Below are 71,915 nucleotides of genomic sequence, written 5' to 3' on the forward strand. Positions count from 1 at the left end.
CACAGACAGTCTGGAAAATAAACCCTACAAACCACAGATCCTTTGGCAATACACTTGATCCTTAGGGTTCCTAAAACTCTAGCCAGGAAGGAAAGAATTAAGGGAGTCAAGAACATAATGGCTCAGCATCTGTGGAGAGCTATACTGGCAAATTGCTGTGAAGGGTAAATCCAGCAACTGCAGTTCTTTTAAGAAACAGTTCCAATAAAGGTTATGTAGTGTCCTAGTACAGTTGCAGAAGATTTAAACTATGTTTTTGGGTGCTGCTTGTTCACAGCCAGGTGGGAGCAACTAGAAAGAAGCTTCTTTTTATCTACTCAGCATGTAAATTCCCTTTCATCCTATTTTTGGTTCCATTTCTCAGCAGCACCTCACCTCAAAGGTACCACAGCTGTTAGCCACATTGTATGCATCTCTGTTACCTCCGCTGCAGATCTGTAATGTAATCTCCTCTCCCTTCTTGCCTTGCTTTCTCCCTATCACTGTAGTAAAGATACTGTCTGTGCTTGAAACAGCAACATGCTCAAAAGTTGAAGGTTTTAATTTTTAAAGCATCTTTTTGATCTGTGATTTTGATTTTTACACTAGAATCAGCCACATGCATCATCTCTTTCCAGTGCCATTTGACATAAGCTTTAAGGCTAAGGTGTAACTTTTACTTAGAGATGAGTCTTCTGTGTAAAGCCCTACCTACTGTGTAAAGCTCTTAGCCCTACCAAAATCATTAGTGCTATCTTTCCATTCTCACATCAAATAAGAAGGGAAATAATTTTGATAAATAGTGATCCTTCATGGCTCCTAAGCTTACCTAGAGAGATAATGGGTTTGTTACTTCTTTGTTTAAACAAAATCCTTCTCCATTCCGTGAGGGTTCTTTCTCGTTTCTTATCCTTCAGGTAACAAAAACTGAGCTACACAAATGAAATTACTATAATAAGGATCTGCCCTCTTCCTCTCCATCTACTTGAAGAGGTGAAAAACCAAAACTTTTCAAACACCCAAATGATCCCAAAACTGACACAGTGAAAAGGAGCTGGTTCATCACCCAGGGCTGACGACTGTTTCCCCAGTTCTCAAAAAATAAAAGGAGCAGATGGCAGGAGGAAGGAGACGGGGAGAAAATAGCTTCCCAGCTTAGAGATAAAGAAACAGAATTGGAGATACACTGAGAACTGAGTTGTAAAATTGTGAGGAAAAGAAACGCTGTGTGATTATAGGGGATTGGGAAAAACATTTGATTTCCCTTAGCACTTGCAGCTGTTCAAAGAGGGGAGCTCCCAACAAAGAGGCTGTCTAATCTCAGGAAAAGGAGAAAAAATGTTAAACAAAGTCTGCTCTAGGAAGTACTCAGCTGATGACAGAGGTTATACAGACAGCTCTGCACAGGGATCGTTCCTCTGAGTGCTCCCCTCGGATAAGCGAGCTGGAGCAGCTGCCCCTCAGTAGGGTGCATACGGTGTTGGAACAGGATGTGCTTGAGATAGTGTGGGGATAAACAGTTGTCATGGAGCATCTTTTAATTCAAAGATTAAACAAGTATCTAACGTCCCACAAAGTGCAAATCCAAAGTGACACCTCTCTTTCATTTAATCTCACCCATACAGCTGCCTTCAGTAATCCAGGAGATGGAGAAGGGATTGTGAATATTCATTCCTCTGCCTTGCTACCACTTTACCCTGTTGGGCTTTCTTGTGTCGAAGAAACTCTGTTAACAGTGTGTTTGCATTGAATCGTTATGGGTTTTTTGGGTTTTTTCTTTCATTTCTCTGAACAATTCAGTTCAGGCTTGCTCAATCCATAAATTTATTCCTAATGTGTTTCGGTTTTTTCTCAGTACTCTGTGTGTGCTGCTCAAGTAGCAGGACAATGTATCCCTGAATTCACCTCCTTTATTTCTTGTGGCATGTTACATAGAGACATTCTCCCAGGGCCCACAGATCTGCAGGTGTCTCAACAGCCATAATATCTCAAAGACATTATGCTAAGACACAGCAGGAATTTATCAGGCAAGCACACAGGAGGCATACAGTGATGAAAGGCTTTTAGCCTCTCCAGAAGACTTCACCGCCTGTACCTCATTCTTTCAGAAGCATCCTCCATTCAGGGCAAATATATCCTTTTCTTTCGTTGTCAAGAGTACACCATTCTTCTCTCCTTTCCTAGGCATCCAGTGAAGGTCCCCATAACCTTGAGCCTATAATGCTCTTATATTTCAGAGAGACTATTAATGTTCACAAGTTTTCTTTATTTGTCTGGAAATTTCTTTGGACCAAAGGATGCTAGGCTTTTACTTTATAGAAAGGCTCCAAGAAACTTGTGCATGTTTCCTGGGACTTCTTCAGCCCATCTTATGGAAATAGTAGCAGACGATCCATAGCAATCAAGCAAATCTATCACTATACTGGGAAAATGTCTTTTCTGCTGCCAAACTCTCTGCAGAGGAGACCAGACTTGTCTCACGAAGAACCCTATCTGCACCAAATCATCAACATCTTCCTGGACATTATTAAATTTTGTAATATGACACAGCAGCACCCTCCTCTTAACATCACAAATCTCTATGACAGCAGGCCTAATAACTACTGATCTACCTACAACACGTAGATTAGCTACTGACTGGTTGCAATCAAAAGCAGGCAAGCTTCCAGGTGTTGGTGGCAATGTTCTGATGATGATTGCAGCTCTGGAACAAGGACTGCATAAGCTTTTAAGAAAATGGCTTTTGTCATCTTGATGTTCTGCTACAGTTATCCCAGTTGTTCAGAACTATCCTCTCCTACGATTGTGCTACTTATCAAAACCCAGAAATACTCTTCCACTGAGTAAAGGTCTTTCTTTACTAGGAGTAATCATTTGATTTCTTTCTCTTCCTCCATTAATCATATCATCCCAGTACCAGTAGCTCTGTGGAAACCAGAGTCCTGCCTGTCTGCATAAATCCCAACAGGATTTAGGCCATCCTGGCAGTTGTATGACGGGTACCAACAGACATCCAGCTTGGACTCTGCCACTGAACACTAGTGCAGAAATACAGCTGGCAAATTTAATGGGTGCCTGAAGAGAAACTGTGAATTGCTGTTTAACACGGTTGAAGAGTTCCTGAAATTTCTGGTAGAAATCCCTGAATACAAACAATATAAAATCAAGGTTGCTATGCGATAAATCTCTAGAATGCTAAATAAATTAAACTAATGTTCTGTTTTGTGGACAAAGGGACTAATTAAGAAGAATGCATTTCAGTCCGTAGTCGAACGTTGCAGTTAAAGCTAATGAAATAGTTTGCTGGTAACATCATCATATGGAGAAGGCCAAAGGGATTGACCAGGAAGCTCTGTTCTGCTATTTACCCTCAAACCCCAGCAGCTGAGAGTTTAAAGTGTGCACAGGGCATATTCAGAATAGCTATTCATTGCAAATTGAGAGTTTCTTAACCAGCTTTTCCTTCAGTAACTCTTATTTATTTTTTTATTTGTCATGCTGTCTGAATGCAGGAAAATCAAGAAAGGAAGGAGCAAGCTGCAAAGTCTGAGAAAAGGAAGAAACAGCTTAAAGGAGAAGATGCAAAGAGGCTAAAGGGAGAGCATGGAAAGAGCAGTACATTTAACAAAAATTGATTCTGGTTGTATTAGCTAGTCTTTTGTTAATTAGGAGGAAATTATCTGTTTAGCTGTGGCTGATCTGATACAATGAGAGTGATTTAGCTATGGATGATGTAGTTGTCAAGCTGACAGTATAGTGAGACATCAATTTTCAAGTGCATATGAATGCTTGGAAGAACTCATGATAGGGATATTAGAAAAAATATCACCCCCAATGAGCAAGTTACTACCATTTTGCTTAGAGGTGGGTGATACCTGCTATTGCTCTGAATAGTTGTTGGAAGACTTTTAGGGGTATAGAAAGTTGCACATACTTGAACTTCAAGCTGTGCTGTGTCACTGTGGTAGGCAAGTTGTGTCACCTGTTACTGTTACCACAACATTTGCTTTTTTCTGATTAGAGATCTGATTCCTCAAAGCGGTTATGTGTGTGCTTAAAGGAGCGTCTGTGCTTTCTGCAGAACAGCTGATTGACATAAATGCAGAAAAGTGTTTGCTGTGCTGGGCCTACCTGGGTGTGAAGCATTTCTAGTGCTAACGTTGGCACGTGTGTATATTAAAATTTTATTTTGGCAAATACTTGACATCCACTTTTCTTGAAGATTTCTGCCAATAACATTTGGTTACGATTCTTGATTCTTCAGAGAACCACTGCAAAAAAGGCATTAGTAAATCTGAGTGGAGTTCATGTAAATATTACACTAGATGCTCACCCCTTGGAAGACTGTGTTTTTCCTTGTATCTGGTGTCTAAATAAATGGCCTTCTTTTAGCTCCTCTTTCACAGTTACTCATCTTTAGAAACACATTTTAAAAATACATAAAATTCATTGAAAACTGACCAAAACAGAGTTTTCAATATTGTCTTGACAAGCTGTACTGCAAATGTTTTACATACTTTGCAATCATAACATGCTTAATGTAAAGCTGCAGATTAAAACAATAAACCTTTTTGCTGTAAATACAGAAAAGTAACTTAGTATATGGTAAAATAAAATTATAAAGCGACGTTCAGCAGCCGTAGGGATTAAAGGTGTGCTTCAACCCTGTGAAGAGAAGGAGCACCAGACAAGAAGAATGTTCTGCACTTCCAATACACAGTTTAGATGGAATTGTCATTATTTTTGGTCCTTTGTGAGAAGGTGGATTTAATTCTTGGGGTATAAACTTAAACATGAGAGAGCATTTAGACTCTGAATTATTTTTCAGTACTTATTTTAGAAAACTGTGTGTAGTACTGGTGACAATGAGAATCAGGCATTTTTTTAATCTATTTTAATCTCCATCAGGATATGGTGACATAAATTATAGTGGGTATCAGATCTGGCATGGCAGGATGTTGGAGCTCATCTTAACATTCTTCAGTCTATGTAAAACTTCTTTTTTTTTATCATATAATTAGCAAGTTAAGTAATTATTTTCTGCACTTATTTTCTGAAGGAGGGAACGAAAAGACAGTAAATCTGGTGAAACCCTATTAGCATGTGCTTACAGGATTATCAAGGCCTGGTTCCACAAAGAATTAAGTACACCTTTAACTTTGCAGGTATCTCCCGTGAAGCCAGCAATATACAGCACACGGGGTAATCCTGTGCATAAATCTTTAAGGCCCCAATCCGACAGTCTTTGAATCTCTGACCTTAACTCCAGTCACATGCTCTGTCAGTGTCAATATCTGGTTTATCCAGTTGTCTGAGGATCATTTCTCTGCAGTTGACAGATCTGCCACGGCCAGCACACAGCAGCGAAGTCTCTTAGGGCAGGCAGTAATCTCGCTCTCCTGAGTTCAAACAGAAGAGGTGAAGGCAGAAGCATCCATCACTGATGTATTATTAACAGATTACAAGGGAGAGCTTGCAGCTACTGAAAATTGCTGAGAACCAAGCTGAGTCAGAAATTGTTACCAAAATTCAAATGTATGGCACGATTAAGAGAACAGAGCAATATCCTACTTCATTCCATGTATTAAAAACAGCTTTTCTGTGAATAAAATTTAAGATACAATTTCCTAAAAAAAGTTTGGTGACAGACTTCTGCTGATTCCAGAGACTCAGACATCTAGGGTTTTTTTTAACTCCTCTGAACATGTTTCCATATGTATTTACATTAAGATTTTTTTTTCCATACTTGATAATGGATTAAGCAACTATCTTGCTTTATTTTCTTCAGCTTCTCTTGCAGCAGCTTCCGTTACTGAGCATTTAAATTCTTCAGGAGAATTGTATCAGATACTTGCAAAGACCAATTCTATATGTTATTTCAAGAGAAATAACATGTAATATATATATGTTATTTCAGAGAAAGAACATATAGAGGTTTCTTTAGCTAACCAAGTGGAAAAATGAGCTGCTTCTAATGCAAATTTGGGGACACAGCTAATGACCAGAGTAAGCAACAGAACAAAAACACTTAAGAACAAAAAGTGAAAATGTGCAGTTAAATATCTGGTGAGAATTTATGTATGTAGCTCTAATACTGTAACTGCAGCAGAAAATTAAATGCTATTAAAAGATGAAGAGCAAGTAAATTTTGATGAACACTACAGGAGTTCCACAGCATAACTACCATCGTTACGTATAGAAACCAACTGCAAAAGCAGACCCCCCAGTCCAATTTCCTATTGATATACTCAGCGTCAAATACAAGAGTTTTTCTCTGGCAAAATTATTGTCTCTACTTACACAGGACTTATTCATGTGGCTGTAAGTAACAAACTGATATATGATAAAATGTCCTCAGCATAAATTGGTCTTGCAATAGTAAAAGCATTAAGTCTTCAAGAGCTGGGGAAATAAGCAGATGTTCTGCTGCTAAAAGCTTACTGCTTACTGGGTTACTGTTGTATTGCTTGGATTTGGTTTTTTAAAGCATGTAATAATGGTTTAAAACCTGTGTATCAAGGACAAGTCCAACTTTCAATGCAGAGTATACTTACAACTGCATTGTACTCTAGTATGTATTTGTAATCCAGGATGTATTTCACTTTTGTATATGTTCATTTTAGTAAACAGAGCTAAACAAATGTACCTGAATCTGTGAGGCTTATTAGTTGTGGTTTTAAATCTCGTACTAGCAAGTAAGATGCCGAACAACTGCTTTTCCTGTGCTGACTGTGAATAGTGTCATGGTATTTTTATTTTATTTATTTTTAAGCACAACTGCAAGGATAGACTATGTGGATCTTAATCTCCTAAATAAGGTGGTGAACAAATGAGAAAAAGCTTCTTAATTGCATCGGGCAATATAAAACTGTTAAGCAGTTAAATTAATTCCACATGAATTCTAGAAAACTGCAAAGATTTTTTTTTTAAAAAGCCTGACCCTGTGCCCCGGAGTTCAATGAGTTTGCCACAGTTCTTTTACTGGGAGTCTGGCAGACTTCAGGCCATGCTCTCACAGGCATAAAGGAGCATAACCATATTGCAGTGCTCCTTTAATCTCTTTTTTAAAATATAAATCGCACTGTAGAATCTCCAACTCATTATATTGGCTGGAGAGGTGACTCAGATTGAGCTCATTTCATTAAAATGTGTTTTTAAATCTTTCCATAGGTTTTATGCAATCTTATTTCTGTGCCTATTATTTACTCAACCAGCTGAAATAATGTGAAGAAGCCTCTGGTTTTGGGATCAGCTTGATTATTTGTTAGACAGAGAAAGATGCCACATAATTCAGCTATTAGAGGGCTCACCCTAGGATGCCAGAGACTAAAGTTCCTCTTCATGTCTCTAGTCAGGGGAAAAACACAGATTTGAACCAGTCAGTGTCTGTCACATCACAGCTGAGACCCTTAACTCCTCAGCCAGTCTGTGGTGATAGTCCAAATACAATTTTGGGGGGCATTTGCTCTGGTTTATACATTCACTGTTCATGAGGGAGGGACCTGGTAGCAAAGCAGAATACCCGATGTGAGACCCCTCTCACAGCTTGACACAACAAGCTGAACTGTGGGATAAATTGCCTGTGCCTACCCAGAGACATGTAGGTGATTACAGAATTGGGTGGCAGCTGAGCAGCTTTTTAAGAGTTGCTTGAGTATTTGACCTGGGCATCTAAACAGATGGATACATACTTTTTGAGGGTTTGGGCCAAAGTCTTTAGAAAAGACCTACAGCACTGGGACTTACACAGTTAGTAAAGGTGGTCTAACTCAAAGCAGTTAACGCTGAATCATTTTTGCCTAATCTCTTCTCAAAAAATGCCCAAGGACACAGGAATCCTGCAGCCTGGACAAGCTGCTGCTGTGCTAAGATGGTGCTAAAATGCTGCTGTGCTAAAATGCCATCCTTAGGAGTAGTGTTGGAGCAAAGCTGGTCTTATTCACAGCTTCTGTTTCAAGCTTAATAAAGCTTTATATGCTTTCAAGTTTGTCCACGTTTATTAGATCAGTTGGTTTAGCCTAAGAAAAGATGCAAACTCTTTCCAGTTCATGCTATCCACCACAGAGAAAACACGATAACACTCCGTTTTAATTTGCAGCAGCCTTTTACATATTTGGAGGCTGTTACCATGTCACCTCTGGTCTGTTTCTTCCTAGACTGAACAACCCCAACCCTTTCAGTTTTTCATTCTGGCGCTTTCCTAGTTTTTTCATCCTAGGGTTTTCCAAATCTATGTTCATGCACTTGTGGCACTCTTCTAGATTTTCTTCAACTGGATCTCATCTTCCTCACAGCGCAGCGCTGGATCTCCAGCTGGGCGGTTCAGCAGGGCTGAGGAGAGTGAAAGGACAGCTTCCCGCATTTTACAGGTTGTTCTTCCATCTCAGCATGATGTTTGACTTCTTTTGCAACGATGTAACATTTTGACTGCTATTCAGAGAAGCATCCTGGTCTCCAGCATGACACTTGTCGCTTTCAGCTTCATGCCATCTGCACATTCAATAAATGCACTCTATTGCAGGCTCCAAGTCTTTCATGGAAACAGAAAAAATTTTCAACCACAAACAGAGCCTTTACGATTTGATGTGTGCTTTGTCCAAATAAATCATTCTTTATTATTCTCCAAGTATAGTTCTTCAAGTGCTTTTGCACCATTTTACTATCTTTATCAGGGCTGTGAACAAACAAGTGTTTGGTAAAAATGTAGTTCTGAAAAGAAACAGTATAGTTTTGGTTAATTTATTCTGCAGTAAATCTAAAGTGCACTGCTTTAATCATGTGGACATACTTTGCTCCTATTAGTTGCCCTAAAGTAAAAAGCACTGCATTTTTTAATCGGAGAAGGGAAATGCTTGAAAGTTTTTCTGTGAAATTGCAAAGGTCAAGCGTTGTCAGGTGAATTGGTTTTAATGGAAGAGCTCTGAGGAACAGGGAGCTCCTCTGAGACACTGATACCGATTACTGAGCTAATGGTTCATTCCCTTGTCAGTACCCAGCACCAGGTGACTCACAGGGGACGGGGACACTGCATACCTGCGGCCCGTACAAGTTCCATGTCACTCTGCATGACCTCACTGTTAATTTCATGTATTACTCAATTTAGAAGTCAAATATTTGCTTTTAACTGAGCAAAATCTACCTTGAAGATTTGATAATTTTTTCCATCTCAAACATCAAAATGGATTTAAATCCATTGATTTTGGTGGACTTGAGTTTGTTTTTAAATTGGTGTAAGAAGAATAATAAATCACTTCAAGTAATGAACTGCTTCATATTATTTCTATGCTGAGGTACATGGTTTGAACTTTTATAGAGAGAAGTGCTCCCCTGGTCGATTAGTTTGCTTGCAAAGTGTTCAGTAATTTTTTCATATAAAACAGTTTACAGAAATGGAAGGTTTGACATCGTTGGCACTGGAAATGCAACTGGAGTTTCTGACCATCTCAGAATGACAGTGGATCTGATTACAGAAATGCTGAAGAGAACATAAAAAAATTTTCAAGTTTGCTACATCTGAAATAACATAAAAAGAAAGCCCCAGAATACTTTAGAATACTTTCTGGCTATTAAAAGCAGAGAAGCTGCACCTTTCCTCGCACAAAAAAAGCAGAAATTTCCACCAAGCCAGTCACTTTGAAGATATATGAAAGAAAGTTATTAACATATAACTGGCTGAGAGCCACAAAGAACAAACAGCTGAAAACACTGTCATCTCCTGTTAAAAAGGTTAGATTCTGTCCTTAAGCAGGGCAATTTACATATAGTCATGCCAGGATGATTTGCCTTTAAAAAAACAGGTAAGAGCATAACCAAAAACCAACCAACCAAACAAACAAAAGAACAGCAATAACATTACTCTGGCAAAAGATTTGAGTTCCTACATTAATAGGTGTAGAGTATCGTAAAGAGAGAAAAAAAGCCCATGCAAGAATGGCAATGCTAAATGCCATAAAAATAATAATAAATGTAACTCTGGGATCCTCTCTGACTTCGAAATGTAGCTGTGTACAGCCTGCAGAGGAACAGCACCGGGAATATGTATTTCTTGCAGCAAAGGGTATTTTTATATTCTAGCTGTGTGGAGCTGACTCGCAAGCTGTCAGTTTTGAGGAGAATTAGTGTGTTTGAGGGAACTGAGTGACACCACTGCTACATTTTGCTGTCCTTTGTGCTCATGTTTTCAAATTGTAAAAAAACCCGTAAACATAATGCCTGACAAATACTTATCCCACAATGAGATTACACAATTTTTATTATTTAATGAACAAAATGATTTTATTATTAAGCAGCAAAAAAATCTGAAAGATTTGATGGAACAGTAAGGAAAGCTTTAGAGGAAATTTTGAAAGAAAACAAAAGCCTGGAATAAAATAAAATGAAACTGGGATAAAGTACAAAATGGACGAGCAAAAGCAGAAGCAGATCACTCTGGCACCAGCTTCCTTTGCCAACTATCAAGACAGACCAAATGCAGTAGACATGGACTTCACTAAGACACTCGATGTGGTGCGGAGTATGGGGCGAGTACAATTACAAAGGGGGCTAAGGTATCAGGTGAAGAGAAGTTTAAGTCATTAACAAGAATTTCTGTTGCATAGCAGGAGCAGGCTGGCTGCAAATGATTGAGGACATGATAGACCAGTGCAGAAGTTTTTCAGATGAGGTCCACGAGCTGACAGTGCGTGGCTGTGAAGAGAAACATGGCCAGTGCTGGGTGTTCCCATGTCAGGTGGAACAAGTTCAAGCTCGACTGGTCTGGGATGCTGGGCAGCTCTAGACTGGCTGGTTCCAGGGCAAGAAGCCCAAAGAGTTTGGCCTAAAGCCTATGCTTGAGGAGTTGTGGCCAGACATTTGGTGCGTATTAGGCCACAGGAACCAAACGTCTTAAAAGACTTCACAGTAACCTTCCATCCTTACAACTGAAATAACGGTCAAAATAAAAGTGAAGGTTAAAATTCTGTAATGCAAAATTCTGAAACCCAACTGGAGGCTTGTCTTTCAGGCCACGTTAGATTGCACGTGGCATCTGGCTGTGAATATATACGTGAAATGCCAAGTAGCTGTATTGTGCATGTGAAGTGCCAATGGCAGAAAGAGGTAGCAGCATTTCAGTGTGTGAGATACCAGCAGAAGAAGTGTGGGAGAGGAGCTGACTTTTGTTGTATGTGAAACTTGACAAGTCCAGGAATGTCTTAGGTGAGATATTGCCAGCTGAAAGGAGAAGACATTAATTCCCGTGTAGAGGGTAGTAGGGAACTTGACGTGGACCATAGCGTACAATTCTAGCCGCCCATATTCAAGAAACATGAACCGAATTCAGAACAGGTGCAGGGCAGGCAGATGAGAATGACCAGCGAATTGAGAGGCGGTCATTAGATGAGAAGAGTAAAAAACCTTGCCTTTTCTGTCGAGCAAAACAAAGCCAGCGACTGGATGTAATTCCTTCTATAAATACATACACAGGAAAGGGAGAGGAAGAAGTATTTAAACTAAATGGCAATGTCAGCACAGAACATATGGATATAAATTGGCCAGAAGGATGGAAATTAGCAGAGGCTTCTAACTAGAACAGCTCTGGAACAGCTATTCAGTAGGAACAGCGAAGTGTTGTATGATTTAGTTGACTGCAGTAGCAGCGGAAACTAGGCTCAAACATTAGGAGCTCCCTTCCAGTCTTCTCTTCCATATTTATCACCTCCACCGACCAATGCTAAATACTCAGCTGGAGCACACAGTGTTAAACCTTCCCTGCCTCCTTTTCTAGAGGAAATATTGCAAATGCTAGAAATGAAGTAGAGCAAATGTCTGCTCTGTTTGCCACCATGAATGCTTACAAGGTGCTGGAGTCTGGAATATGTTCTATACCACTTCTATACATGCACACATGTAAACTCATACATGTGTATATACATGGGTAGATGCTTGTATACATGCATAGAGGCACACATACAGAGCCCACATATGTACATGTTTGAAATGGGCTGTACATGCTGTTATATTTCTTGGGAGCTCATTCAAGCATTCCAGTACTTTCTTCGCATTCTTATACCAGAGTAATGGATTGTATGAGTACCTTTCTGCATTTTGGCCACTGCATACACAATGTGTTTGTGTGATCTCATATATATGGTATCTTGTCAGAGCCACAGTGTAAAAGAAGGAATGTATTACTTGAAAATGCTGAATTTCTGTCACTTGCTTTCTCGGTGGGAATCACACGCATGCATTTGCTGGGAGAAGCGCATAAGCAGCAGCTGGTGCTGTTCCTCCTGCATGGAGTTGCAACCTGGTATGTTCTGCTGGTGTTTTGCTTCTGTGCATGCGTGTGCAGGCATGTATGTGCATACATATGCCTCGTACTAACGCAGCTGCGTGTGCCTCAGACTAGTCTGTAAACTCACACTTTTCAAGTTGCTTTTTTTAAGGACATGGTGCCGCATGCCTGGAGCTAGAGGACGTGTGTTACAGAAAAAGTCAAGCCTAGTGTATGGCTCGTGCATGGGGAAGGGGTTACGGGTGCCAGGCACTGTCTGTTCACCTGTCACACCAGGGAAGCGGGCGTGTAAATCTGTCCCTGTGACACAGCTCCACACGCCTCGCTTGTTAATTTGTCTCACAGTGACGATCCTGTGTTTTTTCAGGTGAGCGTGTGAGTGTATGTGTGGGTGTGCACATGTCCCACGCTGAAATGGTCTCGGGTGTCTCAGGCCACCAGGACAGGGTATGTATGTGCCTGTCAACGGGGTATGTGCCAGTTCAGTAACAACAGTCGTATGTATTTTAGGCTAGCGTGTGTGTCTGTCAAACTCAAAGTGCGCCTGCCCATGTCACTTGGGCCAGCGGGTGGATGTTTGTGTCTCATGACCTGTGTGTGCTGGAGTAGCTTGTGTGCCTGTCCTTCTCCCTCTGACTGTTAGGTATCATGGGGTACTCTGAGTGTACCTGTGCACATGTCAAGCTACTCTGTGTGTAGTCCCAAATGCCTCAGAGCAACATCTGTCTGGCAGTGACACAGGCCCATGTTTCTCAGGCCAGTGTCTGTCTGTCTGTCTGGCAGTGACACAGGCTCACGCACTTCAGGACCCTGTGTGTGTCTCACAGCGACACAGCCCCTGTGCCTAAGACCAGCGCATGGGTTTGTGTCGTTGTGTCACTGTCACACACAACTCAGCACTGCTCATGTGTCTCACAGTGACAGTCACGCACCTCAGGACGGCACATGTCTGCACGTCCCCATGACACAGCCCCATGAGCCTCAGACCGCCCTGACAGCCACACACCCCGGACCCGTGTGTTGTGTTTCCATCATGCAGCCGCACGCCTCAGACCCGTGTCAGAGTGACACAGCCGCACGCCTCAGACCCTTGTATGAGTGTGCATCGCAGTGACACAGCCCTGCATGATCTAGCCCAACGTCTGTCTGTCTGTCTGTGCCACAGGCCCGGCTGCCTCAGACAAGCGTGTCTGCCTGAGGGTGACACAGGCCCACGTCCCTCTGAGATGCCCCTGTCACATGCGTGCCTCAGGACTGCGCGTGCCTCACCGTGCCACAGCCGCAGTGCCTCGGAGGTCGGTGCGTGCGTGCGTGCGTGTGTGAGGAGACTGCGTGTGTGTGAGGAGACTGTGCGTGTGTGTGAGGAGACTGTGCGCGTGGGAGTGCGACGGCGCCGGGCGCGGGGCGACCGAAGCCGGCGGGGCAGCCGGACCCGCACGTCAGCGCGCCGCGCGGGGCGGGCGGCGGCGGCGCCGTTAAAGGGCGGCGGCGGCAGCGCGGCGCGGGCAGCGCGCAGGGGCTGGGCTCGGCGCCGACAGGGGAGCCAGGCAGAGCGAGGCGGCGGCGGCGGCTCCAGCCACCCTCCCACCCACCCTCCCACCATGTCGGGCACCCGGGCGTCCAACGACCGCAGCAGCCACCCCGGCGGCGGGCTCAAGCGGGCGCGCAGCGAGCCGGGCGGTAACAAAGTGACGGTGGTGCTGGGGGCGCAGTGGGGGGACGAAGGCAAGGGCAAGGTGGTCGACCTGCTGGCCACCGAGTCGGACATTGTGTGCCGATGCCAGGTGGGTGCCGGGCCGGACCGGCTCTGCCCGCCGCTCCCCCTTGGCGCTTCCCCGCCCTGCGCTTCGTGCTCTCCTCGGCCTCCGCTTTACCCCCCGCTCCCCTCAGCCCGGCGCCCTCCTTCCCTTGCGGGTCCCCTCTCCCCTGCTGCTCTCCCTTTTCTCCCCCCCCAGCCGTGTTTCCCTCCGCCTGCCTGCCTCTCTCTTCTTCCGCTCCTTTCTCCTGTTGGTTTTCTTCCTCCCCTCCCCGCTCCTTATTCCTCCTCCCCGTCCCCTCTCCCGCAGCGAGCGGCGGGATACGAACGTGCCCCAGTGGGCAGCCATGTGCTCCCCCCCCCCCCCCCCCAGCTCTCCCCGCCTGCTCCTCGAAATGCCACTCGGAAAGAAAAAGCCCTGAACTATAAATACAAATAGCTGACCCTTCACGATAAGCGACACAAGATCCCGAGGTGCCGGCAGGCGGGGGGACGGGGGCCGTCTGCCTGGGGCGGGGCGGGGCGGGCAGCGCGGCCGGGGGCCGCTGCCCACTGCTGCCCGCTGCCCGGGGAGGGTGGGCGGGCAGGCCGGCGGAGGCCGGCGGTTCCCGGCGCTGGGTTGTCGCGGGAAGGAAAGCCCCAGGGCCTGGGGTGGGGTCAGTTGCTTGCGAGGCTGTAACGGTGCCGGGGGGGGGGGGGTGGGGGTGGTGTCTCCGGGCTTGTTGCTGCTCCGGGAAAAAAAAAAACGTTGTGAGCCGGCTTGAAGACCAGCGGCTGATAAACAACATGAGTTTTCCAAAGTTTTGCTGCAGGGGCTTTTTTGGATAGGCAGGTTGTGTTGCCTGCAAAACGCCTGGAAGTTTATTCAAAAAATATTTTGAAATGAAGTGTGAGTAAAATGGAAAAAAACAAGTTATGTAAAAGTACAAGGTGTAAACAGTTTGATGAAAACAGGGATTTACATGCCTTTTGCTTATGTGTATTTTTGAATTGAATATAATGCAAGGATTCTTGAAACGATCTATTTGCCTAGTATAAACCAAATTAGGCAGAAAGGTGGTCCCAAATAATAGTAATAACAGTAATAACTTTTAAAAGAACTGTTTTCAAACATTAATTATGAACATATTAGACCAATACAGCTAATAATCTGTTCAGTTGTCCCTGTAAACTATGTGACCGCATTAATAAGTAGTCACCTTAGTCCAGCTCAGTTGGTATGTACCATGAAATTTATTCCGCTTTAAAATGCGTGATAGCTGCTGAAAAGCTACAAATATCCTTGAGTCTGAGATGATAAATCCAAGGACATTTGTGTAATTAAGTATATTATGTAAATAAATGTTGTTGTGCAAGTAAAATATTTAGAAGGTGGAGGAAGTATTTTCAATTGGGACATTAAACTCCCAAGATCTTGAATCACCTTGGGGAGAAGTTTCCCTGCAAAAATTAGCTAATGAATATGTATTATCAGGGCTATAGCTACTTTTCCATCTTTATTTCCTCCTTCCCTCCTAATAATGTGTTGCTAGGAATTTTAACACAACTCTTATAATTGCTTTGGTGATAAAAAAAGATTTAAAAGTTTTAGCTGAGAAGGAGCATTTCATATAGGCCCCAGTCAAACAGTGCTTTCTCATGGGTTTACTGTTATTACTGCAAGAAGTCATATTGGTTCTTTTTAGACCCGCTTTTGAGGGATGCCCTGAGGCTGCTTTCAAGACGGATTTGCTGTCCATCCAGAGAACTAATTTGCAAGCAATGGCCCCCAGGTGCAGCCTCGGAATACCCTTTGAAGGATACAGGACTCTGCGTGCGTGAGCATGCCGGAAGGGTTAGTGTGTTAACAACAGGCTAGATGGCTTAAATGGTTTAATATGCTGCCGGGCACATCTAGATCGTCTTTCTGTGGCCTGATGATGAGACCAGGATGGATGGAAGGCAGGTGGATCTAGAAGAGCTCTGGACTCTTTTCAGAATAGTGTTCACTGATACACGAGCACACACACCGTGTTTATGAGACTACAATAGGATTACTAATACACTGATTTAATGGAAGTGTTGTCAGGATTAGAGTTTAGGGAAGAATATAAAACATTTGAAAGAGAAAATATGAGTAATGATTTACTTCTGAGTAGCAAAAATTATACCACTTAAGTGTGGGGGGGGCTGTTAATATGTAAGTGGGGGTTTTGCGCTTTTCGTGATTTTGAGGGTGCTTTTTAAAAAGATGCCATTTTAATAATTTAGTATTTCATACTTTCAAAGCCAATCATGCTGGTAGATAACGGTGTGTGATTTTTGCCTCTGTTAGAACTCAGATGGGACTGTTAAGGTTTAGTAAAGATACGCACATATCTAAGCATGTGAACAGTACTGATGAGTTCTCTCAGTGTGATAATGGTAGGTCATTAACTTATAGGCATAATCAGTTTGAGAGTGACTTCATTAATGCTGTGTACTGCCATGGAAAATGTTTGGACCAGAATCTTGCTTGCTTCACGTTCCTCCTTGAAACCTAGAAAACTTTCTTAGTGCAATAGCACTTACGTACTAGAAGAGATTGCTTGAACAAGAAACACTGAAGGTCTCCCTTATTAGAGACTTTAGAAAAAATGTCAGAAAAAGTTCCATCAGGAATTTTTTGTGTTTTAGAATATGATGATTGACAGGGTTATTTACTGTCCGCTCTGTTTTCTGAGACATTGATGGAAACGGTGTTCAACAGCTTGTTTTAGTCCTCAGCAAAATGAAAGTAGGGAAAGCTAGAAAATGAATGTCTGAAAGGGGGATGTTTGTCTTTTAAAACAATGTCTCAACTAGATTAATTCATCGTGGTAGGATACTCTTTGAGCTAACACTTTAAAAAAGATTGGGTCCGTCCCGTCCCGTCCCCTTCTGAATAGGAATTTCAATTCAGGGCCAAATTTGAGTTTGAAGAGCTTTCTCAAAAGAGTAATTCCCTAATATTTCTATGAAAGGAAATAATTTTCATTAAATGTTTCTCAAGTATTTTGAGTGTGTTGATTTCATGAGAAAAATCTGTGACAGCTAGATTGCTATAGAGGAAATGAAATGGTATTTCCTGGGATACTGGAAAGAAAGGCAAGCAGGCAAATGGGAATAGGAAGTCCTTCACAGGCACAAGGGAAGCTTCAAAAAATGTTAAATAAAGAAAATTCTGCATTAAAACCCTGGCCTCTTGAATTTTCCTGAGCTTTCAGAATTGAATTTCTCATGAATTGAAGAGTCTCAATTTGTTGATCATGTTGTTTCAGTCTTTCTCAGTACTTAGATTGTACACAGTCTAAGTCCAAACAAATTATGGTACACTCCATAATTCATTTCATTATTCACATTAGTGACACTGAAATATGTGACATAATTTAAATATGAAATCTTAGTTCACCTGAAGTAATTGATTTCATTTCACTTGTATACTTGAAGCATTCTTTCTGAAAGAGGATGTTTCAATAAGGGTAAAAGATCTCTGGATATTCTCGTAGATGATGCTGAACAAAACTTTTCACAGGCTGCTTTCATTAAAATACCAGATACACTGGCACACATACCCCTATAAACAAACAGAAAAGGTATTTCTAAATAGATGAACAACAACGGGCAGTTTAGGGCTGTTAAAGAACTGAGTAGGTTTGTCTAAGTTGGGGTTATTAATGGAGAACATAACGTTTTTCCTCTAAATTGCCCTTTCAGCAAGCAAAGGCATTCAGAAGCAGAATGATAGAGGCTAATATTTGTTTTTTATTGTGGCGTCCTGGGGCATAGAACTGTCACATTATGCTGTGCAATACTTTTAATCCCTGGTATATTTTCAGGAAAGGGTAGAATCAAAGAAAATATTTCATTTTGATGTTTCCTTTAAAAACAGGGTGCGTTTGTTTAAAGCTTTTAACTGATAGAATATCAGACATAAAGAAGGAAGTTCACTCTTTACCTAGCCTCTTAGCATGTTATTGTAGAACAAGAAGTCCTAATGTAAGCTTAAGTAATTTGGGTACCTATAATTGTATTAATGAAGAGAAGTTTGGTATTGTTCAAAACATGGCTTCAGATCATGATTTCTTCAGTGGCAGCTCTCATTCCAGCTGTACGTTTCTTATATCACGTCATACGTTGTTGTGTGGCTACCTTGAAAACTAGAGCTTGTGACTGGTTTCATCTACCTGATTTTTAATTAGATAATTTCTCAGATCTGGTTTGGAGCATGATCAAACAAATAGTCGACTGTCACAACTGCTGAGGTGATGTGTCTCCAGAGGCACCACTTAAACTTTCTGTTCCCAAAAAGTCATATATAGAACTGCTGTAGTAAGTTCACAGTTAACTGAGGACAGCTGTTCTGTTCTAGCTGTTTCCTTGAGCTGAGACTATGTAAGGTATACTTGTAATAATAACAGCGTTTCACTGAACGTTTACTGTACAGTTCTGTATGGGTATGAATGGAAAAGGAAATAGCATGCATTGTCATATATGGCAGGAGAAGTACCATGCATCTTTGCCAATGATGGTAAATTACTCATGAGACACTTTTATAATTTAGGTGTGTGCCAAGAACGTCTAGGAATTCCTGTTATAATGGACAGTGAACAATTCTGCCTTTCCTGATGAAGTTTTCTTGTACAATAAATTGTCTTCCAACAAAACATTCAAAAGCACTGTAGGAAAATGCACCATAAACAATTTGATAAAAAATTTGAAGGGGAGGAAAGCTCAATGTGAAAGATACAAAAAATGTTGCTAGTAAATTAGTAGAGCCCCTGTGAAAATAATCCTTACCTGCGGTGGGTTTGATCTCGGTTACTGAACAGATTGGTAAAACAGTTGCAGCACAAATGCATGTCTTTCCCTCACTTCATACTGAAACCAGTGACAATGATTCAGCAGCAGTGACTAGTCCAAGACAGTTTTTAAGATTTTTCAAGCCTTCATTTGGCACTGCTATTCCAGTGCTGCCCATGCCAATGCTGGATATTTCAGATCTGTGACGCTGCTGCCTTCTGGAAGTCTGGAAACAATCTGCCTGATGTTATCAGCATTCCCTTAAGAACTGGCATTGAAGAAACAACACAAAATTGTAAGAATGTGATTGCAATAAGAAAAGCTGTTATTTGATTCGTCAAGCTTCTCATATTAATGTGCTTTTCACTAAATATGCAGTCACTTTTTAAAACATTTCCTCTATCCAAGTCAGTATGCTTTCAAGTTAAGAATTGCTTTGGTTTTAAAAAGGGATCGTCTGATCTTTTGAGACAGATGGACAAAAATTATAGTTGATGTTAATACTGAAGAAAAGCTGAGGAGGTTGACAAAGGTACCAGAAAAACTTGTTGTTAAGGTCTTTTGTGGTTGAGTAGTTCGCAGTCATTTGGATCGAAGAGATTTAACCAAGTCATACACCAGGGATGCTGAGTAGCTAGTTTTCTTGAGGTAGTGGATGTTAACAAAAAAGATTGAGAGGGGCTAACCAATAAGAAAAGCCTAGCAACGTTTTGGGTTTGAGATACCGTTGCAACATTAGAGAACGATCTAGGAAAGGGTGAAGGGACGTGCCCAACACTTACGATACAGATAACTGTTGCATATGATTGCCAGTTTCCTTATTTCTGTGTTCTAGTGTTTTAATGAATGCAAAGTAGATACCATATATATTAGAAATGGTACTTTGAGGAATGCAAAAGAATATACTGTGGGCAAGTGATCGAATAATAAAAACCAAACGTGGCAGAAATGCTAGATGAGGTTTTTCTCAGTGGTTTAGGTGCGAGACAGGGTGGTTTCCTTTGTTCCTCTGTTGTGCTGCTGACATGGCAGGGCAAAGCAGCCACATGTTGTTGTGACTGTCCCTATTGATCATGGGCTGCTGGAACTGTTTGCAACGGGGATTAAATTAGGGCAGTTTTATGTGATGATTACGTGGAGTTACAGGGGCTTGTTGGCTCTCTTTTTCTCTGTGTATGTATCATGTGTTGCGCTCCTTTCAGTGAGATTTAACCCTGATATTTAGTACAATTTCTCCCTACAGGATAAAGTAGCATGTAAAGACTTTAATCTCCTAATGATTTAGTGCTTGATGATCTTCAGTGAAGAGATTGATGACCTTGGAGTCATGAGTGTGCAGAGACTGCAGGACTGTTGGTTTTGATTTCTCTAATGTTTGGGAAGGTTGATAATCCCATTTGCATGTACATGTACATTCATACAGGCATATTTCTTTCTAAGTAATTTTTTGCAAGATTCCCTGCAAAAGAGCAAGTCAGTTTTATTTTGCTATTCGACACAGGACAGGGTTCATTAAGTGCGAGTGGTTTCCTTAGCTACAATAAAGAAGTCCACCCTTTCAAAATTGAAACTTTCTTTGTAGAAATCTGTCACTTATAAGGTATTTTAGCCAAATTTTCTTTTTCATTTTGCTTATACATACTTACATGCTACACTATATCATTTTAGGCTTTAGAACAACATGGTGACATTGCTATTTTAAACTAGCCTCTCCTTTGGGCATCAGCGAGATCATCTCAGGACCACCAGGATTATAAATACTGTATGAGAAGGTCAGGTTTAGAGTTTCCAAATCTCCATAAGAAAGCAAGCTTAATTTTCAATCCCCTTTATAAAGCCTGATGAATTTATTATCCTCTACAAGCATCAAAAGAAAGCAGCTGAAAATTAAGCTGAAATGACATCTGTTCTATTTCATTTGTGCTGTAACTCACTAGCTGTTGTTAACTTGTTTACAGATATAAGAAAAGTTATGTTCATATGCTTGGATCATATTACTTCCCACAGGGACTTGACTACACTTCTTCAGAAGAGAGGACTAAAGATGAGCAGACATGTCTAGGTTTTTCATGTTTAATTTCCTTTGGTTTAGGATTCTGCTAACATCAGTCAGAATGCTTTTTCCACTATAGCACTTTCTATCAACATACCTTGAATTCGTTATTTTCTTTACAACTTCTGCTGGAGTTAAGTGTGTGTTTTGTTGTAGTGGTCTGTCATAGTAGATTGTTTTTACATGGTTTGACAAAACTTGAAATTCAGTTTGAGAGAAAATAACCTAGAGTTTAAGAGTGTCTAGTTTGGCTATGCTGACTGCTGTTTAAAACCTGAGTTGAATTAGACCTGGCTTTTCCAGTTGAATTTTTCAGATACTTAGGAAGACCAAGGTATCCATATAAGTTAGGGTCACTTTTCATTTGTAGTAAAGGAAAAATACTACATTATTAGTGCAAAATATGATATAAGCTTCAGTTTTTTTATATTTACGCTAGAAATAATTTTATATAATTCTTTAAAAGGTCAAAAGTTTTGCTCAGTTCTTCTCAAGAGTGCTTGTGTTTATAATCATACTTATTATCTCATTAGCCTTTAGAAGTTCTCCTTCCTTGGGAATCCAGGAGTTTTTGAAGAGATCACTGTTTTAATTGGGAAGGTGGAACCCTGTGGATTTTGTTCATTCTATGAGACAGTGAGGAGGGACACAGCAGGAACACACTTGAACAGATGCAGGAATCAGACATAGCAGTTCTGTGCAGAGTTATTCTTACTTGAAACCTTTGTTGCAAACATATTCTTTGGGAAGAAGAGCAAGGCAAACTAGATTTGGCTGCTGATGATTGGTGTCAGGAGATAAATACTTGCAACTTACTCCAGCTCTTTGTCACCGCCGTAGCTTTAAAAATCACTGCTCCCTCAGTTCTTCTGGTCTAAGTATGCTTCTGATTATTCCCTAACCCAGCTCTTTCCAGTGGCTTGGGTTAAAAAAAAAAAGTTATGATCCACTTCTTGGAACTGAGTTGGGGTGAGTTAGGTGCTATCAGGCGATAGTTTAATTGGAAGTTTTTTCTTGCTAATTTTTCCAGTAAAGGAAACTATAACAAGCACCTATGGCAGCAACCTCCCAAACAGAACATACAGCACTTTCAGTCATCTGACAAAAGCTTTCACATAGGTGATTTTTGTGACGTTGTGTCTAAGGGTCTGAGTGTTCAGAGCACTTAATGCATTGTGTTTGTGTGTTGGATTTTTTTTTAAACCAGTGATGTTCTAAACTCATTTGCAGTGGTGTAAATCGAGAGAAATACCATGGAAGGCAATGGATTTATAGTATTATAAAGTTCATGTCAAAGCCAGTTATTCTGGTAATGCTTATTAGCTACATTTATTCAAGTTAGTTCCAGGCAGTTGCTAATGTAAGTTAGAAATAGCCATTGTTAATTAAATTGTAAAGAGAAAGAAGAAACAATTTATGTAACAATGCTCCTTCTTGTTTATTCAGAATCACGTATGAAATGCTATAAATGGAAGAAAATTGCTCAATGCAGATAAGAAAACCGAAGTATTTTATAGTCTGTTTCATAGTATGATGAGAGGTATTTGGCCTGTAGATGCAGTTGCATTTCAGAAAATGTTTTGCTTCAGAGCTGGGACACTTACAATGAAAAGAGATAGGCAGGAATCATAGCATTTGTTTTCAGATGCAGACTTCCCGAACTGCTGGTTTGTAGCTGGTATTCCAATTCATAGATTATAATGCCAGAGGAGATCATCTTGTAATCTTGTCTGAGTACCAAGGACACAGTATTCTAGTAGCAGTTGCACCACTGCCAAAAGGAGAGGTAATACAATCTCTCTACTCCTACTTGATATACCCATTTATACGTGCGAGGTTCACCTTAGGCATATCAGCCAGTACTGAAACTGTTCAGACAGCTCCATATGCTTCCTAGCATAGATGTCGCCCATCCAAAGTTTTGCTTACCTTTTTGTTTCATGACCACATTTAGAATAAATGAATTAGACATTTTATACAGTCACTGCCTATACCAATGGGCTAAGGAGCTCAGACTGCTGCGTACTGCTGGTACGCCACTCAAACGATAGTTGTGTCGGCTGCAGATCTTCAGTAACAAGTTTCTATTTTTTTTCCCCGTTACATTGATCAACATTGCTAACTGGAAGAAGGTGAGAGCTGATCACTGTGGGACCCATCAGAAACATACCTGTTTCATGTTCATCCTTTCATCCTCTAGTTATAGTTTGAAACTATCATCAGGTTTTAAGGCATTTTATATGTGCTCTGACGATTTTTTCGTATCAATCTAGTTAATCAAGTTATGTTTGGGCATTGAGGGGAGTACTGAGCCAATGAATGATGCACTAACCAGTGGAAACCAGCAGAGCATCTGGAAACATTCGTCCCACATATGCAGAATGCAGTCTCCTGCACACTACCTGGCTGGCAAGAGCAGGCAGAAACACATCTGAGCATCAGGACACGTTTCATTCCTATTCAAACATGCATCATAAAGCTAGCTGGGAGGAAGGAGTTCCTGCTGCAGGTACTGAACAGCCTCACTGCTGCTCTGAATAGAAATTCTGTTTCTACCTTGGGATGTTCCAACTGCAGAGAATAAAGAGATGATTTTAAAAACAATACAGAACAAAACATCAGCCTTTAGATGGCTGAGCGCTTTGGAAGGTGGATTTGTTTCTTCATCTTTTTTGTAAGTTCTACTAAAAAGATAAAGACTATGTATTCTCCTCTGCCAAGCTGTTCATAGTAATTATTAATTCCCTGAAAGATAGTGTTTATACCAGCCTACAGTTGTTAACACTGGTAAGATGTAATAGTTTCTCAGTTTAGTGTATTGATGCAGTTCTTGTGTTTACATACTATGGAATAGTAATCAAAGCACATCACTTCAGTGCAAGAATCCAATATCACAAGTAGATCAGCACATAAAAAGCTTGGAAATGCATTTTATTTTTAAATAAACTAATGTACTGAAAAAAACATTAGGATGTTTTATGAGGTAGCTTAAGTTCCTCTAGCTCCTTCTGGTACTGGGACAATATGTAACTTTACACTTTGATTATTAGAAGTCTGAAAATACAGATTAAAATCTTCCAGAAAAAATGCAATTTTTATCTGAGTCCAACTTAAACATTCTTTAAAAATAATTTTTAACAAAGCCCAAACCTCACCATATGGGATTACTCTGCTCTGAAAATAATGCCTGGTAAGTTTCCTGTTGTTTAACTCTTGAAAACAACATGTTGCAGCTCTTTCTATTAACTTAAAGTCTGTTTTCCAGCCTGGAATGACAGGCATTTTGGGTTGTTGAATTTAAACCACATTGCTGGTGGTCTGCTGGATTTTAGAAGAAAGGAGGCGTAGCTTGCAGCACCACAAGGTAATAGAGCATCCCTTAGGCAAAATATATTTAAATTACACATATTTAATGCTCTTAATAGAGCCTCAACTTCTAGCACTTTCAAAGTTAATAAAAACTGATTTGTTAAGCAATGTAGGTACTTTCAAAAGGCTGAATACTAATTTTCCACTGCAGGCTATGAATGACTTCTATGAAAGTTATTTTTTCTTAGGTGCCTGATTTAAATGTGAAGAACTTTAACACCTACCAAATACTGTTAGAAACAAGCATTTATCTGCTCTGAAACTTTAATATAGCTAATACAAAGATCAACAGCTGTGGCTGCACAGTCAAAAAGTATTGCTGTATCTAGGCAGTGCCTCAAAGGAAGGATTTTTGTGTGCTCTCTGGAGATGAGCTTCCTAAATGATATTTAGGTCTTTTTGTTACTATAGTAAGATATCTATCCTGTTGTCTTTGGCATGCTTAATACTTTCAAGTTCTCAAGTCCCACTTCATTGCTGCAGTTTGCTGTAATTCATAGCCCCAATCACCTGCACCTGGTAGGTTTCCTGTGTTCGGTGCAGTTTTAATAGAGTCACTAGAGATTAAAGTGGCTTAACAGAAGTGACACAAGTGCTACTGAACACTTGGAATCACTGCGCGAGCAGTAAGGAAGATTTCAGGTTGAAGTGGATGCTAATGTTCAAGACACTGCTGTCATCTCAGTTGTACTCTTAACCCTTTGGAGCTTCAGCAGCTCCCATAATGGTTGCTTCTTGGGAAGAGAACTTCCCACACCAGAGTAGTTTAATGGGAATGCCCAGGCTTCCCAGATTTTGGAAGTGAATGCTAATTGTTATTTCTGGTCATACCATCATTTCACAAAACAGATGATGCCAAAGTGGCACTGGTGATTAATCTGTCAGCAGTTGTTGCCTTAACATTCCCTTTGTTAGAGAAGTTTTTGAAGAATCACAAAAGAAGGCAGATACCATCTTTAGAGACCTAGGAAAGTGCAAATGATGAAGGATAAATAAAATTCAGGTGAGATCAGTGGTGCACAGCAGAGATTCTGTGAGCTGGGTCTGGATATTAAATGGAAGCTCATTATGCAGAGCTGCATTTGAAGCAAGGGCCAAGCAGAGACACCAAAGGTCTATTGATCTAAGTGGAAGCATCCTCAGGGTCCAGAGAATACTGTCACTAGGTGTGTTAGTGTTGACACCAGTTTAATGAAATACCATTTGAGGGAAAGAAGGGAGCTTACGTGGTTACAGTGTACCAAGTAGTTCTCTGCACCTTCAATCATGTAATCTTCAGATTAAGCCCATACAAGCTTTTAGGTTCCCCCTGTACTTCATTAGCAAAAGAAATGGCTCATATAGACCCTATATTGACTCTCAGAACTCAAGTAAAATTGGAAAAGGAGTAGATATCTTTAATATCTGAGCTATTAAACTGCGAATATACTGTTAGAATATCTGTGAAACTGAACATGAGAAATTACTGAGATGACCAGATAATAAATAGAAAGTATCTCATCAGACCAGTGGTATGTTTTGCAAGTTTGGTCATGTCTGTTGGGCAATTCAATGCTCTGCTACCACTTTAATTATATTTGTAAAACTGTAATTAATTGAGCTATAAAAATATACTCAGAAGACACTTGTTTAGGAAACGCAGACCAACATGAGCAGTGCACAAAAACAGTTCCAGAGCTGTCAATGCTAGCTTTGAATTAGAGAAGTGCTGTGTTATAAGGTCTGTCACTGAATTCTTGATTTATATTATCTGTCCAGAGGGACTGAAAGTGGATTCAGAGATTTTTGGCAATTAAGGGACATATCGTATCTGCTGATGTTTCTGTGCTTCAACATTTTATGTATGCCAACTTTCACAGCTGATTGATTAATGTCCCTTTTTAAGCATTTGCTAAAGAGACAGCATTTGTCTGGGTATCAGTTGTTCAGGAAAATTTCCAAAAGTATAAACTATCTTTCATAAACATTCTCATACTGGTATATCCTACCTTCTAAAATTTTAGGATACAAGAAAACACTTCCGAGTATAATTTAGAAGTGCTGTTATATCAGATTGTGAGTCCTCAAGCCTGATTCTCAGGCTGATTAAGAAAAGCAGAATATAACTATAGTATTAGTGACAACAAATACTTTTGAAGGAGCCTGGTTCCCCATTTTCTCAGGAAACGTGAAAGTTGTTGTTTGTAGTAGACATTAAATCAGTGTTAAATGATGGAGTTCTTTCTTTTAAAGTTTCCATCTTGCTATTGTCTATAGGCAAGCAGACAAGAAAAGCTGATTGTTTCAGAAGTTCTCACTAGCCTCTTTCTCAAGCCTGATACTGCTGTAATAAAATAAACTATTGTTTCAACCAGTGTAATCTGTCTAGTCTCAGACCTCTTAAATATCATGTAAAGGAGTCTCCTGCATGATTTATTAGCCTGCTAGATAGTTCAATACCTTTAACTAGATCCAGGTTCCTACAACTGGTTTATTATATCTAGGAGGCAATCTAAATACCCAGGACAGCTCTGCTTTCTTCAGGATTCTCCGGACAAGTTCTAACTCTGCATTAGCAAGACACTTCGGAGTCCTTCCCAGCCCAAGGATGAGCTACCCAGCAGTTTGCTAAATCAAATAAAATTTGTGCGTGCACCAGTTTTTCTGTTACAACTCCTACTCAGCTCTCCCTTAGCAGGTTATCTGTTTAAAATTCATTGTTGAGCTCATGTCTTCCAAAACATGAGAATTACTTTTGTCATATTTAAAGGCATATTTCTTAATGTTTTCCTCCATCCCACCGCTTAAAAAAACTTGATTTTTTTAATAACTTGTAGCTTGTTTTCTTAATGTTGTGTTTCAGCATATATCCACATTTTGAAAGGAATGTCAGTTGCTGTTTTCCTGTGTATTGCATGCAAACAAATGGGCAAATGAGTAAATGAAGAGTAAATGAAACTCTAGAAGAACATGTGTTATATTATTAATTTTTATAAATAACTGTCCCTTCTCAGAGTATTCATATAACAGCTCCACTCATTCAGCCAACACTCTTCATTATTTGAAAATTACCAGTGACTAGTTCTGCTTCCAGTAGATGCCCTTGTTCTAGACACTTCTACATCATTCAGACCTCGTATCAAATCCATGAAGGTTTGTAATAATTTTGGAAAATGGAAGGCCTGTAGCACCAGAGCAAAGTAGTCGGATTTCCCACCCTTATCAGTAGGAGAAAAAGTTATGTCATGACAGAAGAGCAACAAACATTAAGCCTGTTGAGAAAACCGGACCTTAAATTTTTGAAGCTCTTTACTGTTTCTGTTCAGATCAACTCATGACCTTGATTTACTCACCTTTTCCCAAGTTTGAGTGTTGTCTCCACCTTCTCTTTTAAAGCCGTTTGTGAAAAATCAATTTCTTGAGGAAAATACCAGCTCCCATTCTTGGGTCTGGTAGATGATTGAATAAGGTATGAATTATAGCAGACTCCATAAAGTGGTGATGTTAACTGGGAGGATCATCCCTTGACAGCAAGATTCTGTGAAGCTGCAAAGGCTACGCATGCTCCCTACTTTATACAGACCTTCCATCCTGAACGCCTAGAGAAGCAGTAGCTGTTTGTGGGTGGGCAGGCAGGAAGAGCTTCCATTCAAAAGGAAATATTAGGTGTTGTAGGCTTAAACCCAAAGAAATGACCATGCACAGAAGATGCCCAAAAAGGATGGGCTTGTGTAGGCATGTCAGAGACGGGACTCCGTGGGTGGTAGTTCAATCCAGTTTTGTTCCCAGAAAGCTTCAGTTCTCTTCCAGCTTCTGCCACCACTCCCACGTTTACTCTTGCTCTGCCCCAGTCCTGCCTTGACTTCGTGGTATCATTCTGCTTTGTAATTCTACACAGTCCTGCTGAAGTCCTTCAGCCCCCTAATTGTCCTGTCTGAGCCCTTTTTACAATACTACAGCATCTCCAGAAACTATAAGGTGGAGAAAGCAGTGACCTAGGACATGAATGTACAAATAAAAAAAGATGATCTTGTCAAATCGTCTGCTGAGAGTTTAGAGTGGTGGTATAAGACCATTAATCTTCAGGTGTTTTTTTTCCTGTTGCAGGGTGGGAATAACGCAGGCCATACTGTGGTTGTTGATGGGAAGGAGTATGATTTTCACCTGTTTCCTAGTGGCATCATTAATCCAAAGGCAATTTCTTTTATTGGTAAGACAATTTTGAAACTTACTAAGTAACATTACATGGTGGGTAGCTGCAACCATATTTTATAGTAGCAAGCAAAGAAAAACATATAGGTGAGAGTCAGATTTGCTTTAGCTTCAGCTGTTTGACTTCTATTTTATTATTGCTTTAACATTAAGAGTTATTCTACTTTCAGTGTCAGTTTAGTTTCTGCTACTAGAAAACTGAAAGTAAGAACCCCCTCTTTCTATCTTGTTGCTCTTTCTTATACTTCATGGTACAAGTTTGGATCCCACCCTGTCCTTGCACACTCCTTTTATACTTTCAGAAATATATATGCTATTCTTTGAGGACACAAAACCCAGCACTTAGGCTAAATAAATAATGTAATTTATCTCTGGCATCTCTTTACTGACTTTCCAGAAATAGGCCCCAAGATACAGGGCTCTGCTTGCAAGGTTATCATCCAGTCTCCTTTTTGTTCACATTACCAGCTGTTTAAGGTGATGTTGTATTTCACTGTAAAGATACTTGATGCAGATGGCACCAGAAAAACGTTTACATTGCTTACTGGACAGTAAACTCATATTTAAGTGATAGGTAAATGTAAGCCTTCTACTTGTCTAAAATTATGATTCTTTCTGACAGAAGAAATGTATACAGAATGTGCAAGAAATGAGTGTAAGTTTTAGTGAGTCATGGAGTTTCAGTTTTGTTCCATTTGATAATTTCTGAATGGATGATTGAAATACATGAAACATATTTTTTCTCTCTGCTAAATATGGTGTATTGTCTTGCTTTCCGATTTACTCCCTTGTCAGTTAGTAAAGACTATAACTTAAGTTATCCTAAATTTAGGCTGAGACAGGCTCTTGCATATATTTCTGATATTCCTAAGAAGGAAGCAGCAGCTGTTTCCAGCCCACTACATCACTAATCCTCCACGTCTCGTCAGTAATGCTCTGTATTGCTTGTGGAGTCTATATTCTAGCTCAAAAGCAGGGCGAAGGCATTGCGAATGTATTACAGCACTAGTTTGAGCTGAGTTTAAAACAAATACGTGAATATTGAAGAAAATTCAAATATTGTTACACAGGCTTGTCAGTGTTGTAAGGCCACGGACTTCTTTGAGCTTTTACCAGTGAACAATTGAGGCTGAAGTCGTGGTGCGAAGTCCACCACAAACAAAGACAAGAATCCGCTTACCTCAGCTGGCTTCGGAGCAGGCCCGGCATTCACATCTGACACAAGCAAGCTCTGGTTTTTCTGATTTTAGCAGGCTTATAACTGCTTACCCAAAATGAGGATTTATCCAAAAAGTTCTCAAGATCACTTGTGAGAAATGTGTGAAACTTAGTCTTACTTTTTAAGTAAAATTTCAGACAGCAAGTGTTTACATGCCTTACATCCTAAGAATAAGTATTTTATTTCTTGCTTTAAAATAAATCATTTATGTTCCCAAAGGTAATGGAGTGGTTATACATTTACCAGGCCTGTTTGAAGAAGCTGAAAAGAATGAAAAGAAAGGTTTGTATCGAGTAATTTTTAACCTTTCTTTATATTGGCAGCCAGGTTGAGGGTTTTTTAAGCCTTTGTTTCTGACCATAAATATTCAGTGCAGTAACATTCTGGATTTTAAATAATGAGAACATTATTTAAAATGTTGAAATGTGTTGTAGTCAGACAGATTTTCAGAAGCAATCTTTTCATGGGTTTTCAGGGAGTATCATGGCATTTGATACCACATTAAATAGAAAATAAAATCCTAAAGTATGTGGCAAAGCTCCTTTGACCTCAAACTGAGATGATTTAACCCAGAGTTTCTGTGTCCCTGTTTCTGTCCCCAAGCGTAAACTCGGTTGATTCTGCTTTGAGCAAGGCTTTGGACCAGATGACCTTCTAAGGTCCCTTACATCTTAAATTGTTTTATGACTCTCTCTATATAAATTCTCTGTTTTCTGAGGCACAAATGGAGTTTAAGTGATTTATTGTATAGCGAGTTAAACAAGAATCTTTCTTTAAAATAAGAATTGCATGTAAGCGACAGTATTCTGGCATTAAGAAGTGAGTATCTTTGTCCATACCAAAATGAGAAAGCTCAAAAAGTAAAAAATGAGAAAAGTTTGTTAACGAAAACATTGCTGATATTTGATACTCACTTATGTTTTATCCTTTTTGTCTACAGTCTTCTTAACAAGAAGCTATATAAACTAGAAGAAAGACATAGAAAAACTAAAAGCAAATCTCAAAGTTTGACCAATCAGTGCAGCTGAAATCCTACTTTTCTTTGTATCTTCTGACAGGTTTAAAAGATTGGGAGAAAAGACTGATTATATCAGATAGGGCACATATAGGTAAGTAATGATTGAAGGGGGAAAAAACTCAAATGATTGCTTAGCTCATGGTGCTAAACTACACTGTTACTCCACAGAGCAGTCATGTATTTGATCTAATACAGCTTCTTTATATGTTGTGTATCTGAAGCATAATAATGGAATTTGTATCCACTAAAGAGTGATGTTTTACATGTTTTCACAATGTTTAAGGAATACTCGCTGTGTTTTCAGATGAGGAGGCCTGTGCACTATTAATGATAACAAAGGCACTTTGTCTTGAAATTATAGATGTCTGTGATTTAAAGAATGTTTTTCTTCTTTAGTCTCCTACTATGTCCATTTGATTTTCCATTGCAGTGTTTGACTTTCACCAGGCAGTAGATGGGCTCCAGGAAGTGCAACGTCAAGCACAAGAAGGAAAAAAGTAAATATTTTCAGCATCTTCATTTCATTAATAATTACGCAAATTTGAAAAATTGGTGTAATTTTGGAAAACAGAAATGCAATGTATGTCTAAAGAGCCTTGCTGATGTTACTAATCCTGTGACTCTGTTCTGCTCCTACTTATGTTAGTGAACAAACTGAGGTATTACTGAAAAGGCAGGGTATGAATTCTTACATATTTCCATTTTCCAGTTCTCTGCAACATATAGAGAGATTTTGAAATTCCGACCAAATCCTTAAAGCTCATTTCCATTAAAATGATGTTTCCAATCCAGTTTGTTATCAGACTAGCGATGCTCTTTTGAATCAAGTCTGAAGTGTTGGCGCGATTAGGTTCCACACTTGTAATCGTTTGTTGTATATTCACTTACACTTCATGGAGATACTAGTTTCTATTTTAATTTTAATGTTACACTTTAGCACAGTATGTAACTATTCATACTTCATTATTCTGGTTTCTGAAAGAACAAAGGTTTATGTGAACACACTGTATTTTTCTCTCTGTTAGTCATTAGTTTTTGATCCCATTGGACAATTTCAGCCAAACTTAACATACATCTAGAGATCTCAAAATTACTGTATTTCTAAAATGCACGTGAAAAGAGGCATGCGGGTAGGGAAACAGTTTCATTTTTATCCTCATCAAGGTAAAGGCTGCAACAGTTCATAGGGACAGAGATAGTATGAATAATGCCAAAGCCATAGGAAACCAGTTTGATCACTCACAGAACTGGTTGTTGTTTACAACTGTAGGCAGTGTTGCAACAGTGAAAATGTGAAAATGACATTTGTTTCCTATTGTTTCTGGTAAGGGATGTAGTAGTACCACAAGATAGTATAGTAACCATTATTACTGTATAATATATGTATATACACACATAGTTTCAACTAAGCGTGTGTCAGCCAGACCCAAGGCTTAATGCTTTACTGCATACCATGAATATTAGCAACATTTATGCAAATCCACTGAAGCATGGAAGTTGCTATATATTTATTATTATAGAACTTTAGTCATTTTTTTATGTCTCAGACCTCCTGCTAGTATATGGTATATTGAAGAGCTTTAACAGAATTACTTAGCATAAAGCATATTTTTGCATATATTATACATGTTTGGGGGGTTTATTTTTAATTAGTATTGGCACAACAAAGAAGGGGATTGGACCAACATATTCTTCCAAAGCTGCACGAACGGGCCTTCGAATTTGTGACCTCCTTTCTGACTTTGATGAATTTTCTTCAAGGTACAACTATTTTCATTTCTAAATATTATTTTAAAGAGTGATACATTTTGGCTGACAGATTTGCTTTTAAGGAGATGTCTTTAAATATGTGTCTGAATTTTGTATATAAATTGTCTAGAAGGGGAAGAAGACTGGAAAGAATGTGTGTGTATATTTCCTGTACTTCACAGAATTTCTCATAATTTAAAATGTAGTTTTGTACATTGGGAAATGTACTGGTTGAGGTATCGAAGTTCTGGGTATTTTCTCCCTATTTTCTCCCTATAGCTCTCAGTATATACTGTGTATAATATAAACTGAGTTCTTGCCAAATATTCTATGAACAGTAACTATGTTCTTCATAGATACGATTTCAATATTTTACAGATTTAAAAATCTGGCACAACAATACAAGTCAATGTTTCCCACATTGGACATAGATATAGAAGGACAATTGAAAAAGCTAAAGGTAAGGATTTAACATTTGTAATATTTGTTCAGTTTCAGGCAAAGTATAGAAGAAAACAGTAATATTTATTTTAATTAAAAAAGTAAAAATGAAGTGTACCAGAACTACTACTTATGAAACTAATTAATTAATTTAAATGAAAAATGCATATCTTCATGATTATAAAACCTTTTAATAAGCAGTAGCTATGCTTTGTGATAGAATGTTCTCTTATTGTGGCCATTAAAGTAAATTTGTGGATGATTTAATTCTCCTGTAATATTTTACTTTCTTGACATAAAATAACTGTTGTATTAAAGTAGCCAAGTGAACACAGGGTGACACTTGCAGTTAGCAGTCTCCAGCCATGACTGATCTAGTCTGTCTGAGAGACTTCCACGCTTACTGAAGAATTGTTTGTGGAAGCTGTGTTTCAAGATCCTGGTCTTACAAGAAAAATGTCTTTTTATAAATAAATTCAGAAGAGCCACTGGTAAAACATCTTATTTGATGAATATGTAAGAAAAGAGGATGCAAAAAAAATCTCTTACCTTTCCCAAGTTTTGTCTGGTACTTGTTCAGCACTGACACGCTACCTTTAAAGATATTTTTTAATATTTGTGAGTAGTGATTTTTTTTTTTCTTTTGGAGCTTGCACCGTTTCTAAGTCCCACTCTCAGTGTGTCTAGGCTATAGACACACTATATAGAGACTATATTATAGAGAGACTATATCAACAAAATGAGGCAGGTATACAACATCTCTGTGAATAGAAATGGAACAGAAATTATGGCATTCTAATGCCATAACAAGTCATGTTTTCTTATGTGAGTGGTTCAATACATTGATTTGTTTTCAATAGAATATAAGCTAATGGTTGTATTTTTCAGGTAAAAGACAGTTATTGAGGCTGGCATGTTAGGGTTATCTGTATGTTTCGTGTTTCAAAAGTGAACAGTGTTCCCTGCTTCCAGCCGTTGTCTGGGAAAGCTGACCTTTCTACTCAAATTTGCAGGGATATGCTGAAAAAATAAGACCCATGGTTCGAGATGGCGTGTATTTTATGTATGAAGCTCTTCATGGCTCCCCAAAGAAGATTCTTGTTGAAGGAGCCAATGCAGCATTACTTGATATTGACTTTGGTAAGTTTAATTCTAAACTCAATTTAACTCTTAAGAGATTAGTTTTATTTTGATTTGTGTTTATATCAGCTTTGCAAACAGCAGGAAAATAGAGAAACAAAATAGTCTTTCCTTTAATAGCAACAGATCTCCCAAAAGTAAAGCACAGTAAGCCAGAGGTTGTATCATTAACAGGATTAAGTGCTGAGGGGTTAAATATTGATTTTTACTGAAGTTTATTCCAGTGGAGTTGAAATTTCACTCCAGATATTCTTGTCTTTATTACTTCTAAATGTGTGTGCACACTGCCATACGTTCCAGGCGCCCATTGCAGTGCTGCTGAGATAATTCCTCTGCAGTGGAGGGAGGATTAAACTGGTGCAGATAACCTGTAAGTCTAGCTTCTTCAGTTGATCTGTGCTCTGGTTTCTTACAGAAAGTCTAATTAAACCGCTTAGGTCTCCATGAAGATGAAATGAAGAACTAGAGAGATTCTGCAATCCAGAGTCACAGTGTGGATAGAGATCATGAATAACCTCTTAAGACTTAGAAAATTTGCTGCAGATACTCAGAGCTACTTGTGTAGAGCACTGGGAATGTCAGACTGTGACCTTTACACCAGGCTTTCCGTGGATGTAGCGGAAATACTTTCTGTGATACACAGGACAGTGAAAAAAGCTTTACATAGCAGCAGCATCCTATAATAGATCCAGTGCCTAATGGAAGTAGTATTGAGGTGCTTTTAAATTTCTCCCTGGTGGGCCATCCTCAGTGAAAGTTGCAAACGATGAATGCAGAAAAGCTTACACATTGGAACAGATAGCACATACTTGATACCTCCTTAACTATAAGAAAGTAGTGTATTTTCTTATTTGTCTATGTGAACTTCTTGCTCGCTAACAATTTGCTTATACAAATTGCCAGGATGAGTCAGTTATTTGATTTTGAGGGGTTTCTGTAGAGCTTTAGAAATCTCAATACATATTATTCACTACAGGAGGAAGCAATGTAGGGAAGAACAGCTTAATTTGTTCTCTCAAAAGCAAAATGGTGACATGTAGTAAGAAGAATTTGTACCACTCTTTGGCTGCTGTTTCAGTTTAGCTTTGAAGGCAAACATACAAGTGAAAATCTCCTTTCAACTCATAAAAGAAAATCAGTCTTTGTTTCTTATCATTGCTGAAACAGGGTTGTGCTGTTCTGTTTTTCTGACAGGCACGTATCCTTTCGTGACTTCATCGAACTGCACCGTAGGTGGTGTATGCACCGGACTTGGTGTTCCTCCCCAGCACGTTGGTGATGTGTATGGTGTGGTGAAGGCGTATACTACTCGGGTGGGAATTGGAGCCTTCCCCACTGAACAGATTAATGTAGGTTTAATGTTACAAAATGCAATATATACAGTTGCCAAAAAATAAGGTCAATGGAATGGGGTAAGGGTATACCAATGATAAATAAGCACCATAATAATAATGCCAAGCAATTGCGCTCACAAAGAGAGGAGAATCACGTTATAAACTTAAGGTATTTTTCTTCAGAGGAGAGAAACACGAGTGTGATGATGTTATATTACAGTGACCACGCTTCTGTTGTAATGAATGATGTGAAAACAGATTTCATCATTTTATGTAATATCGTTAGGTGCAAGAGTTTGTTGTAGACTGGAACTGTCAGCGCATCACAGGAAAGCTTAAATTACAAGATACAACTTCTGTGCTTAACAGCCTATGTTCTGTGTGATTTATAGAATAAATGTGGTGTGTATGTCAGCCAGTCATGCACAAATTGATCAATAAAAAGAAAGGGAGAGATTTTGATTCTTTTAAACTGTCTATTGTATTTTCATTATCAAGAAACTAGACAGCTCAGGGTATTGATTATGAGCTATGCACACAGCAATCTCTAGGTCAGTGATCCGACTCTAATTTAAGGATTTAGTCACTAAAATCCTTTCTCCAATGGCTCAAATGAATTGGTGATATCCTTTAGTTTTATGAATCATGAGCATAAAGTTTCTTCTTCATTTTTAACACATTATAAACGCTGCCAGCCCGAAGGGAACAGTTGGCAGTCTCATACTGTGGTAGAACCTAGGAGCCCTAGGCATGGTCAAGGAGTCTGTCAACCTAGACATTGTACAAGCATTGATCTTGTCCCAAGCATTTACAGTCTTGCCCCCAAAAACAATAGATGCCAAAAGACCAGATGAAGAAAGTAAACGCAAACAAAATTAAAAACAGGGCTGAATTCCTATCAGATGAAGAAGGAAGAAAAGTGTCTCCTTGGAACATGAAATAGTCACATTAAATAAGTATTTTGGAAATGCTAATGATTGAAATACAAAAATCCTGTGCATGAGGGGCTTTATTCTCTGCCTTAGTCCCTTCCTAATAACACGTAATTATTTTTTTCTTTTTTCCTTTAAAAAAAGCTTTGAAATTGAACAACTATGTTTTTCTTGCTATTCATCTATATTTGTTTATATTTCTTTTCCTGCTATTTTTCAGTGAAATTCCATCAGCATTCTGTCTGTCTTCTTTTAGGAAATTGGAGATCTTTTACAGTCCCGTGGCCACGAATGGGGAGTAACTACAGGCAGAAAGAGACGCTGTGGCTGGTTAGATCTTGTCATTTTGAAATATGCTCATATGATCAACGGATTCACTGCGTAAGCATCACAGATTTTGCGCTACATTTGGAAGTGATAATTTTGTGCTTCGCAGAATAAATATGTAGGTAACATTAATATAAGTCCAGTAAAATGTTACATTTTAAACAATAAAATAATTCACAATGGGCAACTGAGAATTGTCTTAATGCTAATAATAATCTAATTCCTTTGACTTTTTTTTTCAAATCAAGTGATTTTACAACATCATAGCAGTGATTTTTTTTCATATATGTTTTCACTTCGCTTACGTCAGGTGGCCAATGTAGACTGGATCAATATATCAGTTTTCTAACAGTTTACTCTAGTGTTCTTGATCCAGTGCTTTCATACTGACTTACGTCGTGATCTAAAACCCGCTGGTTTTGAGCTTTGGTTGACTCTAGTGGATCATACTTGTAGGACCAATTCTGCATCATTTGGAACCGCTACCTCTTTAAGTGAAATAAGCGGGATAACAGAAAGTGTACAGCAACTGGCACAGCTTTCATTCCAGTCCAAACAGGTTCATTTATTTACAAAGATGTAGTCTATTGTATTATAAATTCTGCTTTTAGTGGGCTGAGATTTATTTTCTTTGGGACTGAGCAACTTACTTGGTTGATAAATTAATTTATAATTCAAAATATATATTAAATTGACATTTTAAAGGAGAAGTGGCTGTTTAAAGGAACTGTTCAAGACCATAATGCCATCAAGCTAGCTTATGTCTAAAGCTAAAATGCTAGTAACTATCACAAACCACTAATTTATAACTAATTACCAATCTGTATTTTCAGAAAAAGTTGCAAAAGTTTCATTACAGTTTTGTTCATATAAAGTGTAGACTTACTCATGCATTGAGGCAAACTTGTTCATATATGCAAACACATGACCCTGGGCATTTTAATATCTTATAAACTGAGACTTAATTTTGTTTATGCTACTAATGTTACAAAGGAACAATGATCTTTGTTCATTAATTTATCAGAATGGTTTTTAAATTTTTTTTTAACTTAGATTTATATTTTGCTTTAACTTGCATAGCTCTGGTTTATGTGGAAATAGTATTAGGAAGGCATTATGTTTCCTTCCATTTCAGTTCTATACAGTTACAGCACTTCTATCGACAAAACTGTGTCATCTCTGGTAACTGTGACAGTTAAAAAACACGGGGAGATAAAAACTTCAAAAAAGTTGAAGAACTGGCCCTATGCTGGTTCTTTCCCAAAAGGTCTTTTCATATAATCATTGCGTTCATCATATACTTACTGAGCACGTATAGCATGGACTATTATGCACAGACCTGTCTAAATCCTTAGCTACTCATATTTTTACCAAGCAAGGTCTGGCATATTGTTTCTAGAGAATTTGCCTAGTTTTAAAATGCAGTTTTATTCTGATCAGTGAATACTACAGTGTTGTCTTGAGGTTCCATTTTTGTGTTCCAGTGTGTTCATTCACAAGATGGAAAATGGTTCATTCAACTGACAACCCTGATAGCATAGCCCAGGCACTGAAAGTCAGGCTGGGATCCTTCCTACTGAACTGTATACGTGATTTTAGTAGCCAGATTATGCTTGTGAAGTCTGTTTTAAAATTGTAATTTAGTAAATAAGTCTGTCTTATAGTTGTTGTGAATCTGTAGGAGTAACAGAAATAATCACTAGTAGTGATGTAAAGTGACATGTCGTCATACACACCCAAACCGACTCCAGTAAGTGCCACTTTACATAGTCAGCTTGCATTTTCATGCGCTGAACTGAACACTCTGCACCTGTATGAGCAGCCAAGCATTTGGAAATGTGTCTTAGTAACCCAGTCATGTATTCATCCGAGAGGCGTGAATTCAATTAACAATGTTTATAGTTTAATATATTTGTGTATTTCTGCTTGCTGGGTTGCCTGAGCTGGATTTGGGAATACAAAACTAGAAAGAAAAAAAAAGAAGACAGGTAGAAGGTATTAAAGAGGAGATTCATCAGGTGTGTAACTCTAACCGATGTTTTTCTGTACAGTTTGGCATTAACAAAACTGGATATTCTTGATGTCCTTGATGAGATTAAAATTGGTGTTGCTTACAAATTGGGTGGAAAAAGAATTCCGTATTTTCCAGGTACGTTGTTGAATACCTATGTTCATTTTTCTCTTTCCTGCCTGTTAAGTCATACCTGTTGGGAAAGACTGTTTGCTTTTTAAAATCAGGCTTGATTTCTTTTTTACTAGACCTTCTGTAGAAATTTGCAGAACTGTGGTATCAGTATGAAGACTACCGTATCAGTATATTAGCATTTTCTAGCCACCTTGCGTCTGTATGTATGATGACAAGAAGTTCAGAGCAAATAAAATCTTGTGTTAGGGCCTGTATGTCTTGTCCCATTAGATTTTTTTATCGACAACACAAGGGGTCTGAAAGTCAGCAACATTCAAGTCAGTGACTGTGTATCTTTGGCAGTAGCCTTTAATGAAGTAAAGTAAAAATAAAAACAGTGTTCAAGCTGTGCAAAAATGAGATGGATACAAGCAGAATAAAGCTGCTTATGGGCTACCATCATATAACTGTAATTAACAGCAACAACATTGTGGTCAATGAAAATATACATTGCCTCATGAATATGCTTCATGTTAAAACTTGTAAGATGTAATAATATGTAATTTTTGTACATTAATGATGTTTTCAAGATACCTGTAACAGTCTATGCCAAGATTGAGGGGTTTGTTCTGTTGAGATGGGAGATTCTGGAGGCACGGGGAGGGCTGGCAGCAGCCGGCTTTGCCACCACTGATGGTAGTTCCTGGCTGTGGACAGTAGCACAGTGAGAATTCCAGTGGGGAAAGGCTTGCAGACATCTAAGTTTTTAGCAAGCCTGATTTAACCCTGTTCCATGAAGGTAAAAATTTTTGAGGAAGTCATGCCTTGTCTACAGGAGGACTTTGATTTTATTATGTTCAAATGGAACTACTGTAAACTTCAAATAATTTGTTTCCTTAAAAACACTACTGTAGTCTTCTGGTAACATAGAGTGCATCCTAAGGTTTTGACAAGAGGAGACTGGATTACTGGATCCTCTTGAATCAGTTATCTTTGTAAGTAACAGAAATTAATCTAAATTAAGAATAAATGAATTAACCAACCAGTAGAAGTACTGGGGGTGGTTTTATTTATCATATTTTAGATGTTGTCAAAAGACTTTGTTGGTCAAGAACCACGGGTGTGTTCTTCTAAGGTGGAGCAGCTGAAATTAACTGTGATAAAAATTCTTCTCCCACAGCAAATCAGGAGATACTACAGAAGGTGGAAGTAGAGTATGAAACAATGCCTGGGTGGAAGACTGACACAACTGGTGCACGAAAATGGGAGGACCTCCCACCCAAGGCCCAGAACTACATCCGCTGTGTGGAAAACCATATTGGAGTGCCAGGTAAATCTTTCTGTAGATGTGCATGTGAGGATGCCCCAGCAGACAGGACCAGCTCTGTAAAAGTGCTCAATTCGTTAGTCAGGGAGTGGCTTGATTTGGGCAGGAGGCAATGGAAGTACCTGTGGTTGGGCTGATGATGGTAAATGACAGCTTGTCAAGAAGCAGCAAAGGGTGGTGGTCTGCAGGCAGGTCTGCAGTGTTGCAGAGAGCTCCAAGCTGCTGCTGACAAGGATTTAACCAGAGGAAGGATAAATGTGTATTGTTCTTGGCAAACTGCTGCCTTCTGTCAGTGAAAACTTAGGGATCTCTGCACCATGCTTCAGTGCATAGTTAGTCTAATGTCCTCTCTTACTTCCTGCACTGCATCCCTGTTTGAACATAGACTTCTCTTTTTTTTTTCCCTCTCTGCCATACTTACCCATATAAGGAGATGTGTTGCATAAGGGATACGAGATTGTTTAGCTCAATTCTGCCCCTTTGGAAAAATGAGAATCTTAACGTGATCAGTCTCCAAAGGTTAAGCCATCTTGTTTTTTTCAAATCTAATTGCTAGAGCTCTAGAGGTGCCAAGACCTAGGTGTGGCATGAATGGTGGAGTTTGAAAGGGAGTTTCCAGAGTAGCAAACTTAGAAAGCTGGCATGTGTGCTTTTGTTTTCCATAAAGCACCTCAAAGGTCACATTTGGGCAGTGTGAGCTAGTTGCAACTGTGGCAATTCCAGTATTGTTCATGGATTAGGAAGCATCTGATAGCAGAGCCTGAAACTCAGTGGATGGCTCGTGTGTGGTCATGGACACAGGTGTGGGCGATGGGGTGTGTAAATAAATAAAGCTCCCCTTACTTTATTTCTCTGGTTCTCAGTGTGAAAGCAGGGTGCCTTGGTGGGTTTGATGGCTAAAGCAGACCTACCTGTCGTCAGTTCTATAGTATCCATGGGCAATAAAAACTGTAGCGGAACAATTATAGTATGGTATTTGGGGTGGCTGCTCACACCGGATAATGTTTTTAATTGCAGCCTTACATTTAACAATATTATAGCATGTGTGCATCACTATCTCCTAGTCCACGTCAAGAAAACTTCGCAGTCTGGCAGAGCTCTCGCTTCCTCTCTGCAGGGATTTAGCTAGACATCCTATCACTCAAGACAATGACAGTTAAACCTGCAACAAACATGCTTGACCTTCTGTTAGGCCTTCCATCTGCAATGCTAAATGTTTATGGTATAATTATTTCATACTTTCAAACTTCAGTGTATTCCACTTCTAGTCTGGTAATGCAGCAGGAGTAAAGTGATTTTTGACAGTAAAACTTCCTAGCATTGTGTTTCAGCACAAAGTTGGCCAGTTTGTAGTGAAGCGTGATGAAAGGTGAAAATTATTCCACTTATTGATTATAATATTTACTCTCAGTAATTGTTCTAATAGATGTATTTTCCTCCCTAGTGAAATGGGTCGGAGTTGGAAAATCAAGAGAGTCAATGATCCAGCTATTCTAAACAAATGAAGAACTTCAGTGATGAGAAGCACAATTTAGCGTTCATCTGTTCCTTACTGCTTCCTCTTTAAATGGAGATGCTATTTAAAGCCAACATGTTCTTCTAGAAATTGAATAGAAGCAAAACATATATTCTGTATTGTAACATTTTATTTATCTTTAAGTTCTCAGTAAATTCAGTGTAAAATCTCCCTGGTGGCCATCATTAAAAAAAAAATCAAAAAAGTATTCTTAACAAAACAAGGAAAAATATTTTTTTAAATTTGAGCCATGTTACTATTTGAAAGTGTTTTACATCCATATAGAGTTATTTCTTCTTGCTGAAACCAATATTAAGCCTTTTCCAGTAGTTACTGGGTAACTTTAAAATTGTGAAGCTTGGATTTGTTCTTCCACTTCAAATGTTAAAATGTCTGTGTATCTGGGTTGGCAGTAATAAGACAGATATCGTGTACTTAAATTGGTTGGATTATACAGATTTTCAGTTTCTAAAATACAGTGAAGTTAGGTATTTTTGACTGCACAAAGCAAGGCAAACACAATTATCTATAATTTTTATATAATGATTTTTTAACAGCCCACTAAAATGAATGGGGAGCAGCTAAAGTATTTTTATCCCAGAGCCTATTCTAGTAACTGAGATAACATCTATAGAGGCGCCAAACTGGAGAAAGTTGACCTGTCTAATAATTCTTTCGAATATCCTGTGTACTAACAGACAATCCCTGTGGAGACTGTCAGATGTGCAGTCTTTATTTCATGCAGTAGGGAAGGAGTGAGTGAAGGTGGAAGGACGAGAGTCTTCAGGGTGCAGAACACACGGGGAGAGTGGAGCCGAGGCAGCACGCTGTGTTTTCCCAGTGAACCTGAGACATTTCTTCCTGCTAATGCAGTGATTGTAATTTCCAAAGTTTTGCTGTAGTTATCTGTTGAGGAACTTGGGACTTGCAGCTCTAAGGCACACTCGCTTCCACAGCTCCTAGGTTTCCAAGAATAAATCAATGCATGACTTAATGATGACTGCTGCAGTATTTACACTCCTCACACATTTTGACCTTCCTCAGCAAAATGTAATGCCTATTTATAGAAGGGGATGACATGTGGCAGCCAGGGTTCGGACATGTAGAAGCCGTGGAGAGGTCCCAGAATCTTCAAGAATACACTTGGATTTCTTTGTGGATCTTCTAATTGATAATGGCTATACTTCAAGAGCTCTCAAAAAACCGCCTACCTCTTGTAGAGGAAAAAGAATACACTAGAAACGGAGTTATTCCCTAACTGCGGAATTTTCCAAGTAAATGTTCATTTTCTGTATATGTCTCAGAGAGCTATAACAATATTTTTGTATCATTCCCAGGGGCTGTGGAAATGGCATCACAACCCCAGTAATGCCATTATGTAGTGTGTGAAAATAGCCCTTTTCTGAGATGATAACTCCAAGGATACAAAACGATGACGTTCTTTGCATCAGAGATGGGGAAAAAGAAAAACCTATCTGGAGTATCTTGTGTCATATTCATCCCCTTTGTCTTTTCTTAAATAACAGTTAATGTTCAAACCCATTTGTGTCAAGAAGCAATTACAAAAGTACCGGTATGAGCACACAGAAAGCACTAAATTTAACTGTGTACAGATGTATTGCTGCTTGTAAGGCAGAATTCTTACACCCTCCGGCTGCAGCGCAGTCTCTTCATACCCCAGTTCATCACAGACTGTGGCTTTATGCCACAAGCAAATACCCTTTATCTCTTAAAAAAAAAAAAGGGGGGGGGGGGGGGGGCAAAGCTGTGAATCCTTAATTCAGCTACAACTCCTTTGTCGATCTTTGACAAGTTGTTTAATCTCCCTGCTACTGTTTTTGCAATCTGTAAAATGGCAATTAGGAATACATCCTCACCTCTTTTTACACTGTTTTTTGGAGGTCTGTGGGTTGAGCCCTGCAGTCCTTGCTCTGACATTGATGAGGAAGCTCTCCCCATTGTATTTATGGGTGTTCTAATGAAAGAGCAATGAGATTTCTGACCTTATTTAATGTTTGCAAAGCACTTCTGAAAGGTGCTTGGTAAGTGCTAATTATTACAAGCACTGTGAAATGTGCCTCATTTATATGAGGTAATTTAAGCATAAAGATGCTTGGAGGTACAGTAATTAAGCTTTATTTTCACATGGCTTAACCTTGTGACATTTGCCTACTGGGTGATCTAGAGCTGTTCCTTTTCTTGGCCCCATCTTCATCAGTACATTTGTGCTAGGAGGTTGCCACTATATTTAAGCTTTGGTTGATTTATAGGCAAAGTCCACAATGACTAACAAGCCACTTGGTGTACTGAATAAGTAACTGGATTAAGTGATCAACTCTGAATGAAGTATTTGGCATATTGAAAAAATTAGGTTTTATAGCTTAATTTTCACAGGATTGCTTTCTCTTGTTCACCTAATCTTTTTATTTTTCATTAAGTAATTTTTCCATTAAGTCTCCGTTAGATCCACATTGCCTGTCTTTGTATTCAAGGATTCATCAAAAACCCAGTGATGTTGTCAATGGGCATGATGTAATAGGCAATTATCCCGCGACTGTTACCGTAAAAATAATAGCATGCATTTCATTTCATTTCATAGCATGGATTTTTTAAATGAAAGTTCTACTCCTGTTGAATTTCATATGTGTTGTCATTGAGTTAAATGTGAGTAAGTTCAGGCTTTTATCAAAAAGCTCTTTAATGTACTGAGTGACACAATGCTGAATAAGAACATTTTTATGTAAATTTGCTTTCATTTTGGCTGTTTCCCATGTGTATTATTTTGTATTGTTTGGAATTTCATTTTAATAACAATCACTGTGATGAATATAATTTCTTCTTTCTCCCCAGACAAACGCAATAATAATGACTAAAACGGGTTGATGCATCATCCTGTTAGATATCTGGATGGAAGAATAAGGGTAAACGTCTACCAAAATGGCATGATTTGTGGTAAAGATTTTAGTTTTTTAAAAGTAGCAATTACTGATTCACTCATGCACATTAATGTATTTGACATATTTTCTCACACCCTTACAATATGGCCTTCATAGTCAGGTGTATGCTTCCTAACACATGCAGTATGGGATTTTGAAGCTTTTGTAATTTTAATTTGGCTATATATGGTCTTACAGCTCTGGCATAATGCACTTTATAAAAGGAAAGAAAATTAAGCATTTCCATAGTAATGTGCAAACTATACTTACACCTTAGGCAGATTTTTTCAGATGAATTTTGGATCCACTCCTGTTTATTTTGTCCTGAAAGACATATTAAAACCAATTTAAAGTAACAGTGCTTGGTCTCTATTTCTCTTTTTTTTTTTTTAAACACCATACACTTCATACGAAAACCTGGTTCAATATTTCATGGATTTTAATAACTAGCAGCGTTACTGAATGAATGGGTTTTTTCTTTCAATCTGCAGATTCTCAGTTTGGCCTTTTTTTTACGTGTTCTATAAACTTTGTCACACTTTCCCATTTATAAACTGAGCACGGATTCACCTTTACCGCTGGGGATTCATGGTTAGTCATCTTTAGTTAGCTCACCTGAGTGAACAATGGTTTGAAGAAAAAAAACATTTTCTAATTGATGCAAAAATGTTCTTGCCATACCAGCTGGATCAGAACAACTGACGTGAACTCCCTATAGCTCTTTATCAACAGCACTGTGCTAGAAAGGAAAGGTAGATACTGGCTCAGATAAATAATTATCACCTCTAAAATGTGAGTGGGCTTCAGACAAGTACTGTTAGGGCTTTCAGAAGCCTTTATAGAAATCACTCTTTTTCTCATCCGTTTTAGAAGAAGCCTGGAACAGTAGGTGAGTGACCTGTCTAGTAAATGATGGCAGGTTAATACACAATTCAGGGCAATGTCTGAGAGCTGTATGAGAACTGCTCTGCTAATTAACTAGTGTTTCTTCATTTCTTTTGCATCAGTTTATATATATATATATATATAAAAAAAAATATTCACGTAGAATGGTCTTTGGTAGCCGAAGCATCTGAAGCAGTTTCATCTAACTCTGTGTGACACTGGCAATGCCCAAGGCAAAAAAACCAAAACCTCAAAACTGAGGGAGTTTGTCTTTGCTGAAATTACCCACCGGGAAAACACTCTGGTTTGTTACTGGTCCGTCTGTTTTCTGTCACCTGGAGTGCTGAGTCTTATCATTGGGAGGGAGGAAAGAAGATAGCCTGGTAAAAATGGGAACCAAGTGACATCTTGCCTTTGGAGAGTTGCAATTAAAAGATGACTTTCCTGCCCCTACCCTCTTCTAGTAATATTTTACATGGGGTCAAGCTCTAGCCCACTCCTTATTCCTCATGGAAGTGGCCCAGCTTCCTTTACAGTAACATGTCATATCCATCAAAGAGCCAGTTTCAAGTGCTGGATGTTAACAAAAAGGATGAGCTGACATCACCCTTTTAACTGGGCATCAGGCAGGAAAGAAAATCCCTCTCCAACCGTCTTATCTTTAGAAGCAGTCCCTGTTTGTGGTGTAGGCACTCTGTCAGGGGAGTAGCCTGTGGATTTGTTGCCTACTAATTTAAGTGAGTTTGTTAGTGCTGGTTTCGTCTCTTTATTAGATCCATGTTGCCAATGAAAAAGAGGGCGCCTGAGGTGTGGAGCCTGCTCAGCCATCAGTGCTACATGGGATTCACGGTGTGTGAGAAGTGGTAGGAAACTGGGTTCTTTCCTTCTCAAATCACAGGTCCATCACAAAGGAACTTTGGTAAGGAACATGTTTTACTCTCGGATGGGGCTGGCTGAACCCTTACATATTGCTCAAATTTAAAGTAAATTATCCATGTAGATGTCAGCCATAGAGTGAGGCATTAAAGAAGTAAAGTCTAAATAAGGATTTCAAGATTTTGCCTTTTAGTCTCTTATATACTTACAGGAAATTAGTTGTTCTAAAATACCTTCTTGTGTTATTAATATCTGTACATTTCTGGAGTTGAGACTGTGTATTAACTATTTGCCCATCAGCCCTATGAGACTGACTGTAAGAAAAAAAAAACAACAAAAAAACAGGAAAGGTCTTCTGCAAGCACATACACTTTATAGCTTCCTTTAATGTAGGAAATTTTGGCCAGCAGCTGCATTTTTCAGTGGTTGGAAACAGCACAAATTTTAACACTGTCTACAAAAATGTCTTTGGCAAGGAAATGTCTTTGTCAGGAAAAAAATAACACTCGTGTATTTAAATGTTTTCGCAGTCTTGAGATAATGATGTACCCTTCCTTTGACAGACGTTACTTTTTAAAAGTTGAGTACATACACCAGAGTTTACATTACAGGCCTGTAAATAGTGCCTCAGACAACAGTGTTAGGTTTCAGGAGATACCTCTACAGGGCTTGATAAGTGGCAGAGCACTTCAGACAGTTTAGGTGGCTGCTGAAATCCTTAAAATACCCCGGGCAGAAGCACTGAAGACATGTTTTCTTAAGGACTGCAGAATACAGTCGAGTATATGTGCCTTTACAGCAGAGGTGGCAGTATCCATCTTCATATTCCCCTATATGAGGCAAAACTTTTAATGCTAACCAGACCTAATTCTTCACATCTGTGGAAACGGTGTTTGCCGCTGAGGTTTGTGGAAGCCCGGCTGGCCTGTAAATGGAGGTGGTCCCATGCAAGGGGTGCTGGAGTCAACCTTCAGTGAGTCTGACAAAATTACAAACTTGGTGTATTGGGTCTGCATGGCAAGGTTTTGGTAGTGGGGGAGCTACAGGGGTGGCTTCTGTGAGAAGCTGCTGGAAGCTTCCCCTGTGTCTGACAGAGCCAATGCCAGCCGGCTCTGAGTCGGACCTGCCACTGGCCAAGGCTGAGCCTGTCAGTGATGGTGGTAGCGCCTCTGTGATACCATATGTAAGAAAGGGAAAAAAAGTTACGGGGCAGTAGCAATTGCAGCTGGAGAGAGGAGTGAGAAGATGTGAGAGGAACAACTCTGCAGACAGCAAGGTCAGTGAAGAAGGAGGGGGAGGAGGTGCTCCAGGCGCCGGAGCAGAGATTCCCCTGCAGCCCGTGGGGAAGACCATGGTGAGGCAGGCTGTCCCCCTGCAGCCCATGGAGGCCCACGGTGGAGCAGATATCCACCTGCAGCCCGTGGAGGACCCCACGCCGGAGCAGGTGGATGTGCCCAAAGGAGGCTGTGACCCCATGGGAAGCCCACGCTGGAGCAGGCTCCTGGCAGGACCTGTGGACCCATGGAGAGAGAGGAGCCCACACTGGAGCAGGTTTGCTGGCAGGGCTTGTGACCCGGTGGGTGACCCGCACTGGAGCAGTCTGTTCCTGAAGGACTGCACCTATGGAAGGGACCCACGCTGGAGCAGTTCGTGAAGAACTGCAGCCTGTGGGAAGGACTCATGTTGAAGAAGTTTGTGGAGGACTGTCTCCCGTGGGAGGGACCCCACGCTGGAGCAGGGGAAGAGTGTGAGGAGTCCTCCCCTTGAGGAGGAAGGAGCGGCAGAAACAACGTGTGATGAACTGACCCAAACCCCCATTCCCTGTGCCCCTGCGCCTTTGGAGGGGAGGAGGTAGAGAAAATCAGGAGTGAAGTTGAGCCCGGGAAGAAGGGAGGGGTGGGGTGAAGGTGTTTCAAGATTTGGTTTTATTTCTCATTATCCTACTCTGATTTGACTGGTAATAAATTAAATTAATTTTTTTCCCCAAGTCAAGTCTGTTTTGCGCGTGCTGAGTGATCTGCCTGTCCTTACCTTGACGCAAGAGCCTTTCGTTTTATTTTCTCTCCCCTGTCCAGCTGAGGAGGGGAGTGATAGAGCGGCTTTGGCGGGCACCTGGCATCCAGCCAGGGTCAGCCCACCACACTTGGTAAATACAGTTTATTACCAGTCACTACCATAAAAAGTGTTTCATGGTGTTCTTTGCTTCTGAAGAGGAAAATCCAAGTTACAAACCTATTGTATTTAGAGTTATGTTTCCACTGAGATTCTTAAAATAGTGCAGCGCTCTGCCTTGAATGGAAACCTGTCCTTTGAGTTCTGAATTCCAGAGTGGCTGACAACAAATGGCAAAGACCTTGATAAGCTTGAGGGCTGGGCAACAGAAAGCCCATGAAGCTCAGGAGGAAGCGCAGGGTTCCCCATGACTCAGTACGGAGTGGGAAGCACCAGGCTGAGGAGCAGCTCTGCTAAAAAGGATCTGAGGTTTACAGCAGGTGCCAGGGTGAATATGAGCCAACGATGCGCTTGCATCTTGAATAAAGCATATGGCCTACTGGGCTATACCAGGAGGATAATGGCCAGGAGATGGAGGGAAGGTATTTCCCATTACTCATGGTGGTGAGTACTACCACTGATTCATGCTAAATTTCCACCGGCATCCATTGTAATGGCATGTTTTGTGTCCTTAGTAAAAGGGTGAAGAAGGAAAGGAGAACTGGGGAGATGATGTGACATTCAAGAATCTGCCTTGCTGCAGACAAGACTAGCTACGGTCCCCGTGCACAGCCACATGTACGTCAATACTACGGTTACAACTTCACTGCTTAGTTAGTGTGGTGGGCTGACCCTGGCTGGATGCCAGATGCCCACCAAAGCCGCTCTATCACTCCCCCTCCTCAACTGGACAGGGGGAGAAAATAAAACGAAAGGCTCATAGGTCGAGATAAGGGCAGTTTAATAAAGCAGAAGCAAAGGTCGCACGCGAAAACAAAGGAAAACAAAAGATTTTATTCTCTACTTCCCATCAGCAGGCGATGTTCGGCCACTTCCCGGGAAGCAGGGCTTCAGTATGCTTAGCTGTTGCTCCGGACGACAAACGTAAATAAACGAATGCCCCCGCTTCCTCCTCCTCCCCCTAGGTTTTATGCTGAGCAGACGTCATATGGTATGGAATATCCCTTTGGTCAGTTTGGGTCAGTTGTCCTGGCTCTGTCCCCTCCCAAGATCTTGCCCACCCCCAGCCTACTGGTGGGGAGGGCAATGTTGGAGAGACAGCCTTGATGCTGTGCGAGCACTGCTCAGCAGTAGCCAAAACACTGGTGTGTTATCAACACCGTTCTGGCTACCAATACAGAGCGCAGCACTATGAGGGCTGCTATGGGGAAAATTAACTCTATCTATCTCAGCTAGACCCAATACAGTTAGCATCCTATAGCATCAAAAATAGGCAATGCAGTTGAAATTTTGAACTTTGCATTTCATATTCCAATTTTCTTCTGCTTCAGTTGTTCCAGCCATTGAGGCTGTGCCCTTGTGGTGGCTTCATCCTGCTCTGCAATGACTGTTATCACTGTTCCGTGCTTTGGTTTGCACTACGAAGTAGTGCACCCAGCGTGGAAACTGGGTTCCTTTTGGATGAAACTGAACAAGAGATGCTCTCCAGCAGTGCCCCCATTATGCGCCAGATGCTAATTGGAGTTCAGTCCATGGGACCAGACAAGAGCTGGTCAGAAGCCACCCTCCACCTACAGCGTGGATATTGGGTCCTGAGCACCAACTGCTTTGCGTATTTGTTCCTGTAGTGCTGCGCTGCTTGCTAATATAGACGCAGCTTTTCAACATCAGCCATTCCATCTCCCCTTATCCAGTTCTTTGTTGGCTTTATACTAATCCCTAACTAATAACTAATTATTCCCTGTATGGTTCTATATCAAATGCTTAATGAAGTCTAAATAGATTACAACCACTGCATTTCCTTTGTCCATAAAATCAGCTATTATCCAAGCTACTCAGGGGTCATCTATTTTTAAGTCCATTTTGCATTTTATCCCATTTTGCATTTACCTCTGTGTTTTTAGTGAGCCTTTCCTTGAAAACATTGCTGTAGTCTTGCAAACGACTGAGTCTAGACTATCAACCATCTGGTTGTGAGCATATTTTTTTCACTGCCTCCTTTAAAAGTATTACTTTTTCAGTTCTCAGATAATACAATGCCACTCTCAACTTGAAAGGTCATTAGAAGCATTTCTTCTGCCCTGCAATTGCATAGAGCCATTCTTTCAGAATTCAGGAATGCAGTTTGTATCTGTACCAACGGGACCGTAATCATGTCTATGTGAGATAAAATATAGTTTGAAGACATTTATGAGTAAGTTCACAAAAGGTTTGCCTTGCCATTCTGAAACAGCATTAAGTTTCTATCTATAGCTTCTAAAGAAGATTACTGGAAAAGGTAACTAAGACATCAAACCCATTTCCTGAGGATTTGGTCCACTGATTTTAAGTACATATATTCTGCAGAAAAAATAAGAATATACCTTCAGTGATCTCTACTTGCCTATATTGGGTACTGAAATAAATAGGGGGCTGGACAAAGAAACATCTCCAACTTTGCCAGAAGAACTGAAGTTGGAATAAAACAGCAGCAAGCTCATGTGCTGGGTGCTGAACTTGGCCAAAAGAACGACTGGTGTCTGGGACAAACACTGGAGGGCTGTGAATTTTGAAGAGCTAGGAGGAACGTCTGGCTACTCTCCTCCATTATTCAGTCAGTTATTCAATGCCAATATTACAGTTTTATATTTGCACCAGTTTCACTGGTGATATATTTGTACATATAGGTAGTCCTTCCTAGAGTTTAGGTAGTGATAAAGAATCAGTATTAGAAACAGAGGCAATACTGAACACCTTCACTATCGATCTGGAGATCTTCCAAATCTTGCAGACAGGAAAGATACAATAGAAGAAAAGAAGATACGGTTGTGTCACACCAATATCTTCTCTTAAATTCTCATGCAGGGAAAAAAAAAAAAAGAAAAGAGAAAAAAAAGAAAAAAGATGAATGCATATACATGGCAGGGACGTACTGAGCATAAATACACAGAATAAGTTATAATGAATTTTAATATACATGAAAAAGAGGTCAAGTGGAAGAAATAAAAGACGTTAGCTAGTTAAGGCATTACAAATGGGATAAGACATTTTGTCTATTAAAGATTGATTTGCACCAGACTACATAATTAAAATACCAAAGCTGGTACTGATGGAAGTTTGAGCCCTATGCAAAATGTATTGATGATTTCCACCCAGGGGAAACATGCCAGCAGCACAAAAAAGTCTCATTCTATTAATTGGCACCCTGGATGGTAGGCCTAGGACTGAACATTACTTTTATAGCTTATATCACACTACTCGTGAAGTGCTCAGCAGAGAGCAAACAGAATGAGTGCCTTCAAGACTTCCCAGTGTAAACAGATGTCAACCCAAAAGGCTGTACTAAGAAAATTTCCACATTAGCACTAGTGATGGTCCCTGTAGCTGTGGCATGTTACCCTGGCAACGTTCAGGGACTCACGCTGACTCTCTGCAGCTTCTGGTTTCTGGACAGACGTCTTCTCTATCCAGGATGGACAATACAGCCACACATATTTAAAATAAACACACTTTGTGGGCTGCTGCTGGGGAATCGTTTGTTAGACGTGGTGAGCGCAGAGCGCCAGGTTCTTCGCCCGCATGCGCTGACATAGTCCCTTCGAGCTGAACGGATGTACCCTGAGTTATTCCAGCTAAATGGCTGCTTTAGGGTGTGGGTAAAGGCGAGCATGCGAGGCACAACATACAAAGCTGTCTCGAAGCAAGGATTCATTTCCACAACAAAATAACAAGACTGGGGCTGGATGCAGCTGCAATGTGGAGGGAGGAAGGTTTTGCCCACCCTACCCATGCCGTGTGAGGGAGAGGATGTTTTGTACTGTGTGGGGCTAGTGAAAGGGCAGAGGTACCTGTAGCCTCTCCCAGGTAAATCCACATTGAATAATGGAATAGCACCATTTGGACACAGATTTAAAGACTTCTTAGGACAACCACCTAGTATTAAATGAAAAACACTGTCACCTGCAGAGAAAGAAACCAGAACACCGTGGCACCACGTCAGGTCAGGAATGGCAGTTATCACTGTCAGAGCTCAATTTCCTTTTGTCTTGATAGATTAAAATAATCTGGGAAGAGACAAAATAAAAGGAAACTGTGTGCAACAGAAATGAAGGCACACAACTGGAAAGGCCAGGAACAACAACCATGAAAAAAAAAACCTGGAGAAAGCAGCCCCTTTGTAAACCCTGCACATTGCTGTCAGTGGAACAGTAACATCTTTGCAACAGCAAAAAATAATTTAAAGTCTTGAGAGTGCCCTCTAGTGTAAGTGGGACCTTCGAGTGTTTTGATCTACTGAGCAGAACTGGTGTATCTCATAGCTGGCAGAGTAGTAACATGCTATGAAATTCAACCATGCCATGCTAATTTAAGAGCGAGTACTGGCTGCCATGCCAAGATGGCAGAACTTTGGCTTAACAGCAGCATACTTCAAGAAAGAGCCAGCCCCTTATCCTGCACATCACTGGCTTATCAAACGTTTTTTGATGTGCAAACCAGCTCATCAAGATGAGGGCACAAACTCTGTTGCTAACAAGTCAGAGTAAAATGACATGCACTTGCAAACGAATAACGGCTGAACTGGGTGTAGCCCTTTGATCCGAGTTGTAAACCTGTTGTCTGTTAAGGCTGACGTGCTACAGTAGTATACGAAAAGGGTACAGAAGAAAGGAAACGGCCCCGAGCCCTTCTAGTAAAAGCAAGTTTATTCAAGGAGGTTTTTCCTTATCTTCGAATCCATATTGCAGGGCACAGAAAGGAGAGTACAGTAGGACTGAGCGCATGGGGAGCAGTGCTTTACTTCAGTAAAGAAGTCAGTCCTAACAGAGGATGTGTGTGCATCCTGATACTCTGGCTGACTTAACACAGGCTGCATGCTGGCTCACAGCCAACTACAACAGCTACTATAATATATATTCCACTTAAAAGAATTTCCAGAATATTCCTTTCACCATTTTATCATGAAAACATCAGAAAAGAACCAGTGAGTTGGCCAAAATCCACTCTTTTTGTATCAATACAAATAGAGAGGAATCATTAAGGAAGCTCCTTATTTAAAGTGGTGCAAGAGACAGAGTCCTGCCTCTAGGTATTGTGTTTCGATTTCTTTCTAAATGGCCTAATAATGAAAGAGTAGAATAAATGGGGAATTTTTACTACAAGCACGTGGAGGGGAGGGCTTTGGTATAAGTGAAGCTGGAGAGAAAGATAAAGTACATTTAAGGCCCTTCCGATGCTTATGGGAATGTGCTATTAGGCATTTGGAACAGTTTAAAAGCTAATATAATCTCCTGGATTGCTATTTATCTGCCACCTGTTCCTAAAATAGAACACTTCAACTTGTCACGGTAAATGGATAAAAGTCACTTGCAAAACAAGGCATAGAGAGGAAGAAGTAAGACTGATGAATATTTAGATTCACAAAGCCAAATCAGCCATCGTGGATATTTTGTCTGACCCTGCCTAAAACAGAAGGCAGAATTTTCCTCAATTTGCTCTTTTCCAACCTTGTAAGTTCTTTTCATTTTAAGAAAGCATCCAGTCTCGATTTGCAATGTCTGTGATTTACACTGTCTGTGATTTTTATTCCAGTCTACCTGTTTATTTCTAATTATATTTTGGAGTAGTTGAAAGCATTGGCTGACAGGCAAACATTTATTATGATTTATTATCTTACAGAAGGATCAGATGGATCAGAAACAAAAATCTTAAAATCTGTAATTGCTTACTGGAGTATTTAAAATCTCAATCTACACATTTGGTAGGCAAAGTCTATTGTAGTTCAGGTCTGAATGTGATATATTTAAATAAATTGGTCTCAGTGCAAAAGGAATGCGATGCCAATTCTTACAAAGGGATCGGTGTGTTCCTGAGGACTGTATGTCGGTAAACCTGAAGAAGCTTCTGGCAATTCTATGTATTTGTAAGTACTCTGAGGAAGGGAGATGAGCAGTGAGGTATCAGTGTTTGCTGCATTATTGTTAAAAGTCAAATCCAAAAGCCAACTGGGAAGAGCTACAGCTGTGTATTTTCGAGGCTCTCACAATACCAAACAGGCAATAAATTGGCAGTGTCAGTAAGTATGCAGTACACGTGGGGGAAAAATAACCTCAGCTATATACATGGAGTGATGGGTTCTGAATTAAGTGATTAGCACTCAAGGGAGCGATGCTGTGAACCATTTATGAATACTTCCCTGAAAGCATCAGTTTGGTACTTCAGCAGTAATCAAAATGACAAATCAGATGTTAGGAATTATTAGGGAAGGGACCAAGAAGAAAACACCTTTAGATTTGTGCTGTCCAGATGCACAGCATGCCTGCAGCTGGTGCGCTGGCCGCCCAGCTTCAGGAAGGACATTAGAGACTATGAGAGGTACGGAAAAGGACATCTGAGGCTCCGTGTGCCCTGCAGCTTAGGTATGCTGGGTGCCCTCGGCCACCGAGTCCCCAGCTGCCCAGAGCGCCTGGGGCACCCGGGGCTCCCTCCCTCCCTCCCTTCCCATGCACCCCAGTCACTCTCCAGAGCAACAAGTGCGTGTTCGAGGCTTCGCGTGCAGTGCACTGCGTTGTGGCACAGGTGATGTGAATCGGGACACACTGCAGAGGAGTGCTTCAACGTGACAGAGTATTTCGGCTTGAATAAAAGATGAAGGAGGATGATATAGCAGAAGTCTTTGTAGTCATGGATGTTATGCAGAGAGTCAATAGGGAATGGTTATTCATTATTTTTTATAAAACCAGACATAGGAGACACCCAAGGAAATTAACAGGCGGCAAACTGAAAACAAACCTGATGAAGCATTTTTTTTTAAATAATATATTGCTAAGTTATAGACCTTGCTAGACAAAATAAGAAATTAAACCTTACCAGTTTTGAGAAGGGGACTGGACAAATTCCTGAAGAGTGGGCCTACGGACAACTATTAAATGTTAAGATCCAGATGGAAATTTTGGCTCAGAAAATTTCTGAACTCTAAACTGCTAGAAGTGATGAAGGTAAACTGTGGCCAGAGTCCTTCTGTGTCTGCCCTGACTTTCTTGAAGCACTGGTAGAAATAGAATATTAGGAAAGACAGGCTTAGCAAGCACAATCCATTTTGCTTTTTAAATTTGCTTGCTGGAAATGGAAACTATTGAAAAAAATGAAATGCAATTTTTCTTTCTTCTGTAAGTGACAAAGCTATCAACTAGGCAATTTGTCTGTAATATTCACACAGGCACAGCAGAAGCAAAGTAGCAAGAAAAAGACTGTCATTTTTATTCTCTGCTTTTTTTCACGAACAGGTTTTCAAGGATAAACCAGTACCGTCGTAGTTCACAATTACCATTAGTGGTTTGGGATTTGTTTGGGTTGCTTTTTCACATTCAGAAGCTGCATAATGTAACACACAATATCATTAACTAACCTGGGAAATCATCGGCATTAATTTTCATGAACACTCAATACCAGCAAGCTTTGCCAGATCAGATCTCAGCCTTTCTTCCACTTCCAAATCACCAGTGGATCTTCCTCAAGGCTTACTCCTATGAAACTAATAAAATACTCAGAATCATTCTATTGGGTAACAAGTCAACAGACTGGCAGATGAACCAATTCCTTCCCTGTAGGATGCTAAGGTACGCTGGTACGGACCAGACAGAATTATTTTGCCTTCATAGCTTACAAATAGGAAAGAGCTGATCAGTAACAGGTGGTGTTAAAGTTGAGGCTCGCAAAGCAACTAAGAGATGTCACCACTTGAGGCTGACTCAGATAGCTGCAACAGAAGATTTCTCCATCTGCCCTGCAGTGGGGTGGCGGTGGCACATGTCAAATGTAATCAGCCCTCAGGGAAAGTGCCCTTAAATTTACCCTTTAGTGACAGCACCAGCAGCACTGCCGCAGCACACGCTGCTCACTTTCAAATCTACTTCATATTCTGAGATCAGTGTTTCAGAGCACTCCTTCTGCACAAGCAGAACAGCGCTTTTAACTTTTTTCTTTGTGTTTCATCCAGTTCTCAGATAGTCGAGTTCCATCCACACTTATCCTATGCCATATTAATGAAATGTGTGATCTGCTGCCCTCTATCCTGACAGGGCTCCGTCTGACTGGGATTACATTCTGATTCACCCATACTCCCCAGAGAGCTTCAGGGACATCAGAGTGTATATCTAATGTATATTTACAATGAAATTTCCTTAGAGAGAAAGAAAAGACCATGAGTTTTCAATGTGCAGTGGAAAATTGTCTGCTGAACGTCTTTAAGCATGCATTTGCAAGTACATCCAGAAAAAGTTAAACTAGAAACCTTCACAGCTAAAGAAAGCATGGCAGGAGTCAGACTTTGGAGCTCAGAAGGGATTTTTGTGAATTACTGTGCATTACAACTGTAGCTTCCACTCCACAGAGCACAAGGCTGGGCTGATCAGCTCTACAGAAAAAAAAAAATCACATTAACCTGTGTGAAATCAGTGTGGTTGTACCTGCAAACTAGTAGCAGTTCAGCAGCTAGTGGAAGCATGGTTTTGGTGTTCATTGATGGAAAAATCACTCCTACACTTGGCTGTGATTTTGTCCAGAATCCTAGCGTACATACAGGTGAAGGTTTGAATTCAGAAACCTCTCTGGAAGAAATGCAACTGTCGTGACTGATCACATTCTTCAAATGACACAAAACATTGCACAAGGAACACCAACACCAGTTTTAAAGATCTTGTTTGCCCTGAGGAAAACAATGTGTTTTCAAAATATACATAGTAACCAGACTGACTGCTACTTGGAATTGAACATCACGCTTTTGATCCATGAAATGCTACCTAGGCTGCTGCAGACAGCTTACCTATAAATAGCAAATTAATTGTAGTAATTCCCTGTCACACAACGACCGCAGAAAGTCTCAGGGAACTCTGTGATTTAGCTGAAACTGAGCATCAGTCCCTGAAGCCTCACTGAGCACCATGAGTGGTGAATCTGCTCTTGTTGTTAGCAGGTGCTGAGGAGCCCGCCTGGCCAGCCGGAGGTTCTCCAGCCTCCTTGTTGGTTTTAAAAAAAGTGAATTCTTGCACTTGTGCACATTTTCGTTGGTTCTACAGCATTTAGAGAACTAAAACTTTGGCAGGTGGTTTAAGTTTTAGGAAGAGCTAGGTGAGCCCGAACACAAACGTAACCCGCAGGACTTGCAGAAAGGAAGACGAGTCCCAAAACACCAACGGGGAAAGAGGGTTTATTGACAAACCCGCGTTTCAAAACCTCGTTTTGCTTTGTCCCGCCGGGTTCTTTACACCAAGGACCAGACGCACGAAGGAGACGACTTCCAGCCGTCGAGGCGCGTGAGGAGCGGCGGCGGCAGGGCCGGCTGGGCGCCGCTGACAACGCTGGCGGGCGGCGGCGGGCAGCAGCGGGCGGCAGCGGGCCCTCGGGACGCGGCGCAAAGCGAAATTTTCCTGCAGACCAAAGAGACCGGATCCCTGCGAACAGAACCGAGCGGTCCCGGCTCCGAAATACCTCAGGCTGGGGAGGGTTCTCCGGGACGGGACCTGACGCGACACCGCCATCGCTCGCCCGCCCCGCCCATGCCCTCGCGCTTCCCCCTGCCGCCCCGCCATTGGCCAGGCGCGGCGATGACGCCGCGGAGAACCGGCGTCCGTGGAGGCGGCGCCTGGCCGGGCCGGGCCCGCCATGCCGAAGCGCTCCTGCCCCTTCGGGGAGGCGGCCCCGCTCCAGCTGAAAACCCGCGTCGGGCTGCGGGAGCTGAGCCGCGGCGTGCGGGGCGAGGAGTACCGGCGGGAGGTCTTCGGTGAGGCGGGGGGGGGGAAGCGCCGGAGCCGTCGCCCCGCCGGGCCCGGCCTGTGCCCGTCAGGCCTCCCCAGCCGCCTCTGCCTCCTAACGGCCGCTGCGGCGGGGCAGCGCCTCGCTCCTCCCGGGCCTGGCGGCGGGGGGTGAGGGGGGGGCGGGAAGCCGCCCCTAACTCTTCTCTCCTCTCCCACCGGCAGAGAGGACCCGGCGGCTGCTTTTCAGGGGCGCCCAGGCGTACATGGAGGGCGCCTGGCCCGCCGGCCCCGCCGCCACCTGCGCGGTCACCCGCTCGCCGGAGCCGGGTGGGGAGGCCCAGGACGGCAGCGCGGGACGCCGCTGGAGCGGGCAGCTGCTCATCGGTCACGACGGGAAACTGCTGAGGTGCCCGGCCGCCACGGAGAAGGGTGAGCGGCCCCGCCGTGGGCAGGCGTCCGGCGCTGCCCTGCGCTGTTGCGTGAGCCAGGCTGCGGGCGCTGCTCTCTGCCCCCCGAGCCTCCTGGCACACGTTGGGGCGGAGGTGTCCCTCTGTAGTTACTCTTTATTGTCTGTTTTTAAAGGACGTGTTAGATTGTAGCTTCACTGACGGATTTAGAAGCCGTTGCATGTCTGGTCTGCTTGAGAATCTCTTAGCGGTCTTGCCGTTGTGCAGAAAAGGAACCAACAAAGTTATAAGCAATGGGCCCTGTGCTGGTGCCTGCAAGTGTGTTCTGCAAAGTGCTGCCACCTGTAGCTGTAATGCTGAGTGGAGATACCACGCTCCGCAGTTCTTAGAACTTCCAGGTGCTTTCTCTGTTTTACTGTAAAGTACATCTCTTCTCAATTGCATCTTTTCCAAGCAGTTCCACCCATGGGAGTTTCCAAAGCCTGTTCATCATGTGTAAGAACTGCTGATGTCAAGGAAGCATGTACACAGTGTGACCAGTTTGTCTGCCAGAACTGCAGCAGGCTCTGCAGCTGCTGTAACACAGTTACCTGTTCTTTGTGCTCCACTATTGAGTAAGTGCCTTTTGAATTTTTAAGCTTATTTTAATTATATATGCCCTGAAAATTGGCTGTAGCATATGAAGACCCAACAGCTATCTAGCTCATCCATGTAAAGGACTTGAACTGTTCTCATGTTGCTTTAGCAGCAGTAAAACTGTCTGAAACATGGAAAACAAAATGCCTATGTGAAGTAGTCTGATCAGTCTTAGTGCAAGTCTAGTTTAGCTTCTCATTTAAATGTTCTAGGAGGCAAAAATTCCTCTTGCTTTCCCACCAGCAATATAGTATGTTGGCCAGTGATGAATGAATGCACTCCCAAGGAGTTTTTGCCATCATTGTTAACAGTTCTATGATATAAAGAAATATTGAGTGTGCTGTGTGGGAGTCCCGTGGTTACAGTTGATAATGGAATAGGATGGCATTCTTTGTTATGTTCCAGAAACAGTAGACACACTGACTTTGTTTCTTTTGGTTTTCTTTTCCCCTAGTTATGGTGATATGGGAGAGCAAGTTCTCTGCAATGGTTGTTCAATATTTCAAGTCTGAAACTTGATGAAATAGCCTTTATGGCTAAGATGTCCATAAATTTCATGAAGTCTCCTCCTTACGGCTGGTCAATTAATCCTTTTAGCATGTGAATTAATTATGGAATTTCTATGTTTTATATCTTTATATTGTACTTTTTAATATTGTAGCTAAATAAACTTTTATATTTTGAGGCTTTCTAGATTATCTCGAGTCAACTTTCCCTTTTTTCTTAGTTGTGATTAGAGCACTTTATGCTCTTACCTGGTGTTCCTTATGTGATACAGAATTCAGAATATTTGTCCGGTGTCTCTCCACTTATTGCTCATGTTACAACATACTTTTGTGGGATCAGAATAGAAATCAGTTGCTCCTTGTGTGCTTTCAGGTGAGTTTAAATCTGTTCTGGACACATGACATTTTTTTTGTGAGCTAACTAGGAAAATCAGCCAGGCCTGAAGGCTTTTCCAAATAGAGAATTTGCTGATTTCTGGTTAAATTTTTTTAAACTGTCACAAACATCTTATGATTACTGACAGCTTGAATGGTTTTAATTGTTCTTTCCATGGTAACTTTGATAGAAAGAACAATGGTACACCAGGCTTGGAGCAAAAAAGCTTTTCTCAATAGTTAAGTGTCAAAGACTAATTTTTCTGTACCCTCCTTGCAAGGTCTTTCTTGGAAGGCAGCTTGTTTGTATAAGTTGATCATCTGCACTGTAAACTTCATATTGTCCTGAATACCCACTCAAAAATAGCTCATGAAGCGGTCTGAAAAATGGTCAGCACTCAAGTGTTCATCTCCATAAACTAACTCATTCCTCATTTTCCTTTCATATCACTGCAGAGACCAGTTTGCTTAGTATTGTTTGTGCTGTAGGAGTGAGACTATCATTAAGTACTACTGGAAAGCCCCTCGAAGTAATTTTCTTTTACTATTTTTGCCATGTTTTTAAAAATAAAAACACCAGACTTTTCATCTTGCAAGCCAACCATATGTAAGACAAAACTACAATGGTCTTTACCTCAGGAAAATGATGACTTAAGTGGCTGATTTCAGACTGTAGGAAAAAAGGAACAGATTTGAGAGAAAAAAGAAATTCTCATGGCACTCATAGCTAATGCTCTGTTTCCCAAATTATTTGCCCTGAATTCCCAAAGCGAAGTCTGCCACTCATGCTTCCCAGTCTTCTCAACTGTGACTAGTGTGTTTTGCATGGAGTAACTTTTTTACCTCTTCCCCTTCACTCTAGTCATTTCTATTTGAAGAAATTGAAAGGCTCTTGCAATGCAAGTTGAGAGACTCGCTTCTCTCTTGTGGGGACATCTTTATTTGACATGCTGTTGAAAGCATACTGGGTATTTTTACATTTCAGAATACTGCAATTAACCAGACAGAACAGTAGGTGCTTTAGCAAAGGGTGGAGTCATAGCTGTTGCTGAATAGCAGTACTTCATAGCTGCACATTGCATGGCTTTGGATATATCAGCCACAATGAGGTGCAACATAATGTTCTTTCTAACCCCAGTGTAATACTTTGTATAACTATGTAGAGACAATTTAAAAGCATTTATGCCCTTTAGGGTATCCTGGGGGGGGGGGGGGGGGGGGCGGTGTCACTTCACTACTAGGTCAACCATCTGTGTGCTAGCCTAGTGTGGCTGATGGATCTGGTTTGTTTCCCTGTTCTGCATGCTTTGTAGCCAGTTAAAATGGGAGCGTTTACTAGTTCTTACTCTAGTCTTGATTTTGAGCAACTGTAAAATGTATCTTGTCCCCACCACCAAAACAAACAAAAAAAGTCAAAGTCAGTCAGGTGAGCTAGTAGTGGAAGTATTAGTCAGAGTGTGCAGTAATTCCACAGTATTATCTATCTTTCCAAAACTGTGATAGATTAAGTCAGGATGATGGCAGATCGCTGGTGCAGTTCCCAGCTGTCAGGTATCATAGGGCAGATAACAATATTGTTGCTGTGGTAATCATCTTAAAACACAAAGCTGAGTTTTATGAATGGGAAGAATCTGTGGGTTACTGCATTTAAATGTTAGTTTTAGGAAAGAATTTTAAAACTTGGCATTGTTTCATTTGAAGCTCTAAGCAGTGAACAAAAATGTTTTTAAGTCAAGCGTATTTTTCAAACTGAAACCTTTAAGTATGTGTCTGCTTTTTCACATTCTCTCCCGAGGGTGAGAGACTGAAAATACTGTTTTGCTTCTGTGCTCCCGGAGAGATGACACATGTTGTTTACAAATTATTTGTGTTTCAAAGTAGTTGATAGATATGGTTTTTTGGCTCATTTATTCACTGCTGTATTTCATAGAAAGTTGTCCTCTGTAAACAATGACATGGATTTCATGGCTTAAAGTTCTTATTTGTTGTCCTCTAGCCTGCCCCTTGAAAGACGATTGTTCATTAGGACAGATATCCGATGCGGAGTGAAGAGCTGGGAGAAGAAAAAAGCAGGAGGGCTGGAAGAGAAAGGTTAGAGGCTGGGAGGAGCAGGGCAGGAGGAGCACAGAACAGTGTGGTCAACTCTTGCATAGGGGTGGTGCATCATACATGTAAGAAATGTTTTTTAGCGGTTACCAGCTCACTTGCTTCTCTGGCTTCAGCAGGTCTGAAAACCTGCTTCTCATGTGCTTGTATCTCCTGAAAGACTCAAATATTATTGAGGAAACTTGATGAACAATGGGAGGTAGGATTGGGGACTGTTTTTAAATCTTTATATTGCCTACAGAAAAAACCTATGGGAAGGGAAGAATCTTTGGGTGAGAGGTCCAAAGATTTTTCCCTTTGTCTAATTAACTCCTACTCACAAGGCCTTGTCTGTTGCCACTGGTCATACAGCTGTACATTGGGCAGTCCTAGGACTGCATAGGAGAGCCAGAGAAATTGTCTGGTTTATTAATTGAGCAGGAAATTGTTTTTTATACTGTGCTTTGTTGTTATTATCATATGTTCTTCCCCTCCTATTCAATGCAAAGTGTCAAAAATCAAAGTTTGCCTGGTGTTCAGAGGGAAGGAGATCCTCTGAGGAGCCAGCATATTGATGGGTGAAAATATCCTACAGTAATGATTTTAGAGATGGATGAGAAACTTCTGAGGCCTGTATATCATTACTGGTGAAATAAGTGTCAAAGAGCACAGTTTTATGTCTAAAAGGAAGTCAACTGATCTGATCAGGATAAAACAATTTCTTTTAAGCCTAATATGTGAGTAAATACTAGAAATGTATGGTTTCAGAGATACCAGATATTCCTTTAAGGACAATCTAAGATGGTAAATAACTTCAGTAGTCTCCAGTATCTACAATCTGCATTAGAACAAAACCACACAATATTATGAAAAACTTCAGTAAAAAAGAACAAATACACTTGAGTTGTCTCCTTCAATAGCATTTATCCATTACATGCATCCTTCATAGTAGTGTTGTGTTCTTGGTGGGTAGATCAGATTTGGTGGTTACACAAATAACCTTAGTCTATGCACACGGTGAGTAATTCCTATATGTTTTGCAGGTCAGGTCAGAAGCCTGTTTGCTTTCCAAGAGAAAAGTGAGCCATACCACAGATGATCCAGTATCCTGGTTTCAACTGGGATAGAGTTAATTCTCTTCTTAGTAGCTGGTACAGTGCTGTGTTTTGGATTTAGTGTGAGAATGGTGTTGATAACACTCCGATGTTTTAGTTGTTGCTAAGTAGCGCTTATCCCAAGTCAAGGATTTTTCAGTTTCCCATGCTCTGCCAGCAAGCAGGTGTGCAAGAAGCTGGGAGGGAGCACAGCCGGGGCAGCTGACCTGAACTAGCCAAAGGGGTATTTCATACCATGGAACGTCATGCCCAGTATATAAACTGGGGGGAGTTCGCTGAGAGCGGCGGATTGTGGCTCTGGCATCGGTCAGCGGGTGGTGAGCAATTGTGTTGTGCATCACTGGGGGTTTTTTCCCTTTTTTTTTTTTTCCCCCCTTTTATTTTTGGTTACATTCCTTTTCATTACTGTTATTATATTTCACTATTATTATTGTTAGTATTATATTATACTTTAGTTATTAAACTGTTCTTATCTCAACCCATGAGTTTTACCTTCTTTCCCGATTCTCCTTCCCATCCATCTGGGAGCCAGGGAGGAGGGGGAGTGAGGGATCAGCTGCGTGGTGCTTAGCTGCTGACGGGAGTTAAACCATGACATCCAGAAAACTTAAAAACTAAAACCTAATAAAAAAAAGAAAACTTACGACACAAATCTAACCAGTCCCATTGTGTGATTGGTATGTCTTTTATTTAATACAGCCAGCACCTAAGCCTGTTCCCCTCCTTTCGTTTTAGTGTCCCACCCATTTGGACCCTGACTTGTAGCCAATTCATAGCCTTTTTTTTTTTCCTTCTTTCTAGGCAGGTGATAACTAGATGCAGCTGTATTTTATCTCAAGACAGGGCACAAAACCCAAGTTATTTAGGTGTAAGTGAAAGATTATGTCCTTTTTTCTTTATGAATATGGGTAAGACACTTATGCTTTGCTTCTGTGCTGTATTTGCTACCATCAGCTGTGAGATACTAAGAAGTGGCAGCAATCTACAAATGGTTTAAATCTTCTGAAGAGGTGCAACCAAGAAGTAGAAATGGAAACAGTATCTTTGTCCCTACGTTTGTTAGGTCTGATTCTTTTGAAAGCGCACAACTAGCCTCTAGGTGAGTTGGTTAGACAACAGCAAATGCCAGCATGATGCAAATAGTACATACTTTCCTCTTTCACCATGCAGGACTGTACTAGTAGTTGCATGATGGTTTTGTGTTTTGACAAGATCAGACTGGATTAAAAAATTGAATCCTAGCAAAACTTAACTGATATTAAATTCCCACCTATGCTGTATGTATACAAACTTACATATTCTGCTTCTTTGTAATTCTTGGTTAGTTGTAATATTGTTTCATTATCACAGATGATGCAACTATTAGCTATTTGTGCTGCCCTTACCGTCCATCTAGATTCCAATAGTGCTGACTACGTAGGCATGAAGTCATCAGTGCTTGGGGAAACTCCAGTTAGTATAGAGCATGGCAGTATATCTCCGCCGTTTATGCTGTATATGTCAAGCTTGTCTTCTGTTCTATGCAGTGGTTTACCATTGATTGTCAGACTAAGCTTAGATCCCAAGCTATTGTGGAAATGTGTGGGGTTGTCCAAGCAGAGGGAGGAGAACCTCAAACCACCCAACAGAAACACTCTACTGATGGGCAGAACAAGACTGTCACAGCAGCACAAAGATTGTATAGCCAAACTTTGTAGCATAACGTTGGGTATTACAGCTGTGCAAATGTGAAATGAGAGGGTTGGCGGCAGGCTCTTCCAAGAGAGTATCTTTCTTCCAGCAGGCTTTTGCACGAGGACAGAAAAGGCTAAGAAAGACCACGTGTACCCTGATGTTGAGTTTCCTTGTGCTGTTTCTTCCACTCTCTTTAGGGTTTTTCATTACTGAATCTTACAGTGGAAGGTAGCAAAGCTTTGAATGTTGTGTTTTGTTTGTACTGAAGCAAATTGGTTAACCGATTAAAAGTAGCCAAGAGGCTTCAGAAAATGTTAATGCTTCTTTAAAAAATAAATAGGAGCTATGTAATTCAAAGACCAACACTGCTTGTGGATAGAAAATTGGAAGAAATTATTCTAAATCTTACTTTCTATTTTACATTAATAAAATTGCAATAGAGTGAAAGTGATCAAACACTATATATTTTATAATATTTTAATGACTATCACAGTTATGTATGTAACTCTTTTTCTTTTGTATAGATACTTTATTTCTAAAGATATTGAAATACCATACTTTTTATAGTTGATTGCATTTTGAACTGCTACCAGTGTAATACAAGTTTTAATGATATTTGCTAGTGTTGTGTGCTCTGGGCTTTTGTTATTTTGTGTTTTTCCTTTAGGAAAAGCCTCAGCTGGAATCAAATGATTATAGCTTACACTTTTATTACAAGTTTTTAGTTCTCATGGTTGTGGTCTCCATTAAAACCTAGTGATAGATGTTATATTACTTATCTCTTGCAGAGGTTATTATTGCTTAAACATTTTGTGGTTGTAGGATTTACTTTAAACTTTAGGATTTATTTAATTGTATTTTCTTACATTGTTTTACTCAAATGTAATAGTTGCAGTCATGATCCCCTTCTCATTTGTTCTGTTGTCACTTACTCTCTAAGATATGGATGATTTTCTGTTTCTTCTTTCCCATGACAAATACAGTTGTAGGTGATGGGGCCAGATGTCCACTTGATAACCTGCACAGCAATGTCAAAATCCATATAGTATCACCAGGTACTATCTTGATCTGTTCTACATACATATGCTCTTAAACTTGCACTGAAGTTCCGAAAACTGCCAGCGGCTCCTTGTAAAGAAGTCCACTTTAATCTGATTGGAGACTTAAGATAAAACATAACCATTCATCAAACTTTTCAGTAGAAGTTTCCTGTTATAGCCACAGGGTGGCATCACTATGTTAGTTTTGTGTAGATTGTTACCCAAGTTCTTAGTTTTTTCTCAAGTCCTCACAGCTTGATTGATATTGTTATAATTGGACTGCTATGGGGGGGGTGTGTTTTAAAATATCCCACTCATAAATCTGTAGGTCCAAAACAAGTGTTTCCAAAACAGAATTTTTTATCCAGAATACTTTGTACCACCCATAAAATACAGCCTGGAATTCAAAATGGACCATTTTGCTGTCTACAAAGACAAAAGCAGAATGTAAATCATATGCATAAACATAAATTGATCACATTATTTTTTCTTTGAATTTTAAGGTCTCATAAACAAGGGTATTTATATGCCAGACAATATGTAAGTTATATCACTCTCTTCTTTAAAAAAAACCAAAAAACAAAAAACAAAAAAACAAACCACAACAACAAAACACCCCCCAAAAACCCCAAACACCCACATTCCACATTTTGATGCATTAAATTAACATATCACACACAAGTTGCTTCTCATAAAGATGTGAAAGGGTACGGTGGTTGCTATGCCAATAGTAGGACTGTAAAGCTGGACTTTGAAGTGTACTGGAGGGTGCTGAGCGAGCAGGCTGACATCACTAGAAGGCTGCTGTCCATCACCTTTGAAATGGCAGTGGCAACTGGGGGATGGTCCTGATGATTGAGAAAAGGTGAGGGTTATGCCATTCTTTGAAGAGAACAATTTGAGGAATTATGGGCTGGTCAGTCTGACCTCAGTCCACAGGAAGGTTGTAGCGTGAATCCTCACAAAAGCTGTGTCCAGCACTATGTCCAGGCACATGAAGGGCAAGAACTTAATTGGGAACAGTCAACACAGATTTATCGAGGGCAAATTATGTCTGACCAAGCTAACTGCCTTTTCTGATGAGATGAGCAGGACCGGATGAGAGGAGAGAAATGGATGTCGTTCACCTTGACATTAGCAAGGCTTTCAACACAGTCCCCAAAAGTACTGCTGTAGAAGCTCTATTGGAGAGGTATGGTTTGGACAGGTGAACCGTAAGGTGGGTAGAAGCTTTGCTGGACTGTGGGATACAAAGGGCTGTGACAGGCAGGGCAAACCCAACCAGCAGCGGATTACCAGTAGCATTGCTCAGGGGTTGTTACAGGAACTGATGCTATTGGATGTCTTTGCTAATGACCTGGACGATGGGACAGAGCAGACCCTTAGCCAGTCCCTGGGTGATGCTGGGTTGGGGGCAGTGGTCAGTACCTGAAGGGTGGCAGCACGGGAGCCTCAGCAAGCCATAGAAGTGGGCTGGCAGGGGCCTCCTGGATTCGGTGAGGGTAAGTGCAAAGTCCTGCCCTGGGGACAGAGTCATGCTATCCAGAGCCCAGGCTGGGTGCTGACTGACTAGAACTGCAGAAAAGGACCTGGGTGTCCTGAGGGGTGGGTTGCACCTGAGTCAGCGTGTCCTTGCCATGGTAAAGGCAAACCATGTGGGGCTGCATTAGCAAGAGCAGAGGCAGCACGGTTCCCCTTGTGCGTGAGATCGAGAGGTGTTACTGTTGCGCGCAGAGGCCTTAGTTGTCCTGAAGACCCTACAGTGCAGAGAGACAACACTAAGGGACAGGAAGCCTGGTGACTTCCAGTTCACAGATGGGGCATGTCTGTGGCCTTCGGAGTCGGTATCCAAAGCACAAGTATTTTATGATTTTTCGTGGGATTGCAAGGCTGTGTATTCATGTATGGTGCTTTTGAATACACTTACGAATTTATAGTACTGCTGAAACTCTTCAGCACTCTTAGACCTGCTGCATTCTTCTTCTGTTCTCCAAAGCTTTGATTACTGCTAGCTGTCAGAAATGAGGAACTGGTAAAAGGATATGTGATCTGAGTATGTCCACTCTTACATCCTGTTTACTCTGTTAGAACTACTGATATGATGAAACTTACTCATATCCTTAAGTGTTTTGGTGGGCTGTGCTGTAGAGTGCAGCACTTTGCAGAATATAGATTCTTGAGCCTAAAGAAATAATTAAATTTTCAACTAAGTAGCTTACATAGAAAAATTAATGCACTTTTATGTATATCAGTCCCAGCGAGTTTCATTTTAGGAGCTTGATTCTCCCACGCTTTCTTGCACTGAGTAATGCCTTGCTAAATGAGTAATCTGATTGTTCTGATTTCTCTTTCCATGATAGCAAGATTATTTACTGCCCCAAACTAGATTTTAAAATATTTTTCAACCCAGTAAAAACAAGCTTAGAAACCTGGGACTGTAGTCAGTTTGGATGAACAGTATATGGAATTGAAGTATAGTAAAATGTAAGGCTGAAAATACATAGTCAATGTGCAAATTTTCATGGTCTCCTCACACAAATGTTAAAAGAAGAAAGCCAGCTCAAATACTTCCTTCGTACCTTGTTTAGTCTTCGGCTGAGTGGTTTAACTCCAGGTTGTTCTGGAAGTCCTCACTTCTCTGAAAATGAGAGAACTTGGTCTCAGTTGGGTATAGTCACATGTATTGCTACTTACAGAGCTGGTTTAAAATACCTGTGTATTTAGATGGGTCAGATTTTCACATGAATGCAAGAGCTTTCTTATTCAGCCATCGCATGGAGTAAAGAAGTTCTGTAGAAAACTGCTTCATTCATGTGAGTTCGTATCAGCACCGTTGAACACAAGCATCTCTAAGTCCTGAAAATACCTTTTGTTCCTCACCTATCCAATATTGCAGTGCACTCTCTTAGTGAGACCCAGAACTAGAAGTTACTGTAAACCAAGTTAGAGGGACTTTCCCTCTTCACTGGTACAAGTCTTCCACTCTTTGTTTACTCCATGCACTTTCATATATCCATGTATTTGTGTTTAGGATCATTGCTGTAACCTTTTTTCTTACGTCTTGTACTGACTTTGTCCCTTCTGTGCTGATGCTACTGATACGGAATACAGCAAGAGCTTGTGTACTTCTGTTCACCTGAACACTAATAAGCTTTCCATTTGTGGAAGCGTAGTGCTGTCCTTGCTCTGCTGAAGAGATCGTCGAAGCTCAGGATGCTGTCCTTTCATTGCTGCTGGTGCTTGTAATCTACTGCAAAATGACGTGATTTGGAGTTCTTTCATCTTTTCCTTAGTGCCAGGTATTGTCTTTGGTTGTGTTTTACAGTGCACGTGTAGCTTAATACGCAAGAGTTGTGGCTTTGAGCTGTATCTGAAATGTCTGTAATATTAATTTCACACGTAGTTTCTTCTGCCAAAGTTAAATGAAAACTTTCAGAATAATGAGTGCTTCAGAAACACTGTCAGAAATGAGACTACCCTTTAAAGCTTAGTGGCATACATCACTTGGACATGAAAACTAGTTCAAACCTCAACACTTGTTCTCTGTATTTTATGGGGAATTTCAGTTCTTGTGAGGCTTTTAACTTTATTCCTCCACTCAGAATATTTTCTTAGTTTGCTTAACTCATGCTACCATCTGTTGTTCAGTAACTACTCGGAGCCAAGACGGCTGATGGCTGATGGAGATCTGAGTTCTCTTAGATCAGCACTTGGCACCGTGAGCTTTTTCACAACCCAACAAGCAGTTCCAACAGCTGCATGCATGAATCACTTAAGTTATAGTACCCTGCAGCACCCTGTAAGAATGGGTTTTGACAGTCTGGTCAGATGCCACACAAGCAAAAGTGCTATGAACCGAGCTCCTTGGAAGGTGTGACATAAATTTAAGATCATTATTTTGATACTTATTTTAATGTAATGTGCTCTAAAGTTTCATTACTGTTCAGAAAGCTTTGGGAATACCTAGACTGCACATAAGAATTTATCATTCGTTATCAAAAAATTCAGTAAGCTGGGGGGTGTGTGTATTTGTTATAGCAAACTATTCTGACACATTCCCTATGGCATTTCATATTACTGAGAGACAGTTTGCCCCAGCAGTAGAACTGCTCTTCACATGCTTTTGGGTCAGTCTATATTTAAACTTGTCTCCAGCAGTATTTTATTTCAGTTGTTTTAGTCTGGTTTGCTTAGCTGTGGATACATTCTTGATTATGCTGTATGTTTACTGAAAGATTTGCTATCATAGAATTGCTTAGGTTGGAAAAGACCTTTTTAGATCATCGAGTCCAACCGTTAACCTAACACTGCCAAGTCCACCACTAAACCATGTCCTTAAGTGCCACATCTACATGTCTTTTAAATACCTCCAGGGATGGTGACTCAACCACTTCCCTGGGCAGCCTGTTCCAATGTTCACGTACTGTTCTGCAAACACTACAGAACATCATTTCATTCAGAGTTTAGCGAGCTGCGAGAGCACTTCTTTAAGGTTTGCAAGAGGATAGTGTGGATTCCTTGTTGGTTTTGTAGCAGTTAGCTGATTGCACCAACACCAAGCCCAAAGGACTGGTGTAAATCAGCCTAGTGTCACTGGGCAAACTGAGCTGCACAGCTGAGGATCTCGTCCTGCATATAATTTGTGTTATGCTCTAGTGTTGTCATTATTTGTTTAATGATAACCATTGCTTTGGCTGAGTATTTAACACAAGGGCATTCACAGAAGAATTTATGGAGTCCATATGTTTGTATTTCACTTAACTGCCTAAGTAAGGGGGGGAGGGAGCAATATGGAGGTTATATTGTCTTGATTTTATTTTGAAGCTGCATCTGCAGACTAGCTGGAGCCAAGCAGGGTAACTATAGGATGGGACAGAATCATCCAGGAATAGGGTGTTGAAACTTCTTGGGCAACTTCCACAGAGCTGCCTGGCAGGACTTCCCCCCAGTTCCTCTTAGAAAATTAGATCAGTGGGTACCCAGGGGATAATGAGAGATGGGTGCCAGAGATGGAAAGCCTCAGTGGTTCTGCAGAAGTAGGATGGGAAAGGACATGATTAAGTCTTGTGTTCCAAGAGTTTAACCAATTTTGTTGAGTTGGACTGCAAGCCTTTCACACCACTAGAAAAGTGGATTAAATAGGTCTTGGGATGTACAGGCTGCAGACTGAGGCAGTGAACTTGAGAATGCTGAATGAAAAAGGTTGGTGTTAGTTTCCCACATTTTAAAGAGTTCTTAAGATTTTATAAGGGTTTTAAAGAGAATATGTAAATGTCTTCCATCAGCAATTTTCAGTTAATGTCTTATCAGGGATTTAACTATTTTTATAGAGAACTCTGGAGAGGTTAAACTTGCTAGTTCATACCACAATGAAAAGATAAGCTAGATAAAGGGCAGAGAAATGGTCTGTTTTGCTTTCCCCAGGTTTCTTACATTTATCAGCTGGAAAACCACACAAATTTAGGGATGCCCTGGAACAGAAATGGATGCCAGTGAGGGATGACCAGATTTTTTTTTTTTTGAAAGCAACTGACTGCCTTCTAACTCTACTAAAGAAGAGTGTGTGACAAAAGGCACTGGGCAGTTATCTCCTCTTCTTACCCTAGTGACTTCTAGTTGTGCTTCCACAGCAGAATTGATATTAAAAATATCAATAGGAAATCTCTTTAAAACTCAATGGGAGACATGCTCTTTTCTTTGGTTAGGCCAGTATGTCATGCCAAAATACATCAGTCAAGATTCTACAGGAAACTTGAGGATGTAGGTTTATACAGACAATGTAAAGTGGTCCTATAGGTTTGGGTCAGATAACAAAATTCAACTCGCCCAGCTTTGCTACATTAAGGAACTGTAGTATCCAAAATAAGATTTCATTGATAGACTACAGCTAATACAGCCATCCCTGAAGTCAAATACTCTGTCTTTGG

The 71,915-nt window shown here is 40.6% G+C and overlaps 3 protein-coding genes across 3 annotated transcripts in view; all 3 read left to right on the forward strand.

Moving 5' to 3' along the window:
* LOC127017034 (inverted formin-2-like) overlaps positions 1–3,784 on the forward strand; it is an 11,537-nt gene extending 7,753 nt beyond the window's left edge. Inside the window, exon 9 of the mRNA XM_050897918.1 lies at positions 3,492–3,784. Coding sequence (XP_050753875.1) covers positions 3,492–3,614 — 123 coding nt within the window. The 3' untranslated portion in view covers positions 3,615–3,784. The remainder of the gene's footprint in view (positions 1–3,491) is intronic.
* Positions 3,785–13,836: 10,052 nt separating this feature from the next.
* On the forward strand, positions 13,837–43,267 carry ADSS1 (adenylosuccinate synthase 1). Its single transcript, XM_050897343.1, has 13 exons — positions 13,837–14,037; positions 28,318–28,420; positions 29,861–29,923; positions 30,700–30,750; positions 31,090–31,156; positions 32,313–32,420; positions 32,787–32,868; positions 33,863–33,989; positions 35,184–35,338; positions 36,512–36,636; positions 38,634–38,731; positions 39,888–40,037; positions 41,479–43,267. The coding sequence occupies exons 1-13, from the start codon at positions 13,855–13,857 to the stop codon at positions 41,529–41,531; spliced, it is 1,365 nt and encodes a 454-aa protein (XP_050753300.1). The 5' UTR covers positions 13,837–13,854; the 3' UTR covers positions 41,532–43,267.
* Positions 43,268–58,058: 14,791 nt separating this feature from the next.
* On the forward strand, positions 58,059–59,888 carry SIVA1 (SIVA1 apoptosis inducing factor). Its single transcript, XM_050897345.1, has 4 exons — positions 58,059–58,176; positions 58,373–58,579; positions 59,015–59,171; positions 59,648–59,888. Exons 1-4 carry the CDS (start codon positions 58,059–58,061, stop codon positions 59,703–59,705), a joined length of 540 nt encoding a protein of 179 aa, XP_050753302.1. The 3' UTR covers positions 59,706–59,888.
* Positions 59,889–71,915: the final 12,027 nt, after the last annotated feature.

The sequence above is a fragment of the Gymnogyps californianus genome, chromosome 5 (genome assembly GCF_018139145.2).
Source record: "Gymnogyps californianus isolate 813 chromosome 5, ASM1813914v2, whole genome shotgun sequence".
Classification (NCBI taxonomy): domain Eukaryota; kingdom Metazoa; phylum Chordata; class Aves; order Accipitriformes; family Cathartidae; genus Gymnogyps; species Gymnogyps californianus.

Coding starts and splice junctions, on each gene's coding strand:
- ADSS1 (XM_050897343.1), top strand. CDS start 13,855: ATGTCGGGCACCCGGGCGTCCAACGACCGCAGCAGCCACCCCGGCGGC. Junction 32,421..32,786: donor TTTGATGAATTTTCTTCAAG/GTACAACTATTT, acceptor AATATTTTACAG/ATTTAAAAATCTGGCACAAC. Junction 35,339..36,511: donor TCCCCACTGAACAGATTAAT/GTAGGTTTAATG, acceptor GTCTTCTTTTAG/GAAATTGGAGATCTTTTACA.
- SIVA1 (XM_050897345.1), top strand. CDS start 58,059: ATGCCGAAGCGCTCCTGCCCCTTCGGGGAGGCGGCCCCGCTCCAGCTG. Junction 58,177..58,372: donor GTACCGGCGGGAGGTCTTCG/GTGAGGCGGGGG, acceptor TCCCACCGGCAG/AGAGGACCCGGCGGCTGCTT. Junction 58,580..59,014: donor CCCGGCCGCCACGGAGAAGG/GTGAGCGGCCCC, acceptor TTTTCCAAGCAG/TTCCACCCATGGGAGTTTCC.